This window comes from Heteronotia binoei, chromosome 8 (assembly GCF_032191835.1).
Source record: "Heteronotia binoei isolate CCM8104 ecotype False Entrance Well chromosome 8, APGP_CSIRO_Hbin_v1, whole genome shotgun sequence".
Lineage (NCBI taxonomy): Eukaryota > Metazoa > Chordata > Lepidosauria > Squamata > Gekkonidae > Heteronotia > Heteronotia binoei.
The window spans coordinates 121,610,521-121,682,609 of NC_083230.1; positions in this window are offsets into that span (position 1 = coordinate 121,610,521).

The following is a 72,089-nucleotide window of genomic DNA, read 5'->3' on the forward strand; positions in this document are numbered from 1 at the left end:
CCAAGCGGCAGAAGGCAGACAATGAAAGAACCGAGCGAGGCCGTTCCACCTAGCTCATTATACATCCAGAATAGAAGAGACATAAGCCAGGGGATGTTGAGGAGTTACAGAGGAGGGGGGACGAGGTGGAAAATTGTACACAAAAAATTCCCGCCAGGACAAAGAAGAAGAAGATGATATTGGATTTATATCCCGCCCTATACTCTGAATCTCAGTCACAGAGTGGTCACAATCTCCTTTACCTCCCCCACCCCGCACAACAGTCATCCTGTGAGGTAGGTGGGGCTGAGAGAGCTCTTACAGAAGCTGCCTTTTCAAGGACAATCTCTGTGAGAGCTATGGCTCACTCAAAGCCATTCCAGCAGCTGCAAGTGGAAGAGTGTGGAATCAAGATAAGAATCCGCACACTTAATCACTGCACCAAACTGGCTCTCCAGTTTTCGAGACATGCTCGAATACCCACCGATTCAGCCCAGATCCTGCCCTCTGATTTTTTGACGCTCAGATGAGATCAGCAGTTTTTTAATCTGCACATCGCCATTCAACAGGTCGCTTCCTTCCGAATTCCATTGTATTCCTTCATGAAGTACAGTGGAATTTGTTTTCCTGTACAGATTCTCGAACAGCTGCATTGAGTTCTCCTGGAGAGCCAGTTTACTGTAGCGGTTAAGAATGGGAGTATCTAATCGGGAGAACCAGGTTTGATTCCCCTCTCCTCCACAGCCAGCTGGGTGACCTTGGGTCAATTGCAGTTCTCTCAAAGTTCTCTCAGCCCCACCTACTTCAGGGGGTGTCTGTTGCGGGGATAGGAAGGGAAAGAGATTGTAAGCCACTTTGTGGCTCCTTAAGAAAGTGAAAAGTGGGGTATTAAAACTCCTTCTCCTCCTTTCTTCTCCTCCTCCTCCCCTTCTCTTTCTTCTTCTTCTTCTTCCCTTCAGTCCTATCCTTGCTGCATGACTGCTTCACTCAGGAGGTGACTGTTTAAATAGACAAGCACACTTGAACATATGAAGCTGCCTTCTACTGAACCAGACCTTTGGTCCATCAAGGTCTATCTTGTCTACACGGACTGGCAGCAGCTCTCCAGCGTCTCTGGCAGAGGTCTTCCCCATCACCTCCTGCCTGATCCTTTTAACCGAGATTTAGGGATTGAACCTGGGACCTCCTGCATGCCAAGCAGAGGCTCTATCTCTGAGCACTGTCCCTCTCCCCACACTTGCATCATATCATTCAATTATAAAAAATGCTTTGGTTCCACAAAATTCTATCAATATTCTTCCAAGTAGGGCCGGACCGACGCCCTGAGATGCCGTATGTGCCCCCCCCGCCCCCGTGGCTCCCCTCCTGTGGCTCCGTACCGCATCCCCTCCCTCCCTTCCCCACATGTCAGTTGCAATTCCGGAACCGGCTCTAACGCCGTGTTCCAATGATCTAACCCCCCCCCGGCAATGACTCGCCTGGCGAGTAAAACCATGCCGTGGGGCCTCGCTTACACTCTGTCTGGCGGACCGATGTCCTGAAAGGACAGCCTTGCTGTCGCTGACTCCTTCCCTCCCACTTCCTAGATGGGGGAGGAGTCAGCAACAGTGAGGCTGCCCTTTCAGGCAGCCGGTCCAGACAAAGTGCAAGCGAGGCCCCGTGGCGCGGTTTTACCTGCCGAGCGAGTGACGTAATTGACACGTAGGGAAGGGAGCGAGGAGGAGGAGGTGGGGTGCGGGGAGAGGGGAGGTGTGGTGCGGAGGCGAAGGAAAGGGAGGTGTGGCGATGGCGGGCGAAGAGGCTGGCAAACTAGGCGGTTGCCTGGGGCACCGGGAGGGGGTGGGGAGCCGAATTTTCCGCTCCCAACCTCCCGGCGCCCTAGGCAACCGCCTAGTTTGCCTAGTGGGAGAGCTGGCCCTGCTTCCAAGTTGTCCTTCCTGATGCTTACAGTCATAATTCAGTTTGAATCGACAGCGGTTTTGGGCATGCCGTTTTGCAGTTAATGTGAACCAGTTTGGTAAGCTCTTGCAAGAAGATACCATGTTTGCCCCCAGCAGCTCCAATTAAGTATCTCAGGAAGTACTTTAAGCTCCAAGAGGATTGGCTATATCAGGGGTGTGTGGCCTAATATGCAAAGGAGTTCCTGCAAAAAAAAAAAGTCCTGACCATAGCGCACATGCTCAAACATGCTGATCAGTAGTCATTAGCTACTCTAAGGACTATTTAAAGGAAAACCAAAGGGTAGGATTTTATTGTAATGCTGCATTGAGTGATGACTAATTTATACAATTGGTGAGTGATCTCATAACCTTTTTAAACTATTGTCTGCTGAGCGGAGAAGATATGCCGGAAGGATGGGATGATAGTAGAAGATTGGGCTGGAACAGAATGTGCTAGTGTGAAACTCCAATTGTGCTGTTCTGCATGGTTAGGAAGAAATCATAGAATCATAGAGTTGGAAGGGACCTCCAAGGTCATCCAGTCCAACCTCCTGCACAATGCAGGAAACCCACAAATACCTACCCCAAATTCACAGGATCTTCATCGCTGTCAGATGGCCATCTAGCCTCTGTTGAAAAACCTCCAAGAAAGGAGAGCCCACCACCTCCCGAGGAAGCCTGTTCCACTGAGGAATCGCTCTAACGGTCAGGAAGTTCTTCCTAATGTTGAGCTGGAAACTCTTTGGATTTAATTTCAACTCATTGGTTCTGGTCCTACCTTCTGGGGCCTCAGAAAACAATTCCACACCATCCTCTATATGACAGCTCTTCAAGTACTTGTTCCAACCCTTTAATCATTCTAGTTGCCCTTTTCTACCAGACTGGAATCTAGTTGAACAACCTGTTGAACCCTGATGGACAAACGGACAACCTATCAAATCCACTAACAAAACATCAGTTCCCTGTTCACAAGCAGTGAACCACCGTGCAAAAGATGCACATTGCCTCTGTTCACACTATATGGCGACAGCTCATATCGAGTAGGGTTACACCAGTTGGTGGGCTCCCGAAATGTGTAGATATAATCTGAAGGCAGCTTCTTACTCCCCCTGTGCTTTCAACCGGATGTTGGCTGCTCTCGGTAGTGAAAAACGAACACCACCGAACCAGACGGCAGCCACCCAAGCTGTTTCCCGCTGTCTCCGAGTTTTTCTTGCACTTTCCTCCAAAGGAATGAGAGAGTCCCCCAGGGAGGCCAGCTCGGCTGCTCCTGAAACATTCATTATGAAGAATGTGCTGCCTTTGTTATTTCTGTTCTTCCTAAGGTTATAAAATCTGTCAATGATTTTTATGAGAAATTCCACCATCGGTGACACGAGAGACCGATCCTCTGTCTGAACTGCAATTACCAGCATATGTTCTCAATTGTCAGCCCTGTTATGCCCACCAGCTGCTCCTCGGATACTGTTCGATTCAGTCTCCGTGCACTTTTTAAAAAGAAAGGTACCTGAGCCAGAACAGAGCTGAAGTTTTATAAACTATTAGCATCCAGGTTTCATGGGCAAATGCCAGTTAAGGTAAATACATATGTCCTGTCTCCCTTTGGGAACCTGAAACTGCAGAATTTTTATTGGCCTTAGGGGAGATTCGCTTTCCGCTCACTACCCGGAAGCGAGTTGTCATGGGATTCATTTGCCTCTAGGGGGAGCCATGAGCATGCAAATCCAGTCACTGGTTTGCGCCTCTCTCCACCCTCAGCCTCCCCTCTACAGTGTTATCAACCCAAGTTTCTTGTATTCTGCAGGCAGAGAGAAGCATTTGTGAGAGAGACGCAGAGAGAAAGCAGATTGGAGCTTGGCAGATTGACTCAGCCAGGGTGTCAATTCTCTTACTTTTTACAATTAACTCTTCATTCACTGCCATCCCATGCTAGCCCTAAGCCCTATGCTCAAGTTGGTCTAAAATAAACTCTGACATATCGAATTGCATATAAAAAGTTAGGCATCTTTGAGGATCTTAGTTTCTGGCTCGGATCTGGCAGAAAGCAAGGAAGAGAGAATAACGTCCCTTATCTAATTGCCAGCAGAAAAGGAGAAAGAGGGGCTCTGGTCAGAGGAAGAGCATCTGCTTGGCATTCAGAAGGTCCCAGGTTCAATCCCCAGCACCTCCAGTCAAAAAGGACCAAGATGTGAAAGATCTCTGTCTGAGACCCTCAGACCGCACCTCAAAAAGAATATTATAGCATTGGAAAAAGTGCAGGTAAGGGCAACTAGAATGATTAAAGGTTTGGAACACTTTCCCTATGAAGAAAGGTTAAAACGCTTGGGGCTCTTTAGCTTGGAGAAACGTTGACTGCAGGGTGACATGATAGAGGTTTACAAGATTATGCATGGGATGGAGAAAGTAGAGAAAGAAGTACTTTTCTACCTTTCGCACAATACAAGCACTCGTGGGCATTCGATGAAATTGCTGAGCAGTCGGGTTAAAACGGATAAAAGGAAGTACTTCTTCACCCAAAGGATGATTAACATGTGGAATTCACTGCCACAGGAGGTGGCGGCGGCTACAAGCATAGCTAGCTTCAAGAGGGAGTTAGATAAAAATATGGAGCAGAGGTCCAGCAGTGGCTATTAGCCACAGTTTGTATATATATATTTGTGTGTGTGTGTATGTATACATATGTGTGTATGTATATATGTGTGTGTGTGTACGCACACACACACACATATATTGGCCACTGTATGACACTGAGAAGGTCCCAGGTTCAATCCCCACCATCTCCAGTTTAAAGGATCAGATAACAGGAGATGTGAAAGACCTCCACTTGAGATGCTGGAAAGCCAAGACCAGTCTGAGAAGGCAATTCTGACTTTGACGAATTGACAATCTGCTTCTGCAAAAGGCAGATTCATGTGTGTTCATGCATGACTCAGTTAATGTCTAGCTGTGTTATATATATTCACTGAAAGCAACTTTGGGAGTGAAACCTGGAAAAGCTGGGCCTAAATATTAAGACTAAAAAGAAAGAAATTTCTCGTGCCCTCCTGGAAACCTTATCCGGTTGCTTCTTAAAGCTCTCCGTCCGCAGGCCCAGCCAAGCATGAAGGCGCCATGCGGCTGAACTGTTGGTTTCAGTGATGTTAACAATTTCCCAATTTAGACCCTGAAACAAACCTTTCTCCATTCCTCCCTCTCTGCAGATCTCTGAGACAGAATAAACCAGCCGCATGGTTCGGAAACTCAGCTTGTCCGCATCAAAAGTTATTCGGAGCGATTTACTCCTCCATCCATCTGACACACCCGCCACTCAGCTTTCTTCCGTCTTGCTGTCTGCAATCAAAGCATAAGAAAGGCATCAGAGCAGAAGAGACACAACAGAGGCTCCCCTGTTACTGGAACACAAAGTTGGCCTATTGGAAGTATGGAGCGGAACTTCATGGTTGTTTCTTCTTCCTAGGAAACTCATGTCTCTCTCTCTCTCCCCCCCCCCCCACATCTATCTATCTATCTATCTATCTATCTATCTATCTATCTATCTATCTATCTATCTATCTATCTATCTATCTATCTATCTATCTATCTATCTATCTATCATCTATCTATCTATCTATCATCTATCTATCTATCTATCTTCTCTCACTCTCTCTCTCTCTACCTATCTACCCATCCATCCATCCATCCATCCATCCATCCATCCATCCATCCAGGCCTTATTTTGGGCAGGAGCTTATAGGAGCAGATCTCTGGAATGTTATTGTGCTTTTTCTTTCTTATTCCCACCCACCCACCCCCCGCAAAAAACAAAACACCCTTGCTTCTGGGCTCCATGGTTCAAACCCACTGTGAGAATTTTGCTGAACTCTAAGACTCGATAAACTCGCTAATATTTTTCCCCACCAAAAAGGGGGAAATAACCAAAATATATAAAGCAGACAGATGGAAATCTTCATCAGGCCGTTGTGGCTACATAGGAAAAAGTAATTTTTCAAGTATGATGGGAGTAAGGTTTTATTATAACAATTATAACTCAAGAAGCATTTTAAGGTAGATGCTGAGCTGATATAATTTAGTATTCCTTCTAGTGATGTCAGGGTGGGTGGCATATGTGAGTGACATGCAAATGAGTTGTGCAAATGAGCTCCGGCACCTCTTTTTCTACAAAATGACCCTTTATCATCTATCAGTCATCTATTATCTATCATCTGTCTGTCTGCCTGTCCTACTTATGAAGCTGCCTTGTACTGAATCAGACCATTGGTCCATCCAGGTCAGTATTGTATACTAGGGATGCCAGCCTCCAGGTGGGACCTGGGGATCCCCTGGAATTACCGTTTATCTCCAGGCTACAGAGATCAGTTCTCTTGGAGAAAATAGATGCTTTGGAGGAGGGTGGACTCTGTAGCATTGTACCCCTTGAGGTCCCAGTCCTCCCCAGGCTCTGTCCCCAAATCTCCAGGAATTCCTCAACCTGACCCCCCCCATCCCCTGCCTGTAACCGGGGGAGGGGGGGACCAGGCAACCCTATTGTCTACTTAGACAAGCAGCAGCTCCCCAGGGTCTTAGAAAGAGGGTTTTTTGCATCAACTCCTAGCTGATTCTTTAAACTGGATGTGCTGGGGATTCAATTGGGACTTTTTGCATGCCAAGCAGATGATGTACCACTGAGTGATGACCTCTTCTAGTGGCAGGGAAAGAGACTAAGCATGAACCAGCTTACAAACTGGTCTGATCCAGGAGGACTCTTCTGACGTTCTTAGGATGCTGGATTAGATGGACCACTGGTCTAATACAGCTGGGCTCTTCTTATGTTCTTAGGATGCTGGACTAGATGGATCACTGGTCTGATCCAGCAGGGCTCTTCTTATGTTCTTAGGATGCTGGGCTAGATGGACCACAGGTTTGGTCCAGCAGAGCTTGTCTTATGTTCTGAGGATACTGGATTTGATGGACCACTGGTCTGATCCAGTAGGGCTCTTCTTATGTTCTTAGGATGTTGGATTAGATGGACCAGTGGTCTGATCTAGAAGGACTCTTCTGGTGTTCTTAGGATGCTGGACTAGATGGACCACCGGTTTGGTCCAGCAGAGCTTGTCTTATGTTCTTAGGATGCTGGACTAGATGGACCACTGCTCTGATCCAGCAGGGCTCTTCTTATGTTCTTAGGATGTTGGACTAGATGGACCAGTGGTCTGATCCAGCAGGGCTCTTCTGATGTTCCTACGATGCTGGACTAGATGGACCACTGGTCTGATCCAGCGGGGCTCTTATGTTCTTAGGATGCTGGACTAGATGGACCAGTGGTCTGATCCAGCAGGGCTCTTCTTATTTTCCTATGATACTGGACTAGATGGACCACTCATATAAGAATATAAGAACATAAGAGAAGCCATGTTGGACACAGTCCAACACTCTGTGTCACACAGTGGCCAAAAAAGCCAGGTGCCATCAGAAGGTCCATCAGTGGCACCAGAACACTAGAAACCCTCCCACTGTGCCCCACCCCCCCAAGCACCAAGAATACAGAGCATCACTGCCCCAGACAGAGAGTTCCAATGATAAGCTCTGGCTAATAGCCGCTGATGGACCTCTGCTCCATATGTTTATCCAATCCCCTCTTGAAGCTGTCTATGCCTGTAGCCTCTTGTGGCAGTGAATTCCATGTGCTGATCTCCCTTTGGGTGAAGAAGCACTTCTTTTTATCTGTTCTAACCCGACTGCTCAGCAATTTCATGCAGTGCCCACAAGTTCTTGTATTGTGGTCTGATCCAGCAGGGCTCTTTTATGTTCTTAGGATTCTGGATTAGATGAACCACTGGTCTGATCTAGCAGGACTCATCTGATGTTGTTAGGATGCTGGACAAGATGAACCACGGTCTGATCCAGCAGGGCACTTCCTTTTGGCTTGTGCCTTGTGCAAACGGAACCAGCAACTCTATTCTTCTCTTGTTTTATAAACACCTGCCATGCTTTTTGCGCCTCTTGTATCCACGCTGCCTACTATTCAAATGGCATACAAATGACAATGCACTATAACATGGTATAAAACTGGCATGAAATGGTGTAAAATGGCATTGAAACGGTGTAAAAATGACAGAACATGATTGAGCACAACATAACAATGGCATAAAAGGGAGATATTAGAAACGCCACTGATGCATATGGGTAGAAGAAAAAGACTCAGAATGAAAATGCAGAAAAATAATGTGGATAAAAGAAAAGGTTTTTTTTTCTACATCCCAACAAACGTCTTTAATTTACTGTGGTAGGAACTTAACCTGGGGTCCATGTAGCATGACACAGAGGATTATTAGTCTCCAGGTAGTACCTGGAGCTTTCCTGGATGAAGGGAGAGGGGGTTTGTAGTAGGAACTCCTTTGCATATTAGGCTACACACCCCTGATGTAGCCATTCCTCCAAGAGCTTACAGGACTCTTAGTACAGGGCCTACGCCAAGCTCCAGAGGGATTAGCTACAGGGGTGTGTGGACTAATATGCAAAGGAGTTCCTGCTCCCTAAAAAGCCCTGCCCAGATGTACAACGGATCTCAGCCTGGAATATAGGATCAAGGATCTCCAACCATGTTTGTATCTGATGAAGGTATCTGATGTATCTGATGAGCTCTCAGCAGCTCATATCATGAAAATCTTGTTGGTCTCTAACAAGGGTGGCCAAACTGTGACTCAGGAGCCACATGTGGCTCTTTCACACATTTTGTGAGGCTCTAAAAGCCCCCACTGCTCCACCAGCAAGCTTGGAGAAGGCATTTGTCTCTTTAAATCACTTCTCCAAGCCAACCCATAAGAACATAAGAGAAGCCATGTTGGATCTGGCCAGTGGCCCATCCATTCCAACACTCTGTGTCACACAGTGGCCAAAAAAACCAGGTGCCCTCAGGAGGTCCATCAGTGGGGCCAGGACACTAGAAGCCCCCTCCCACTGCATCCCCACGAGCACCAAGAATACAGAGCATCACTGCCCCAGACAGAGAGTTCTAACAATACGCTGTGGCTAATGGCCACTGATGGATCTCTGGTCCAGATGTTTATCCAATCCCCCCCTTGAAGCTGGCTATGTTTTTAGCTGCCACCACCTCCCGTGGCAGCTACAATTCCATGTGTTAATCACCCTTTGGGTGAAGAAATACTTTCTACAGCCCGGGGATTTAAAGTTAAAGTTGCTTTCATTCCAGCTCTCCCATCTATTTGGTTTCCTTCTTTCCATCCTTGATGCTCTCAGACATGATGTTTATTCTATGCAGCTCTTATGTTCGGCAATTTTGGCCTCCCCTTGTCTATAAAGTAGAAGAAGAAGATGAAGATATTGGATTTATATCCCGCCCTACACTCTGAAGAGTCTCAGAGCAGCTCACAATCTCCTTTACCTTCCTCCCCCACAACAGACACCCTGTGAGGTAGATGAAGATATTGGATTTATATCCCGCCCTCCACTCTGAAGAGTCTCAGAGCGGCTCACAATCTCCTTTACCTTCCTCCCCCACAACAGACACCCTGTGAGGTGGGTGGAGCTGGAGAGGGCTCTCACAGCAGCTGCCCTTTCAAGGACAACCTCTGCCAGAGCTCTGGCTGACCCAAGGCCATTCCAGCAGGTGCAAGTGGAGGAGTGGGGAATCAAACCCGGTTCTCCCAGATAAGAGTCCGCACACTTAACCACTACACCAAACTGGCTCAAGTACTTCTGGACTCACATCAAGCGCTTCTAATGCAGACGAGAAGAAGATTTCCAGAGTACAGAGATAATTCCCCTGGAGAAAAGGGTGGCTTCAAAAGGGTGACCCCATGATTTTATGGTCGTGATGAGCTCCCATGTACTCTCTATGGTGAATACAAGAACCTCCATATTCAGAGGCAGAGAATCAGATTAGAGTTCAGGGAGGCCCCATTTGATCCTCACTTCTATCATGGAAATTTGCTGGGTGGCTTTGAACCTCTCCTATACTCTGAATAGATAAAATTGGGAAAGTTATAAAAACGTTGAAAGCTTGCAAAAGGGGGGGGGGGGGAAATTGAACCACAACTGTTCCTTCTTTCCAAACTAAAAAGCTGCAGAATGTCGAAGTCAAAATAAGAGGAGTTGCATTTCTCATGGGGACATTCACCACATTTAAGATCTCCTTTGGGTACCTTCTTCGGGTCCCTTCTTTGGATACCTCCTTTGGGTACCTCAGACAAATCTGGAATTTTGAGAAAGTTTCATGAAGAGAAGTGAAAATCCCTTATAGAGAATGTTTTCGCACACCTTTAACTTTGCCCTTAAGAACATAAGAGAAGCCATGTTGGATCAGGCCAACGGCCCATCCAGTCCAACACTCTGTGTCACACAGTGGAAAAAAAATTTATATATACACACACACTGTGGCTAATAGCCACTGATGGACCTGTGCTCCATATTTTTATCTAAACCCCTCTTGAAGGTGGCTATACTTGTGGCCGCCACCACCTCCTGTGGCAGTGAATTCCACATGATAATCACCCTTTGGGTGAAGAAGTACTTCCTTTTATCCGTTTTAACCTGTCTGCTCAGCAATTTCATCGAATGCCCACGAGTTCTTGTATTGTGAGAAAGGGAGAAAAGTACTTCTTTCTCTACTTTCTCCATCCCATGCATTATCTTGTAAACCTCTATCATGTCACCCTGCAGTCAACGTTTCTCCAAGCTAAAGAGTCCCAAGCGTTTCAACCTTTCTTCATAGGGAAAGTGCTCCAGCCCTTTAATCATTCTAGTTGCCCTTTCCTGGACTTTCTCCAATGCTATAATATCCTTTGCATGAAAACAAAACAGGCCATTTATTTTGAAATGTGGTATCTCCTCGAGGAAGTGTTTGTCAAAAGGAGGAAGAAATCTCACATGGTCAGCTGCACACCTCTAACTTTGCCCTTTCATGGAAACAAAATAGGCCAGGCTTTTTGAACTGTGGTGACTACATGAGGTAATATTCCCCCAAATATTTGTCAAAAGGTGGAAGAAGTCTCATATGGCCAGTCACTAGGGTTGCCAAGTCCAGTTCTAGAAATATCTGGGGACTTTGGGGGTGGAGCCAGGAGCAAGGGAGTGACAAGCATAATTGAGCTCCAAACGGAGTTCTGGCTGTCACACGTAAAGGGTCTGCACACCTTTTAAATGCCTTTCCTCCCTTGGAAATAATAGATAGGGCACCTTCTGGTCCAATATTTTTGAAACTTGTGTGTGTGTGGGGGGGTGTTTTGTGGAGAGGTACCAGATGCTATGCTGAAAATCTGTTGCCTCCACCTCAAACAACAACCCCTCTAGATCCTCAGATACCTGTGGATCCATTCTCCATTATGCCCTATGGAAATCGGTCTCCATAGGGAATAATGGAATGCCCAGCAGACATTTTACCTCCCCACTCCCCCTGAAGTGGGGGGAGGGCCTCCAAATTGGGGGATCCCCTGCCCCCACCTGGGGATTGGCAACCCTGTCAGTCACATGCTTCTAGCTTTGTATGGAAACAAAATGGACCGTAGGGTTTTTTAAAAAAAACATGGACTCTCCATGAGGTCTCTCTCTCTCTCGGCTTGGCTTCGCGAACGAAGATTTAAGAAGGGTGCAATAGTCCATGAGGTAACATTCCCTCAAGTCCCATGAGGTCAGTCATACATCTCTAACTTTGCCCCTGCATGGGAGCAAAATGGGGCATTTTTAATAAATAAAATAAAATAAACGTGTTATCTCCGCGAGGCAACATTCCCTCCGGTGTTTGTCAAAAGGAGGACGAAGTCTCACATGGCCTGTCGGGGTCAGAGGTTATGTGATGGATACAGCTTTCTGGAAGGTTGAGCAGCTCGTAATGGCTTTGAGAAGATGAATAAATCAGGCCGTCATTAAAGGCTTCGGTGTGCCCTCGCGCTTCAGGGGCCATTAATTGACTTTTTGCTCAGGCCGTAATCCCGTGTACCTCATAGATGTCAATTAGCCACCGGTTAGCAGTGGCTAATTGGGTGAGATGGCCTTTTTCAGAGAAGATACGGAAGATGGAGGCTTCTGTTGATGCTGTGACTGTTAAGGATCCCACAGCTCTGCTTTTCCTTTCCATGAGGAGAGCTTTACCCTTTACCTAGGGTTGCCAATCCCCAGGTGGGGGCAAGAGATCCCCCCGTTTTGGAGGCCCTCCCCCCGCTTCAGGGTCATCAGAAAGCGGGGGGGAGGGGAGGGAAATGTCTGCTGGACACTGCGTTATTCCCTATGGAGATTTATTCCCATAGAAAATAATGGAGAATTGATCTGCGGGTATCTGGGGCTCTGTTTTTTGGGGTAGAGGCACCGAATTTTCAGTATAGCATCTAGTGCCTCTCCCCAAAATACCCCCCCCCCCAAGTTTCAAAAAGATTGGACCAGGGGGTCCAATTCTATGAGCCCCAAAAGAAGGTGCCCCTATCCTTCATTGTTTCCTGTGGAAGGAAGGCATTGAAAAGGTGTGCCGTCCCTTTAAATGTGATGGCCAGAACTCCCTTTGGAGTTCAATTATGCTTGTCACAGCCTTGATCTTGGCTCCACCCCTAATGTCTCCTGGCTCCACCCCCAAAGTCCCCAGATATTGCTTACATTGGACTTGGCAACCCTAGCTTTACCTCATCTATCCCCCACTTGGTTCCTACGTCCTTAATTACACAATTGACTTATCTCTAGGTTGGTCGGCTGGCTTGAAATATTTGTGATGATCTCTGCGGTGGGGAACCATCTTTAAAAAATTATTTATTTTATCTACAACATTTAAGCCTTGCCCTTCTCCTCAGTTTGGATCCAAAGCGGCTTACGTTGTTTTCCTCTCCTCCGTTTTATCTTCACAATAGCAACGTGAGGTAAATCCAGGCGGGCAGCCATGTTGCTCTGAAGAGAGTAAACAGTGGCAACGCAGTGTAAACAGCAGTCTAAAAAAACAGCTGTGTCAGAAACATGTAACACTCATGACAAATTTACAAAAATCTATATTGTGCAAAAGCATCCAGAATTCATTCCAAAGATATAAATCACACAGAGAGCATAACGTCCCCAACAAAAACACAGTTCCCAAGGATGACTCCGGAAAATTCCAAAAAAGTCTATAAGGAGCACTACTACTCAGAAGTAAATTCCGAATGGAGTCCTTCCACTGTTGAGAAAGACTTGCCTTCACACAATCACCGGCATAAATCGCGTTCCGCTGCATTTGCACCTTCTTCACAAGCCAACCGACACGGTCCTCAGACCAGCTTCTCTCAAACGCCCGTATGAAATATTTCAATTGACGGCTGAAGAAGCAGAACGAAGTTTGAGTCCAGTAGCACTTTGACGACTGGCAAAGTTTTATTCAAGGTATGAGTTTTTGTATGCATGCACACTTCCTCAGGTACATTGAAACGGAAATTAACAGTTCATATATCGAGACAGGAGTCCCGTGGCGCAGAGTGGTAAAGCTGCAGTACTGCAGTCTGAGCTCTCTGCTCACGACCTGAGTTCGATCCTGGCAGAAGCTGGGTTCAGGTAGCCAGCTCGAGGTTGACTCAGCCTTCCTTCCTTCCAAGGTGGGTAAAAGGAGGACCCAGCTTGCTGGGGGGGAAAGCGTAGATGACTGGGGAAGGCCATTGCAAAGCATCCTGTAAAAAGTCTGCCATGTAAACATCGTGATGCGACGTCGCTCCAGAGTCAGAAACGACTGGTGCTTGCACAGGGGACTACCTTTACCTTTTATATAGAGAAAGCTGCCTCTACGGAGGTGAACAGCAAATTAGCATACAACATAATGAAGATGTTTTGACATATGCAAAGGCAAAACAGCGATAATAAGTTTATATAGTCACCAGGTAACCGTTTGTTTCCATTTAATGCTTGTTGCGGGGAGAATATAGCAATATATATGACAAAATAGAATCAACTTTGAGCCTAATGGCACCTTTAAGACCAACAAAAGTTTATTTGAGGTGTGAGCTTTTGTGTACAGGCACATTTTCTTAGATACATTGAAATGGAAGTTAACAGTTCGTATATATATCGACCAGGGGGGACCAAACTGCGGCTTGGGAGTCGTATGTGGCTCTTTCACACATATTTTGTGGGGCTTGAAGCTCTCACTGCCCCTCTTTAAATCACTTCTCCAAGCCGAGCCAGCCAGCAGTTTGGAAAATGCATTTATTTATTTATTTATTCGGGATTTATATCCCGCCCTTCCCACGAATGGCTCAGGGCTTTAAAGTTGCTTTCCTTACACCTCCCCCCCTCTCTATCTATTTCCCGTCCTTCCTTTCTTCCTGCCTTCCTTCCTTGCGGCTCTCAAACATCGGATCTTTGCATCTTATCTGGAGGAACTGGGTTTCATTCCTCTACCTCCACTTGCAGCTGCTGGAATGGCCTAAGGTCAGCCATAGCTCTCACAAAGTTGTCCTTGAAAGGGCAGTTCAGAGAGATCTCTCAGCTTCACTTACCACACAAGGTTTGTTGTGGGGGAGGAAGGTAAAGGAGATTGTGAGCTGCTCTGAAACTCTGAGATTCAGAGTGTAGGGTGGGATATAAATCCAATATCTTCTTCTCCCTCCCTCCCTCCCTCCCTCCCTCCCTTCCTGGGTCTCAAACATCTGAGGTTCATGTCTTGCAGCTGTCAAACATCTGACATTTATTCTATATGGCTCTTACTTTAAGCAAGTTTGGTCACCCCTGCATTAGACAATGCAAAAATCACATAGTAGGATCTTGCTACCAGCAACATACAGTATGAAATATATGCAGGAATTCAGCCCACATAATAGTAATAATAACATGGGTGGAAGTTAGGAATACAATGCGGGGGAGGTTACCCTTCTGGTTGTATTGTTAGAGGTGGGTGCATTTTCTGTGTTTGTTCAGAATACAGCTCCGGCTTCCTCCTGGGTCTGCCCCTATCCATGAATCACACGACTGGGTGACATTAACCCGCAATTCTAAGCAAAGTTACCGCTTTCTGAAGCCACTGACTTCTGTGGACTTCGAAGGGGCTAACTCCGCCTAGGACCGCGCCAGAAATCCCTCGCGATGCTACTGTGCTGGAATTCTAGGCCCATTAATTTTATTAGGGGGATACTTGTTCGAAAATCTGAACACGGCCATTTTCTGAAACAAAGAGGGGCTATTAAGGGAAAAATATACACTCTGTTCATTATTCAAGAGAAGGCGGGGGGGGGGGGGGGGAGCAACAGCATTTTATGAGCAGCGCTGGAAACAGCACAGCTGGAATACAACGCTGGAAAATTTGGTAGGGAAATAATCCTCATTAAAGCGCAAGTGGTTCTGACGGTTCCAGGGGGAGCCGCTTAGCAGAGGGAGGCCTGAGCCAGGAACCCTTGAAAATTACCATCGGGGTATGCAGATTTCATTTTGCAAGGATAATTTTTTTTTTGTCCCCGTTCCTGCTTCAAGTGAGGGATAAAGGGCCTGATCCAAAGGCTGGTTGAGCCAACTGAAATGCCAGCACGAGAAATCCTCCAAACGACCAGTTGGCTCTATAGACAGAACTGCGGATACTAAAAGGGGGCGGGGGGGGGGGGAAACCAATTGCACCAAATTGACTCAGATTCACATGCTGTTGTGGTCAGAATGTTGGACTAGGACTTGGGAAGCCTGGGTTTGAATCCTTGTTAGGGTTGCCAAGTCCCCCGCGGCCGCTGGTACCTATTGCACCATAGAGTTTTCCCTCCCAAAATGCATTTGGGAAAACCATAGAGTTTTCCTGGAAATGCCTAGAGCGGCCAGCGTGCACCGTCGCCAGCGCGATGACGTCACTTGCGGGTGATGTCATTGTGCTGGGTGACGTCGGAGATCTGTTGAATTCAAGGCTTGCTTCCTTCCTTCCTTCCTTCCTTCCTTCCTTCCTTCCTTCCTTCCTTCCTTCCTTCCTTCTTCCTTCCTTCCTTCCTTCTTCCTTCCTTCCTTCCTTCCTTCCTTCCATCCTTCCTTCCTTCCTTCCTTCCTTCCTTCCTTCCTTCCTTCCTTCGAGAGCCAGTTTGGTGCAGTGGTGAAGTGTGCAGACTCTTATCTGGGAGAACCGGGTTTGATCCCCCACTCCTCCACTTGCAACTGCTGGAATGGCCTTGGGTCAGCCATAGCTCTCGCAGGAGTTGACCTTGAAAGGGCAGCTGCTGTTAAGAGCTCCCTCAGACCCACCCACCTCACAGGGTGTGCCTGTTGTGGGGGGGAGAAAATGTAGGAGATTGTAAGCTGTTCTGAGTCTCTAAGATTCAGAGTGAAGGGCGGGATATAAATCCAATATCTTATTATTGAGAGAACCAGTTTAGTATAGTGGTTAAGTGTGCGGACTCTTATCTGGGAGAACCGGGTTTGATTCCCCCCTCCTCCACTTGCAGCTGCTGGAATGGCGGATCAGCCATAGCTGTCTTATCTGGGAGAACACCGGGTTTGATTCCCCACTCCTCTACTTGCAGCTGCTGGAATGGCCTTGGGTCAGCCAGAGCTCTCTTATCTGGGAGAACTGGGTTTGATTCCCCACTCCTCCACTTGCAGCTGCTGGAATGGCCTTGGGTCAGCCAGAGCTCTCTTATCTGGGAGAACCGGGTTTGATACCCCACTCCTCCACTTGCAGCTGCCTGGAATGGCCTTGGGTCAGGCAGAGCTCTCTTATCTGGGAGAACCGGGTTTGATTCCCACTTTTCCACTTGCAACTGCTGGAATGGCCGTGGGTCAGCTACAAGTTTTCTCACAGCTGTTCTGGTCAAGAGCAGTTGTGGGAGAGCTCTCTCTGCTCCACCTACCTCACAGGGTGGACAAAGTTTGGAAATGAGGAAACCAAAGAACAGCAGATTTGGTAATGCAGCAACAAGATCTCTGGTGTTTTTTTTTTTTTTAACTTGAAATTTTTATTATGAAACAGCAACAAAATCCTTTAACATACTGAAAAACATCATGAAAAACATCGAAAAAAATAATGTAACTTAATATACGGTTCTTTACATCATAAAGGTTCACATTTATATAAGGATTAATTTAGAACAAAGTCTAGGTATTTGGTATTTTACATTTCTTTGAGTGATTGTTGTTTGCATAATCAACCCCCTCCCACCACCATTTTTCTATAAAGGCTTCACCTGCATTGGGGTTTTCACACAATAGACGCTGAGAGGCTATTTCATCCTGTATTGCAATGTCCCACATCTTAAGAACATAAGAGAAGCCATGTTGGATCAGGCCAATGGCCCATTCAGTCCAACACTCTTGTCACATAAGAACATAAGAGAAGCCATGTTGGATCAGGCCAGAGGCCCATCCAGTCCAACACTCTGTGTCACATCAGAAACATAAGAGAAGCCATGTTGGATCAGGCCGATGGCCCATCCAGTACAACACTCTGTGTCACATAAGAGAAATCATGTTACATCAGGCCAATGGCCATCCAGTCCCAACACTCTGTGTCACAGAAGAACATAAGAGAAGTCATGTTAGATCAGGCCAGAGGCCCCTCCAGTCCAACACTCTGTGTCACATAAGAACATAAGAGAAGCCATGTTGGATCAGGCCAATGGCCCATTCAGTCCAACACTCTGTGTCACATAAGAACATAAGAGAAGCCATGTTGGATCAGGCCAGTGGCCCCTCCAGTCCAACACTCTGTGTCACATAAGAACATAAGAGAAGCCATGTTGGATCAGGCCAATGGCCCATTCAGTCCAACACTCTGTGTCACATAAGAACATAAGAGAAGCCATGTTGGATCAGGCCAGTGGCCCCTCCAGTCCAACACTCTGTGTCACATAAGAACATAAGAGAAGCCATGTTGGATCAGGCCAATGGCCCATTCAGTCCAACACTCTGTGTCACATAAGAACATAAGAGAAGCCATGTTGGATCAGGCCAATGGCCCCTCCAGTCCAACACTCTGTGTCACATAAGAACATAAGAGAAGTCATGTTGGATCAGGCCAATGGCCCCTCCAGTCCAACACTCTGTGTCACATAAGAACATAAGAGAAGCCATGTTGGATCAGGCCAGTGGCCCCTCCAGTCCAACACTCTGTGTCACATAAGAACATAAGAGAAGTCATGTTGGATCAGGCCAGTGGCCCCTCCAGTCCAACACTCTGTGTCACATAAGAACATAAGAGAAGCCATGTTGGATCAGGCCAGTGGCCCCTCCAGTCCAACACTCTGTGTCACATAAGAACATAAGAGAAGCCATGTTGGATCAGGCCAATGCCCCATCCAGACCAACACTCTGTGTCACACAATGGCCAAAAAACCCAAGTGCCATCAAGAGGTCCACCAGTAGGGCTAAACACCCTTCCACTGTGCCCACCCCCCCAGCACAAGAATACAGAGCATCACCACCGCAGACAGAGAGTTCCAACAATAAGTTGCGGCTAATAGCCACTGATGGGCCTCTGCTCCATATGCTTATCCAATCCTCTCTTGAAGCTGTCTATGCTTGTAACTACCACCACCTCCTGTGGCAGTGAATTCCAAATGTTAATCACCCTTTGGGTGAAGAAAGATTTCCTTTTATCCATTCTAGCCCGACTGCTCAGCAATTTCATCGAATGCCCACGAGTTCTTGTATTGTGAGAAAGGGAGAAAAGTACTTCTTCCTCTCTTTTCTCCGTCCTGTGCATAATCTTGTAAACCTCTAACATGTCACCCCGCAGTCGACGTTGCTCCAAGCTAAGGAGCCCCAAGCTAAAGAGCCCCAAATCCAGGATCACCCTACCCCTGCTAGATGGCCCCACTTTTTGAAACCAGAGGGTTATAGATGGAATTGTGGTTGCTTTCCGGCATCTTGCTAATACAAGTTTTCCTGCTAAAAATAAAAGGGAAATTAAGTCTTTTTGGAGAGGAGAAAAGTTGTTTTCTAACTTGTTCTCGCAAAATCACTCTCCCTCCCCGTCTTTATTTGTGACTTGCGGGGATCCCTTGTTAAAACGCTGTGGGTGGAAGATGCTCATTAGCTTATTGATTTATTTATTTAGGATCCAGCTCCTTCCCAAGAGTTACATTTCTGAGCAGGAAGGGGATGCGTCTCGCCTCCAAAGTGTATGCATATAAATACATATGCAAGGATGCCGAGACGCCCCGTGGAGCGCAACCTGCTATTTCATGCATTGCAGCGGGGGGGGGGGGGGAATTCACTGTATACCACAAGTCACAAGACCAGCACAACGATGATTTCCTAGCATGCCTTTATCCAAAAGAACAGACATGCACTTGGCTTTCAAGGGAGTGGTGGGCAAAATCTTGCACTACAGTTGCCAACCTCCAAGTGGTGTCTGGAGATCTCCCAGAAGCATAGAGCTGGAAGGGACCTCCAGGGTCATCTAGTCCAACCCCCTGCCCAATGCAGGAAACTCACAAACAACTTCCCCTAAATTCACAGGATCTTCATCGCTGTCAGATGGCCATCTAGCCTCTGTTGAAAAACCTCCAAAGAAGGAGAGCCCACCACCTCCTGAGGAAGCCTGTACCACTGAGGAATCACTCTAATGGTCAGGAAGTTCTTCCCAGGGGCTGTTTTGTAGAAAAAAAGGTGGTGCTCATCCAGGGATTTTATGCAACTACATCTACTATTCAATGAACAAGGTAGGTAGGTGGGGAGGAGGAGGGGGAACCCTCAGAAAGGTTCAGGAGCTGTGCTCCTGTGAGCTCCTGCTGAATTCCTTCCTTCCTTCCTTCCTTCCTTCCTTCCTTCCTTCCTTCCTTCCTTCCTTCCTTCCTTCCTGAGCCAGTTTGGTGTAGTGGTTAAGTGTGCCGGCTTTTATCTGGGAGAACTGGGTTTGATTCCCCACTCCTCCACTTGCAGCTGCTGGAATGGCCTTGGGTCAGCCTTAGCTCTCTCAAAGGTTGTCCTTGAAAGGGCAGTTTCTGTTCTGGGAGAGCTCTCTCAGCCCCACCCACCTCACAGGGTGTCTGTTGGGGGTGGGGGAGGAGATAAAGGAGATTGTGAGCAGCTCTGAGACTCTGATTCAGAGACGGGCGGGGTATAAATCTGCAGTCGCTGTCATCATCTTCTTCCTCCTCTTCTCTTTGATATGTCCTGCATGCCTAGATGTACTGAAAGCAAAACTCACACCACCAATGAAAATAGCGATTCTGGCTTCTGGAGACAGAAAGAGACAGAGAAGGAGAGAGAAACATAGAGAGAGAGACACACACAGAAAGAGAGACAGAGAGACACAGAAAAAGGGAGACAGAGAGACACAGAAAGAGAGAGAGACAGAGAGACAAACAGAGACACATAAAGAGAGAGACAGAGACAGACGCAAAGAGAGACAGAGAGACACAGAAAGGGAGAGAGAGACAGACAGACAGACACAGAAAGAGAGACAGAGAGAGAAAGAAAGAGAGATAGAGACAGAGAGACACAGAAAGGGAGACAGAGACAAAGAAAAAGAGATAGAGACAGAGACACAGAAAGAGAGAGAGACAGAGAGACACAGAAAAAGAGAGAGAGAGACACAGAAAGAGAGAGAAAGACAGAGAGAGACAGAGAGACAAACAGAGACACATAAAGAGAGAGAGACAGAGACAGACGCAAAGAGATACAGAGAGACACAGAAAGGGAGAGACAGACACACAGAAAGAGAGAAAGAAAGAGAGATAGAGACAGAGAGACACAGAAAGGGAGAGAGAGAGAGAGACAGAAACAGAGAGACACAGAAAGAGACAGAGTGGCAGAGGGAGAGAGAGAGAGGCAGGCAGCTGATGCTCTGTCAGTCTAGCATTTTTCACCAGCACCAACATGTATGATGATTCCGATTATCCAGGTCATGGAACTTCTGCTGCCACCATTTTCTCCCGCATCTCTGCATTGACAGAGACATTTCCCGAAACAGTGACAGAACACAAACCAACCTCAATTCCCGAGGGTTTCCCTGGGTCCTGGCGGCGGCAGCAGCAGCCTCATCCAAATGCTCCTGTCATGTCATTTCACTCTAAAACTATTTTATACTGGCAGAGAAAATAGCCATCTTGTAACGTGACACCTCAGGCAGGTTTGGCGGGGGCCATAACCTGGGCCTTCCTGCTATCAAGGTGCCAACCTGAAGTTAGCAATGCTGAAAAACTCCAGCCAGCCAGCTGACGCCGACGGTAAAGAGAGCATCACAGGCCATCTGCTATAAGGAGGTGATGTTCCTGCTATATCTGCAGTCAGGGCTGGCCCTGCTGCTAGGCAAACTAGGTGGTTCCCTCGGGCGCCAGCAGACTGGAGGTGCCGAATTGGGCGCCCCCCTCAAGTGGCTGCCTCTCCAATTTCCCTGCAGTCTCTCTGCCACTTTGGTGTAGCGGTTAAGTGTGCGGACTCTTATCTGGGAGAACGGGGTTTGATTCCCCACTCCTCCACTTGCACCTGCTGGAATGGCCTTGGGTCAGCCAGAGCTCTCACAGAGTTGTCCTTGAAAGGGCAGCTTCTGTCAGAGCTCTCTCAGCCCTACCCACCTCACAGGTTGTGGGGGAGGAAGATAAAGGAGATTGTGAGCCGCTCTGAGAGTATAGGACAGGATATAAATCCAATATCATCATCTTCTTCTCTTGGGAGTCTCCCGAGAGGCACAGAGGCAGGGGCTTTCTCCCTACCTTTGCACCTGTTGTCCTTGAAAGGGCAGCTGCTGGGAGAGCCCTCTCAGCCCTCCCCACCTCACAGCGTGTCTGCTGTGGGGGAGGAAGATAAAGGAGATTCTGAGCGGCTCTGAGACTCTGAGAATTGAATATAGGGACGGGGTATAAATCCAATATCATCATCATCTTCTTCTCTCGAGAGTCTCCCGAGAGGCACAGAGGCAGGGATAGAATGGAGGGATTGGCTGCCACTGCCGCGTGACCCTAAAGAAGGGGATCTAAACTTTAAAACCCTTCTCTGGTGCGGCGCTGCAGAGCGGGGGCGCAAGTTTTGCCTAGGGCGCAAAAGGCTCTAGGGCAGGCCTTGGTAGTTATTTTACAAAACATGCTCCTAGTCAAGCCTCAGATTCAGCAGGAGCGCAGCTCTTGAACGTTTCTGAGGGTTCCCCGTAGGCTTGCCAAGTCCTCTTCAAGTCCCAGTGGGTGTGTGGGTGTGTGTGAGAGAGAGAGTTGGGGTGAGGAAATGAGCACTGTATTCTGGGGAACTGTGCTGCTGGGTTTTTTTCACTTATTTATTTTTGGGAATGTGAAAGTCTCCTGGCTCCACCCCCAAAGTCCCCAGATAGGGTTGCCAAGTCCAATTCAAGAAAAATCTGGGGACTTTGGGGGCGGAGCCAGGAGACTTTGGGGGTGGAGCCAGGAGACATTGGGGGTGGAGCCGGGAACAAGGGTGTGACAAGCATAATTGAACTCCAAAGGGAGTTCTGGCCATCACATTTCAAGGGACGGCACACCTTTTTAAATGCCTTTCTTCCATAGGAAATAATTAAGGATAGGGGCACCATTTTTGGGGCTCATAGAATTGGACCCTCTAGTCCAATCGTTTTGAAACTTGGGGGGTATTTTGGGGAGAGGCACTAGATGCTATACTGAAAATTTGGTGCCTCTACCCCCCAAAACAGCCCCCCCAGAGCTCCCAATACCCACGGATCAATTCCCTATGGGAATCGTTCTCCATAGGGAATAATAGAGTGGCCAGTAGACATTTCCCTCCCCCCCCACGCTTTCTAAAGGGGGGGGAGGGCCTCCAAACCAGGGAATCCCCTGCCCCCTCCCTCTCTCTCACACACAAATACTAACTGGGTCTTCTTCCTGCAGAATTCTACTTGCTGTGAAAACGAAAGCAAAAGAAAGGGAGGGGCCGTTCTCCATGGAAACTGTTACTGACCCTTTCCAATGAAGCCCTTCCTGTTTCCTGTTTCCTGCACAGCCTTAAAGGCATACATTTTACAAACGGATCAGGAGCTCTACAACTACATGATGCCTACACGCATGTTCTCTCCCCCGCCCCCGCCACTTCTGGATTTTGGGAGAGCGGGGGAGGAGGCTGCAAATTTGGGGGTCCCCCACTGGGGGGGGGCGGGTTGGGAAGCCTATCTCCAGATAGTTTCTGAGACAGACTTAGCAACCCTACCAGAACTCCCTTTGGAGTTCAATGATGCCTGTCACAACCTTGCTATTGGCTCCACCTTCCCCAAAGTCTCCTGGCTCCACCCCCTAAGTCCCCGGACATTTCTTGAATTGGACTTGGCAACTACAGTAGGCCCTATACAAAGAGCCCTGCAAGCTCTTGGAGGATTGGCTACATCAAGAGGGTGTGGCTTAATATGCAAAGGAGTTCATGCTACCAAAAATAAATAAATAAAAAGCCCCAAAGTCCACCCTCCAAAGCATCCATTTTCTCCAGCGCAACTGATCTCGGTCCCAGTGTAGAGGAAGTTTGCTTCTGCTAATTTTCCTGGATTTATCAGCAAGTTTTAATACCACTGCAGTCTCTTTCTAACTAATTGAGATGCTCTGGTCCAGAAGGTCAATTTCAGATGGTGGCTTTCACACCAGAGGGTGTCACAGGCTTCCCTTCTGTTTGCAACTTAACAGCTACAAGGCAGGCCAAATAAGACTAGCTAGGAATTTAGAGTGATAATTAATGAGTCCCTGTTATGGCACAGAAGTTAAAGAGTGTAAGAACATCAGAAGAGCCCTGCTGGATCAGACCAGTGAGGGTCCATCTAGTCCAGCCTCCTGTCTCACACAGTGGCCAACCAGTTCATCTGCATGGCCAGCAACAGGGCAGAAAGGCTGAGGCCTTCATAAGAACATCAGAAAAGCCCTGCTGGATCAGACCAGTGAGGGTCCATCTAGTCCAGCCTCCTGTCTCACACAATGGCCAGCCAGTTCCTCAGGAGATCCAACAAATAGGGCATAGAGGCTGAGGCCTTCATAAGAACATGAGAAGAGTCCTGATGGATCAGACCAGTGAGGGTCCATCTAGTCCAGCCTCCTGTCTCACACAATGGCCAGCCAGTTCATCTGCATGGCCAGCAACAGGCCAGAGAGGCCGAGGCCTTCATAAGAACATCAGAAGAGCCCTGCTGGATCAGGCTAGTGAGGGTCCATCTAGTCCAGCATCCTATCTCACCCAGCTCCTCTGGAGGGCCAACAACAAGACAGAGAGTCTGAGGCCTTCATAAGAACATCAGAAGAGCCCTGCTGGATCAGACCAGTGAGGGTCCATCTAGTCCAGCATTCTGTCTCACACAGTGGCCAACCAGTTCATCTGCATGGCCAGCAACAGGCCAGAGAGGCCGAGGCCTTCATAAGAACATCAGAAGAGCCCTGCTGGATCAGGCCAGTGAGGGTCCATCTAGTCCAGCATCCTATCTCACCCAGTTCCTCTGGAGGGTCAACAACAGGTCATGGAGGTTGAGGCCTTCATAAGAAAATAAGAAAAATCCTGCTGGATCAGACCAGTGGTCCATGTAGTCCAGCATCCTGTCTCACCCAGTGGCCAACCAGTCCCTCTGGAGAGCCCACAACAGGGCAGAAAGGTCAAGGTTTTTATAAGATCATAAGAGAGTCCTGCTGGGTCAGACCAGTGAGGGTGCATCTAGTCCAGCATCCTATCTCACACAGTGGCCAACCAGAAATTTCGCAACCCAGAGTTGGCAACCTTTGATCTGGTTTGCTCACTGGTAGGGTTGCCAATCCCCAGGGGACCCCCTAGTTTGGAGGCCCTCCCCTCACTTCAGGGTCATCAGAAAGTGGGGGGGGGGGGGGAGGGAAATGTCTGCTGGGCACTCCATTATTCCCTATGGAGACCGATTCCCATAGGGTATAATGGCGAATTGATCCGTGGGTATCTGGGGCTCGGGTGTGTGTTTTTATCTGAGGTAGAGGCACCAAATTTGCAGCATATCATTTGGTGCCTTTCCACAAAACACCCCTGGTCCAATCCTATGAGCCCCAAGAGAAGGTATTTCTAATGGAAGGAAGGCATTTAAAAGGCATGTGGTCCCTTTAAATGTGACGGCCAGAATTCCCATTTAAGTTCAATTGTGCTTGTCACACCATGGCTCCTGGCTCCACCCCAAAGTCTCCTGGCTCCACCCCCAATGTCTCCTGGCTCCACCCCAAAGTCTCCAGGCTCCACCCTCAAAGTCCCCAAATATTTTTGGGGAAATTGGATCTGGCGACTCTACCCACTGACCATCCTTTTGCCGTATCTGCTGACTACCAGGGCATTTTTTGAGCAGGAATGCAAAGGAATGCAGTTCTGGCTGGCTTGGTATCCGGGGGTGTGGCCTAATATGCAAGTGAGTTCCTGCTGGGCTTTTTCTACAAAAAAAGCCCTATGTGAACAATTGGTGACATCAGGGTGTGTGGCTTAATATGCAAAGGAGTTCCTGCTGCAAAACAATGGTGGTGTCAGGGGTGTGGCCTAATATGCAAATGAACTTCTGCTGGGCTTTTTCTACAAAATGCCCTGTGCGAAACAATGGTGAGGTCAGGGGTGTGGCTTAATATGCAAATGAGTTCCTTCTACAAAAGAAGAAGAAGAAGCAGCCCTGCTGGTTCCAAAGTGAGACCAAACTCTTCCCCAAGTATTTTCTTCTCAACGGTAAAGGGAGGTGAACCCATCAATAAAAACGGCAGCTGGCAAGCTGAAAAATGTCAGTCTTTTCTATCGTCTTTTTCAAAGAGAGCCACAAAAGAAAGTAAACACAGAGTTTTTCAGGTTGTATCTTAATTTTCTCCCAGCAGGGGGAAAACTCGCGCGCGCCACATACACCATTCAAATTGATAGTGCTCTAAATTCCCCTTGTCACCGAGCAGGATGAAATGTAAATGGAATCACTTTGTCACCTGGCCCTGATGGAGAAACTTAATTCAGAGAGAACTTTTCCTTCTTCCCTTCTGCAGATGTTACCGATAAGGCAGCTGACAGACCGAGTAGCCTTCAGGCAAAAGCCCAGGAAAAAGTTTTCGCCCCGAAGTTTTAGCAGGGTTATGTTACGGCGGCAGAGGTGGGATTTGCCCAATTTGAGTGAAGGACTGATTTGACCAGGGGTGGTTGTAAAGACAGTAAATAGGAACGCTGAGCTTTCACAGAAGACTTTTAGGTTTGTGGCTGTTCACATATGTTATCCTGACCACGACACCATCCCTGTAAGATAGGCCATTAGTATCCCCATGATGTGGATGAGGAGGCTGAAAGTTTGAAACCTCTGAACGTTTCTTGCCCCGAGAACCCTGTGGGGTCATCATAAACTGGCTCAACTTGATGCCGCTTTCAGAAGAAGAAGAGGAGGAGGAGGAGAGGAAGGAGGAAGAAGAAGAGGAAGAAAGGAGGAGAGGGAGGAGGACAAGGTGAAGAGGAAGAAGAGAAGGAGGAGGAGCAAAAGGAAAAAAGAAGACGAGGAGAGAAAGAAGAGGAGGAAGAAGAACAGAAAGAAGAATAGGAGGAAGAAAAAAGGAGGAGAAAAGAAAGAAAGAAAGAAAGAAAGAAAGAAAGAAAGAAAGAAAGAAAGAAAGAAAGAAAGAAAGAAAGAAAGAGCATCTGCTTACCATGCAGAAGATCCCAGGTTCAATCCCCAGCATCTCCACTTGAAGGATCTGGAAGTGGGTGATGAGAAAGACCTTTGCTGGAGGGAAACCCTGGAGAGCCGCTGCCAGTCTGAGTAGACGAGACTGATGGACCAAGGGTCTGATTCAGTAGAAGGCAGCTACAGTACATGTTTTTATGCGTATTCATGAATTGGCTGCCACTTGATGGAAGTTCCCACCACCTAATATCCAAATGCATCGATTGTAGCAGTGGGTTTTTTGGTATTATATCTGCCGTGCCTTGTGTTTTAAGATATCTACTGGCAGACCTGACCTGAATAGCCCAGGCTAACACTATCTCGTCAGATCTTGGAAGCTATGTAGGGTCAGACCTTGCTAGTCTGGAGAAGAAGAAGAAGATACTGGATTTATATCCTGCCCTCCATTCCGAAGAGTCTTAGAGCGGCTCACAATCTCCTTTACCTTCCATCCCCACAACAGACACCCTGTGAGGTAGATGAAGATATTGGATTTATATCCCGCCCTCCACTCCAAAGAGTCTCAGAGCGGCTCACAATCTCCTTTACCTTCCTCCCCCACAACAGACACCCTGTGAGGTGGGTGGGGCTGGGAGGGCTCTCACAGCAGCTGTCCTTTCAAGGACAACCTCTGCCAGAGCTATGGCTGACCCAAGGCCATTCCAGCAGGTGCAAGTGGAGGAGTGGGGAATCAAACCTGGTTTTTCCAGATAAGAGTCCGCACACTTCATCACTACACCAAACTGGCTCTCCAGGAGGCTGAGAGAGGATGTGATTGCTTCCTTTAAGTATTCCGCTTAGAAGAAGGCAGGAAGCTGTTCCTGCTGGCAGCAGAGGAGAGGACTCACAATCATGGGTTTAAATTAAGGGTGGGAAGGTACCGGCTGGATATTAGGAAATCTTTTTTTTTTTTCTTTTTAAAGGAAGAGACGTTCTGCAGCAGAATCAGCTACCCTGGGAGATGGTGAGCTCCTTTCCACTGGCCATCTGTAAGCAGCATCTGGACAAACATTATAGAACAGGGGTGGTCAAACTTGCTTAATGTGAGAGCCGCATAGAACCAGACCTCGGATTCAGCGGGAGCTCACAGAGCACAGCTCCTGATCCTTTCTGAGAATTCCACCTCCTCCTTCCCACCTTGCCCATTGAATAGTAGGTGCAGCTGCCTAACAATCCCTGGATGAGCTCCACCACCTGTTTTTCCTATAAAATGACCCCTGCATAGAATAAATGTCAGATGTTTGAGAGCTGGGTGTTTGAGAGAAGGAAGGAAGGAAGGAAGGAAGGAAGGAAGGAAGGAAGGAAGGAAGGAAGGAAGGAAGGAAGGAAGGAAGGAAGGAGGGAGGGAGGGAGGGAGGGAGGGAGGAAGGAAGGAAGGAAGGAAGGAAGGAAGGAAGGAAGGAAGGAAGGAAGGAAGGAAGGAAGGAAGGGAGGGAGGGAGGGAGGGAAATGGAGGAGGGAAGGAGAGGTGGAAAGAAAGCAACTTTAACTTTAAATGCATTCTGCAAGCCACTGACTTTAAAGAGAGAAATGCCTTCTCCAAGCCAGTCAACTGGGTGGTGAGGGCTTCCTGTCAACCATCGATATTTTGAAATAATCAAGCTTTTGTTTTTAATCAAAGGCTTGTTTTATTGAAACTCCATGACTTGTTCCAGAGATGGATATCTTGGAAGTAATGCTGGATACAAAGTTGAATAGCATCTTATAGACTACTTCAAAAGGCAGGGTTACAGATAACTTCAAAAGAATAACATAAAGATGCAAATGGGGTTGAAGGTTCAAAGGATACTTGCTACTATCTCTTTTATGACTAAGGAATGTTCACATCTCCATTTCTCACACATTCTCTGCTAGCTGATAAGACATGGCTGTGTGAATCTGGGGGAGAGGCACTTTACACCGTTTAATACAAGGTTACTCTAAACATCCTGGAAAGAGAGGGATTTATTATGCATCCACAGGGGGAAAGAGAGAGAAAAGTGGGGGGAGAGAGAAGAAAGGTATGGAAGAATTCAGCAGTTAGAAATAGCATGCTTGACACTTCCAAGAGCCATGCGATATGTGTGAAAGAGCCACGTGTAGCTCCTGAGCCACAGTTTGGCCACCCCTGCTCTAGGCTGATCCTGCATTGGGCGGTGGTTGGATAGATGGTCTCTATGATGGGATGGGAGACCACCAAGGAATTCCAGGGCTGCTACGCAGAGACAGGCAATGGCAAACTGCCTCTGAACGTCTCTTTGCCTTGAAAACCCTATGGGGTTGTCATAATTAAAATTGTGACTTCCCGGCAATTTCCTTCCCCACCAACGGCAGAACATCAGTTGCTTCTAGGAAGCCCGTGAATAGGTCCAACAAATCAACAACCCACCCTCCTTGTTTGTTCCCAGCATCTGATGTTCTGAAGAATTAAAAGTCTCTGGATGCAGACATTCCAATTAGTTGCTAATAGCTTGTTAATAGACCGATGCGCTGTGAATTCACTTAATGCTTTGAAAAACAGTCTAGGACCATTGTCACAACGTGTCTTGTGGTTGGATTCATCAAAGCATCTTTCCTTCTTCGGTCATAGAGATTCCCTGCTTAATTTTTTTTAAAGCTTTCAGTTTATTTATTTATGGGGAGCTGGTGGCGGGGGGGAGAGATAAATCATGTAGTTTATTCATGTAAATGCCTGATCTTTTTTTGGTGTTGTTTTCTTGCCCTAAGAGCCCCGTGGCGCAGAGTGGTAAAGCTGCAATGCTGCAGTCGGAGCCCTCTACTCACGACCTGAGTTCGATCCCCGGCGGAAGCTGTGTTTTCAGGTAGCCTGCTCGAGGTTGACTCAGCCTTTCATCCTTCCGAGGTCAGTCAAATGAGTCCCCAGCTTGCTGGGGGGAAAGTGTCAATGACTGGGGAAGGCAAGGGCAAACCACCCCGTAAAAAGTCTGCCATTAAAATGTTGTGAAAGCAACATCACCCCAGAGTTGGAAACCAATGGTGCTTGCACAGAGGACTACCTTTACCTTTAGAGAACCCCGTGGCGCAGAGTGTTAAAGCCGCAGTACTGCAGTCCTAAGCTCTGCTCGCGACCTGAGTTCGATCCCCGGTGGAAGCTGGGTTTTCAGGTAGCCGACTCAAGGTTGACTCAGCCTTCCATCCTTCCGAGGTCGGTCAAATGATTCCCCATCTTGCTGAGGTGGGGGGAAGCGTAGAGGACTGGGGAAGGCGGTGACAAACCACCTTGTAAAAAGTCTGCTGTGAAAACATTGTGAAAGCAACGTCACCCCAGAGTCGGAAACGACTGGTGCTTGCACAGGCGACCTTTCCTTTACCTTTTTTACCTTTCTGGCCCTCAAGCTGTGACTGACATGGCAACTCTGTAGGGGTTTTAAGACCAGAGACATTCAGAAGTGGTTTGCCATGGCCTGTCTCTTTATCTAAAACAGAACATAAAATAAAATAAAAAGACTTCCTTGGTAGTCTCCCATCCAAGTACTAACCAGGGCTGCCCCCAGAGGTTTTTGTCGGGTTTTTTGAGCAGGAATGCCCAGGAACACAGTTCTGGCTGGCTTGGCATCAGGGGGTGTGGCCTAATATGCAAACGAGTTCCTGCTGGGCTTCTTCTACAAAAGAAGCCCTGGACGGCCCTCCTTAGCTTCTGAGATTTCAAAGCCAGAGACATTCAGAGGTGGTTTGTCGAGGTCTGCCTCCGGACATGTACACTGCACCAGGCTTACAAAATTATGCATCAGACAGAGGAGGTAGAGAAAGAATCACTTTTCTCTCTTTCTCACAATACAAGAATCGCGGGCACTCAAAAAACAATTGATCCGCAGTAGGTTTAGAACAAATTAAAGCAAGTCCTTCTTCAACCAAAGAGTCATTAACATGTGAGATTCACTGCCGCAGGAAGTGGTGGTGGTTTCAACAAGCGTAGACAGCTTCAAGAGAGGACTGGAGAAACATATGGGGCAGAGGTCCACAAGTGGCTTTTAGACACATGGTATAGTGGAGCACTCTGCCTGGGGCAGTGATGCTCTGTATTCTTGGTGCTTGGGAGGTCTTCTGGAGTTGTAGCCCTACTGGTGGACCTCCTGATGGCACCTGGGTTTTGGCCACTGTGTGACACAGGGTGTTGGACTGGATGGTCCATTGGCCTGACCAAATAAGGCTTCTATTATGTTCTTATGTGACACAGACTGGATGGTCCATTAGCCTGATCCAACATGGCTTCTCTTATGTTCTTATGTGACGCAGAGTGTTGGACTGGATGGTCCATTGGCCTGACCAAATATGGCTTCTCATGTTCTCAGTGGCTATTAGCTACATGGTATAGATGGAACACTCTGTCTGGGACGATGTTCTGAATTCTTGGTGCTTGGGGGGCCACAGGGGGAGGGCTTCTGAAGTTCTGGCCCTGCTGGTGGAACTTCTGATGGCACCTGGTTTTTGGTCATTGTGGGACACAAAGTGTTGGACTGGTTGGGCCAGTGACCTGATCCAACATGGCTTCTGTTTTCTTCTTACGTCTGGGGCAGTGATGCCTTGCATTCTTGGTGCTTGAGGGGCAATAGTGGAAGTGCTTTTGTAGTTCGGGCCTGGCTGGTGGAGCTCCTAATGGCACTTGGGTTTTGGCCACAGTGTGACTTCAGAGTGTGTGACAGAAGCCATTGGCCTGATCCAACATGGTTTCTCTTAAGGTCTTACTATAACATGGTCTTATATATAAGGGTAGGATATGGCGAGCTCAGAAGAATAGATGCTTTCGAGCTGTGGTGCTGGAGAAGAATCTTGAGAGTCCCTTGGACTGCAAGAAGATCCAATCAGTCAGTCCTGAGGGAAATCAACCCTGATTGTTCCCTGGAAGGTCAGATGCTGAAGCTGAAGCTCAAATACTTTGGCCATCCAATGAGAAGGCAGCACTCACTGGAGAAGACTCTTGAGAGCCCCTTGGACTGCAAGAAGATCCAATCAGTCAGTCCTAAGGGAAATCACCCCAGACTGTTCCCTGGAAGGTCAGATGCTGAAGCTCAAATCCTTTGGCCATCCAATGAGAAGGGAGCACTCACTGGAGAAGAATCTTGAGAGTCCCTTGGACTGCAAGAAGATCCAATCAGTCAGTCCTGAGGGAAATCAACCCTGATTGTTCCCTGGAAGGTCAGATGCTGAAGCTGAAGCTCAAATACTTTGGCCACCAAATGAGAAGGCAGCACTCACTGGAGAAGACTCTTGAGAGTCCCTTGGACTGCAAGAAGATCCAATCAATCAGTCCTGAGGGAAATCAACCCTGACTGTTCCCTGGAAGGTCAGATGCTGAAGCTGAAGCTCAAATACTTTGGCCACCAAATGAGAAGGGAGCACTCCCTGGAGTAGAATCTTGAGAGTCCCTTGGACTGCAAGAAGATTCTATCAGTCAGTCCTAAGGGAAATCAACCCAGACTGTTCCCTGGAAGGTCAGATGCTGAAACTGAAGCTCAAAGTCCAAGCTGACCAGACACTGCAGAGGAAACAGGATTGTGACTGCGAGGTAAGCTGTGTGCGAAAACGGAAATAGAGTCCATCTGCCAAAGCACCCATTTTCTGGAGAGCCAGTTTGGTGTAGTGGTTAAGAGTGGTGAACTCTAATTTGGCAGAACCCGGTTTGATTCCCCACTCCTCCACATACAGCCAGCTGGGTGCTTTTGGGTCAGCCAGAGTTCTCTCAAGAACTGTTCTCTCAAGAGCTGGTCTCTCAGAGCTCTCTCAGCCCCACCTACCACCCAGGGTGTCTGTTGTGGGGAGAGGAAGGAAAAGTAGATTGTAAGTTGCTGTGAAATGTCGAGTGAAGGGTGAGGTATAATTAGGCTTGCCAATCCCCAGGTCCCAGCGGGGGTCCTCCTGCTTTCCCAGGCTCCTTCTCACCCCCAGTCAGCTGGCTGGCGGGGGGAATCCCCGCCCACATAGCAGCCATATGCCGTTTCCCTTCCAGAGGTTTCAGTCTCCGATTGAAAGCCTTCCTCTTGGGATGGAGTGTCTGCGCCTTTAAGACTGAAGGGGAGTGGAGTTGGGGGTGGGGGGAGAGGAGGCAGAACAACATGACTGTGAAAGGAGCCCAGACAATCCGTTTGTTGCACAATCCTTGCAAAGTTCGTTTGCATAGTGTGAAGGTAAACTTGAACCTTTGGTTGCCCTGTGTTACTGTGAAAAACTTGGAAGTTCGGCAACTCATGAGTAGAGGTGCCACGTACTCAGGGTGCAGGCAGGCAGGAGTCCAAAGCCAGTCCAAGGTCAAAGTCCAGGAAGTCAAGCAGGAGCCAAGTCACCAATGCAGAATCACAAACCGGAATCAGAAGTCAATGTCCAAAAGCCAAAAGGTCAGGGTGCCAAGGAAATCAAGCAGGTCAGGATCAGGGATCAGGAAGGAGCGGGGATGCAAGCCAGAGAATAGACTTCTTGCTTCCACAAGGTTACCAGGTCCTGGGTGGGAGCTATATGGGAGTCTCAATCAGCCTGCTCCCTGGGTGGCAGTGACTCTGCTAGAACTCGGGGCTGAGAGACCCGAAGCCTCAGCCTGCCTCATGCCTTCGCTCTGAAAGTTCTTTCCGGAGCCTGCTTTGAACTCTTGAGATGGGAGGAGGAGAGCTTGGAGGAGCTTGATCATCAGCACCTGACACTGGTGCCTGCAGAGTGACTGATGGGCCAGCTGCTGTTTGTTCAGCTGAGGAACTGGCTGGCAACTCTTCCAGGTCTGTTAACCCTTCCAGCTCCTCCTCATCAGGGCTTATGACAAGAGGTGCCAATCCCCAGGTGGGGGCAGGGGATCCCCAGTTTGGAGGCCCTCCGTAGCTTCAGGGTCATCAGAAAGCGGGGAGAGGGGGAGGGAGGGAAATGTCTGCTGGACCATAGGGTGTAATGGAGAATTAATCCCAGGGTATCTGGGGCTCTGGAGGGGCGGCATTTTGAGGTAGAGGTACCAAATTTTCAGTGTAGCATCTGATGAGTCTCCTCAAAATGCTCTCCAAGTTTCAAAAAGATTGGACCAGGGGGTCCAATTTTATAAGCCCCAAAAGAAGATGCCCCTATCCTTCGTTATTTCTAATGTAGGGAAGGCCTTAAAAAGGTATGTGGTCCCCTTAAATGCGACGGCCAGAACTTCCTTTGGAGTTCATTTGTGCTTGTCACAACTTTGCTTATGGCTCCACCCCCAAAGTCCCCTGGCTCCACCCCCAAAGTCCCCAGATATTTCTTGAATTGGACTTGGCAACCCTAGATATAATTTTAATCTCCTCCTCCTCCTCCGTAGCTGTGATTTCTAAACCATGCCCCCTTCCACACTTTCCACCAGATGAGGGCAGGCCCACATTCAAAGGAATCTCCAGCACTTTGGCCCCAGTAATATCCATTTTCATCAAGCAAGTGAAAGGCGTCTCATTCCGGGGAGATTTTTAGAGACTTAGAATGGTAGTGTGTTCTTCTTTTTATTGGCATATGATTGGTTTATTATTATTTTATTCTCGCGCTATAATCCTATCTTTTATTGCGAGCGGTTCCCCCTTTTCAATTCCCGGTGATTTTCTGCTGCATTTCATACCGTGTTATTTTATTTGAATTTAAGCCCCCTCGTTTTTATTTCACGAAAGGCGGGGCTGGAGAAATTTTAATAAATGGGGCCATCCGTTATGTCCCCAGGGAATGGGAACCGAGGGGCTCCGATCTGGAAAAAAAATCCAGGGTTTGGTGTAGTGGTTAAGTGTGCGGACTCTTATCTGGGGAGAACCGGGTGTGATTCCCCACTCCTCCACTTGCACCTGCTAGCATGGCCTTGGGTCAGCCATAGCTCTGGCAGAGGTTGTCCTTGGAAGGGCAGCTGCTGTGAGGGCTCTCTCAGCCCCACCCACCTCACAGGGTATCTGTTGTGCGGGAAGAAGGGAAAGGAGATTGTGAGCCGCTTTGAGACACTTCGGAGTGGAGAGCGGGATATAAATCCAGTATCTTCATCTACCTCACAGGGTGTCTGTTGTGTGGGAAGAAGGAAAAGGAGATTGTGAGCCGCTCTGAGACTCTTCGGAGTGAAGGGCGGGATATAAATCCAATATCTTCATCTACCTCACAGGGTGTCTGTTGTGGGGGGGGGGAAGGTAAAGGAGATTGTGAGCCGCTCTGAGGCTCTTCGGAGTGGAGGGCGGGATATAAATCCAATATCTTCATCTACCTCACAGGGTGTCTGTTGTGGGGGGGGGGGGAGGTAAAGGAGATTGTGAGCCGCTCTGAGACTCTTCGGAGTGGAGGGCGGGATATAAATCCAGTATCTTCATCTACCTCACAGGGTGTCTGTTGTGGGGGGCAGGGAAGGTAAAGGAGATTGTGAGCCGCTCTGAGACTCTTCGGAGTGGAGGGCGGGATATAAATCCAATATCTTCATCTACCTCACAGGGTGCCTGTTGTGGGGGAGGAAGGTAAAGGAGATTGTGAGCCGCTCTGAGACTCTTCGGAGTGGAGGGTGGGATATAAATCCAATATCTTCATCTACCTCACAGGGTGCCTGTTGTGGGGGGAGGGGGAAGGTAAAGGAGATTGTGAGCCGCTCTGAGACTCTTCGGAGTGGAGGGCGGGATATAAATCCAGTATCTTCATCTACCTCACAGGGTGTCTGTTGTGGGGGGAGGGGGAAGGTAAAGGAGATTGTGAGCCGCTCTGAGACTCTTCGGAGTGGAGGGCGGGATATAAATCCAGTATCTTCATCTACCTCACAGGGTGCCTGTTGTGGGGGAGGAAGGTAAAGGAGATTGTGAGCTGCTCTGAGACTCTTCGGAGTGGAGGGTGGGATATAAATCCAATATCTTCATCTAGCTCACAGGGTGTCTATTGTGGGGGAGGAAGGTCAGGGAGATTGTGAGCCGCTCTGAGACTCTTCGGAGTGGAGGGCGGGATATAAATCCAATATCTTCTTCTTCTTCATATCGTTCATATCAAAGAAAGGAATAGTACAGTGTTGCGCAAACTTCATCTTGAAAATGGTGTCCTGTTCTGGAGGCCACACTTTAAGGAAGAAGGAGACAAATTAGAACAGGGTTAAAGGAGGACAACAAAGATGATTAAGAGTCACGAGTCCTGCAAAGAAAACTGAAAGGAAATGGGTATCTTTTAACCTGAAGAAGAGAAGACAGATAGGGAACGTAGAGGCACTCTTCAATTTATTTATTTATTTATTGATGATGATTATATTGGATTTATATCCCGCCCTCCACTCTGAATCTGAGTCTCAGAGTGGCTCACAATCTCCTTTATCTTCCTCCCCCACAACAGACACCCTGTGAGGTGGGTGGGGCTGAGAGGACTCTCACAGCAGCTGCCCTTTTGAGGACAACCTCTGCCAGAGCTATGGCTGACCCAAGGCCATTCCAGCAGCTGCAAGTGGAGGAGTAGGGAATCAAGCCCGGTTCTCCCAGATAAGAGTCCGCATACTTAACCACTACAGCAAGGGTGGCCAACAGTAGCTCTCTAGATGTTTTTTGCCTACAACTCCCATCAGCCCCAGCCATTGGCCATGCTGACTGGAGCTGATGGGAGTTGTAGGCAAAAAAACATCTGGAGAGCTACCGTTGGCCACCCCTGCACTACACCAAACTGGCTGTTATTAAGAGCTTACCTTTGGTGTAGAAAGCCAGTTTGGTGTAGTAGTTCAGAGTGGCAGATTCTAATCTGGAGAATGGGGTTTGATTCCCCCCTTCTCCACATGCAGCCAGCTGGGTGATTTTGAGTCAGTCCCAGTTCTCTCAGAGTTCTCTCAGCCCCACCTACCTTACAGGGTGTCTGTTGTGGGGAAAGGAAGTGAAGGAGATTGTTCTCCAAGTGAAGGTGGGGTATAAATCCAAACCTCTTCCACCAATCCTCCAAGAACTTACAGGTCTATTTCTACAGGACCTGCAGGAGGATTGGCTACATCAGGAGGCTGGGCCTCATATGCAAAGGAGTTCCTGCGACTGCTTATGCTCTGCTTTAGTTCTTTCTGGTGGTTCCAGAGTTATAAAATCCTAATGCCAGAGGCCACGGGGGGCTTGACAACCTTACTCCTGCGGCAGCCGTTTTGTGGATAGCTCTGCCTTAGGGTGGCCAAGTCCCCTGCATCCTGGAGAGGGGGACTTTCGTGTGCCTTGCATGCACGCGATGCAATGACTGCACCCAGAAGTGACATCATCACACCAGCGATGCCATGCATACTCACCACAGTCACTCTAGCCTTTTCCCGGAAAACGCCATGGTTTTCCCAGACGCTCTAGCCATTTGGGAGGGGAAAACTCTATGGTACCTATTGAAAACCAAAGAGTTTTCCTAGAAACACCTAGAGTGGCCGCTGCACGCCGGCATGATGACGTCACTTCTGGGTGACATCTTCATGCCAGTGACTTGGAGGGGAGGTTCCCCCCACCAACCCAATGTGGGCTGGCAGGTTGAGAACCTTCCAGACCAGGGGCTTGGCAGCCCTACTCTGCTTCCTTCGGCAGCCATTTTGTGGCTGTGCGTACCCCACTGTGTCAGAATTCCAAAGGTGCCCACCAGCTCGAAAGTTTGGGGACCCTTTGCTTGGCGTGTCCCTGGGAAGGTGAATCCTCCTCAGGACCGATGAGGGAAGTTCTAGCATCCAGTGGCAGTTACCCTTTGAAAGAAGGTATCGCTCCTTCAAAATAAAAGGACGTCCGTTATCTTTACTTCAGACCACGTCTTCATTTCCTCGAGCATCATCATCTTCGGGATAGGGGGAGAAAATTAACTTGCAGTTCTCAGGGACTGATCTTGGCACTGTGAGGTAAAGTATGCAAATGTAATTACCAGAATCTGGTCATCTGGGGCCATTGGACGTGCGCAGCGTGGAGACACTTTTTCGGTGGCACCTGTGATTCTGCTTCATAAGCCCAATTAACCTTCAGCGGTGACCGTCGCAGGGGTAGAAAGCGTTTCGCTGACGGACTGCGCCCTCTCCGCGTCGCCCCTTTTTTGTCCCGTCCTTGTCTTTCAAGATGGCTGATTAATCACAACATGAATTATCTCGTCATTACCGATCTCGCTATTGGCTAAGGGGGGGGGGGGAGAGAAGGAAATGCCTACTAATAGCCCCCCGTGGAATGCTTTCCTTTGATCCATCGTCTAAATGGACCCCGTCCCTCTGGCACGCCTTCCATTTGCAGCTGGTCCCCCTCGTCTCATCTTTGTGATTGATGACAGACGGGAATTGATTGCCAGATGGGGTCAGGGCAAGCCCCCCGACCATTTGCGAGCCGTCACATTTGCACGAGGATATCGTATCACTTCTATGTATTATGTCTCCTTCAGAGACACCTAAGCAAGACCTCACAGAACGGTCAAGGCTCCAGGTAGCGCCGTGTCTATAGCATGAGGAGTTGGACTCTACCCACTTCAGCAAGTAGGAATTAGAGTCAGCTGGAGCCTGTGACAATGTTAGAACCAATACCCAAGGTTTCTTTTGTAGAAAAAGCCCAGCAGGAACTCATTTGCATATTAGGCCACACCTCCTGGTGCCAAACCAGCCAGAACTGTGTTCCGGTGCGTTCCTGCTCAAAAAAAGCCCTGCCAATACCTGTTTTACTCTTTTCATATGATCCTTCCTGAATGATGTCTGGTTCAAAGTTTGCATTACTACTTCCATATTTGCTCTGGTCTGCGTCCTAATATTCTTTGTTGGTTGGCTTTGGGTGTTGACCTTGTGCGATTTATTATTATTTTTTTCATGCAAGTAGAGTTCTCCTATGGGAGAGTGGTTAATACATTTTAATAACCGAACCTGCTGCGATGATATGCAGCCCCACAGGTTTAGCCCTTGTTTCATACTGGAAAAAGTAGGGTAGCTATAAGGAAACCTCACTGCCCCTTCCTCCCCCCCACCCCATATTTCCCTAGTAGTCCTTACAGCCATTCCCCTTCCTCCTCTCCACCACCTTATCCCCCCTCCCATCTCTTCTCCTGGCAGCCACTGTTTCCTCCCCACCTTTCTGATACACCCTTTCCTTCACCCTTCTTCTTCTTCTCCTCCTCTATAATATAATGGGTTCAATGCATTGATGAGGCGAAGCCACAGTAAGAACAGCTCCTTCTCCTCCTCCTCCTCCTCCATCATCTTCTCTTTCTCCTTCTTTTTATTCTCTTCCTTCTCCTTCTTCTCTTCCTCCTTTTTCTCCTCCTCCTCCTTCTCTTCCTCCTTCTCCTTTTTCTCTTCCTCTTTCTTTTTCTTCTCCTCCTCCTTCTTTTCTTCCTCCTTTTTTTCTCCTCCTCCTCCTTCTCTTCCTCCTTTTTCTCCTCCTCCTCCTTCTCTTCCTCCTTTTTCTTCTCCTCCTTCTCTTCCTCCTCCTCCTTCTTCTCTTCCTCCTTCTTTTTCTTCTCCTCATCCTCCTTCTCTCCCTCCTTCCTTTTCTCCTCCTCCTCCTCCTTCTTCCTTACCTGTTTCTCCCTCTCCAGCTTTACTCTTCCAATTCCATCCCATCTTCTCCCTTTCAGTTTATTTTCCCCTCCTGCAGTATTGCTACTAACTGAGGCGGAGAATTCTCAGCAAAGTTGGACCTCAAAGAACAATGGAAATAGTGCCTTGGGCCCGAGAGGTTCTCCAAGATCAGCCTCTGCCATTCAGGATGGCAATTTCTCTTTGAAAACTCAGGCGGGCCTTCAAAGGAGATGGTGAAGCTGGAGGATATGCAGATTGGCGGGGGGGGGGGGGGAAGCCAAGTCAAAAGAACCATACTGTTCCTTCTGAATATGCAGAGATTAACCCCCTGAACGGGCTTGAACTGCAGATGAATAGCACAAATATTTAACGAAAAATTGCCTCCCGGCTTGTGACCTACAGGTCATCCAAAGAGGCGGGTGCTTGAGCTTCCTGCTCTCCAAGGCCTCTGACAAACCACTTTCCAACTCCGTTACTTGGCTCAAGCCGTGTGCCTTCTGCAACAGAGAACAGTTCCCCTGGAGAAAATGGCTGCTTTAGCAGGTGGCCACATTAATGTAGCTAAAGCTGCCAAGTTCCCGGGCCGGGTGGGGATTCCTCTGCCCAGGAGATTCCCAACCCGCCGGCCCACATTTTACCTCACAGTGACGTAATTGTGCCGGTGACGTCGTGCACCAGTCGCTCTAGGAGCTTCCGGGAAAACTCTATGGTTTCCCCGGATGCTCTAGGAATTTGGGAGGGAAAACTCTATAGCCAAGTTCCCAGGCAGGGTGGGAATTCCTCTGCCCAGGAGGTTCCCAACCCACTGGCCCACATTTTACCTCACAGTGACGTCATTGTGCCGGTGACGTTGCGCACCAGCTGCTCTAGGAACTTCTGGGAAAACTCTATGGTTTTCCCAGACGCTCTAGGAATTTGGGAGGGAAAACTGTATGGCCAAGTTCCCGGGCCGGGTGGGGATTCCTCTGCCCGGGAGGTTCCCAACACACCGGCCCACATTTTACCTCACAGTGATGTCATTGTGCCGGTGACATCGCGCACCAGCCGCTCTAGGAGCTTCCGGGATAACTCTATGGTTTCCTCGGATGCTCTAGGAATTTGGGAGGGGAAACTCTATGGTACTCTATGACCGGAGGCTGCGGGGGACTTGGCAACCCTAAGAGTAGTGCAGAGGTGCCCAAACTACAGCTTGTGTAGGGTTCCCAGTCCCCAGGTGGGAATAAGGAACCACACAAGAGAATCACGGTAATGGGTAGCAAAGAAAGTGGCAAAGAGCAGTTCCCTGGGTGTGTAAGAAAGGACCAGGGGAGCTAAGCGCCAATGCAACCCTTCCTGCCCTCCCTCTCATGATCAGCCTAAGTTCACAGAATTAGCATTGCTGTCAGATGGCCATCTAGCCTGTGTTTAAAAACCTGCATGCATACATTTACGGATGTCTTATAGTTTGCAGCCCCGTGGCGTAGAGTGGTAAAGGTGCAGTACTGCGGTCCGAGCCCTCTGCTCACGACCTGAGTTCGATCCCGGTGGAAGCTGCGTTCAGGTAGCCGTCTCAAGGTTGACTCAGCCTTCCATCCTTCCGAGGTGGGTCAAATGAAGACCCAGCTTGGTGGGGGGAAAGTGTAGATGACTGGGGAAGGCAAGGGCAAACCACCCCATAAAAAAATAATCTGCCATGAAAACGTCGTGGAGCAGGCTTCCTCGGGAGGTGGTGGGCTCTCTTTCCTTGGAGTTTTTTAAACAGAGACTAGATGGCATCTGACAGCAATGCTGATCCTGTGAACTTAAAAAAGGTAAAGGTAGTCCCCTGTGCAAGCACCAGTCGTTTTCGACTCTAGGGTGACGTTGCTTTCACAACGCTTTCACGGCAGACTTTTTTTTACAGGGTGGTTTGCCCTTGCCTTCCCCAGTCCTCTACACTCCCCCCCCCCAGCAAGCTGGGCACTCATTTTACCAACCTCGGAAGGATGGAAGGCTGAGTCGACCTGGAGCTGGCTACCTGAGCCAGCTTCCGCTGGGATCAAACTCAGGTCGTGAGCCGAGGGCTCCAACTGCAGTACTGCAGCTTTACCACTCTCCGCCACGGGGCTCTATGAACTTCCTCTGTGCAAGCAAGCAGTCGTTTCCGACTCTGGGGTGATGCTGCTTTTGCAATATTTTTCCGGCAGACTTTTTTTACGGGGTGGTTTGCCCTTGCCTTCCCCAGTCCTCTACACTCCCCCCCCACAGCAAGCTGGGCACTCATTTCACCAACCTTGGAAGGATGGAAGGCTGAGTTGACCTGGAGCCGGCTACCTGACACAGAGTGTTGGACTGGACGGGCCGTTGGTCTGATCCAACATGGCTACCTGAAACAGCTTCCACTGGGATCGAACTCAGGTCATGAGTAGAGGGCTCCAACTGCAGTACTGCAGCTTTACCACTCTGCGCCACGGGGGCTCTTAGCTTGTGAACTTAAGGAGAGGCATTTGTGAAAACATCCCCCCAGAGTCAAAAACGACTGGTGCTTGCACAGGGGACTAGCTTCACTTTTACCTTTATGGTCTGCATGTCTGTATCTATTGATCTGCAAAGAGTGTGCCTCTGCTTATCTCAAAATTCACTGTGGGTGAAATTTGGCAGCCAATTTTGGGGCCTTTTTAAAAACATGCGAGTCAAGCCCTGCCAACGGAAGGATTCATTTGCTCTCCTCTGCGACTCCTGCCCCCCTCATCCTATTGAATGAGTCACACATTTACAAATCTAACGTCATTCATTTGAGCTTTGGAAGGTAATCCGAGAGTGCCTGTCTGATGCCTAATTGCTCTTTTCCATGCAGACCTTTTCTCTTACTGCTCTCTGCGCCCCCAGGACAGCATTTGCTTTCCAGTCACCTTTGCAGGACGAAAAACATTTCAGGAGCCGAAGGCTATACCTGCGATGGCTATTTTGGAGCACTGTGTAGTGCTCCCTTTTCGCATGCAAAGAATGCTCGGCTAGAGCCATTCCGTGACCCCGCTGTTCACATTATTGTGCCCTCGACAGATGGCCCCAACCTGGTGGAATCAGCTTCCCATGGAGATTGAAGCCCTACTGGATTTACTACCATATATATATATATACACACATACACACACATATATATGAACACACACACACATATATTGGCCACTGTGTGACACAGAGTGTTGGACTGGATGGGCCACTGGCCTGATCCAGCATGGCTTCTCTTATGTTCTTATGTGACACAGAGTGTTGGACTGGATGGGCCATTGGCCTGATCCAACATGGCTTCTCTTATCTTCTTATGTGACACAGAGTGTTGGACTGGATGGGCCACTGGCCTGATCCAGCATGGATTCTCTTATGTTCTTATGTGACACAGAGTGTTGGACTGGATGGGCCATTGGCCTGATCCAGCATGGCTTCTCTTATGTTCTTATGTGACACAGAGTGTTGGACTGGATGGGCCGTTGGTCTGATCCAGCATGGCTTCTCTTATGTTCTTATGTGACACAGAGTGTTGGACTGGATGGGCCGTTGGTCTGATCCAGCATGGCTTCTCTTATGTTCTTATGTGACACAGAGTGTTGGACTGGATGGGCCGTTGGTCTGATCCAGCAGGGCTTCTCTTATGTTCTTATGTGACACAGAGTGTTGGACTAGATGGGCCGTTGGTCTGATCCAACATGGCTTCTCTTATGTTCTTATGTGACACAGAGGGTTGGACTAGACGGGCCGTTGGTCTGATCCAGCATGGCTTCTCTTATGTTCTTATGTGACACAGAGCATTGGACTGCATGGGCCGTTGGTCTGATCCAGCATGGCTTCTCTTATGTTCTTATGTGACACAGAGGGTTGGACTGGATGGACCACTGGCCTGATCCAACATGGCTTCTCTTATGTTCTTACGTGACACAGAGTGTTGACCTGGATGGGCCATTGGCCTGATCCAACATGGCTTCTCTTATGTTCTTACCATTCCACAGGGCCTGTAAAAAGGAGGTATTCCGTCAGGCTTTTGGCTGAAACAAGCGGGCGTCCTTATTTCATTGGTTATACCATCTAACGGACATCCCGTGCACTGAATAACCATCCGGACTGTTAGATATCAAGCCAACATCACAGGGGTGTCAAACATGCGGTTTGGGGGCTGAATCAGGCCCCCGAGCAACTGGCTCTTGTCTGCTTCCTTCTCCCTCTCTCTTGCTTCCTTCTGCATCACAGCTGGCTTTGCAAGGCTTGCTCAATCGCACAGCAGAGCTACAAAGCAAAACCTCCATTTTCTCCATTAGTTGAGGCACCTCCGCCTCCTGGCCCCCCTGGGGAAGGAAGGAAAGAGCCAGAGCTTCCTTTTCCAGTTGCCTGGATCCCATGGGAGAGATGCAAAGAAAGCACCTTTAAGACCAACAAGTGCTAACGATTTAAGCATGTTTTAAGTTTATTTGTTTTTTTAAAAAATCTTTAATCGTGTTTGTGTCCTTTAAAAAGTTTATATCTCTACTACCTAATGTTAGATAGGTACACACATGGCCCTGCCCAACATGGCCCAGCCCAGCCCGACAAGGTCTCATTTCGGTCAGATCCAGCCCTCATAACAAATGAGTTTGACACCTCTGCTGTAGGACATCTAGGATATCTGTAACATCTTTAACATTGAAATTAAATCTATGCCTTACCTCATAAAATGTGTTACACCAGGGGTGGCCAAACTTGCTTAACTTAAGAAGAAGAAGATATTGGATTTATATCCCGCCCTCCACTCCGAAGAGTCTCAGAGCGGCTCACAATCTCCTTTACCTTCTTCCCCCACAACAGACACCCTGTGAGGTAGATGAAGATATTGGATTTATATCCCGCCCTCCACTCCGAAGAGTCTCAGAGCGGCTCACAATCTCCTTTACCTTCCTCCCCCCCACAACAGACACCCTGTGAGGTAGATGAAGATATTGGATTTATATCCCGCCCTCCACTCCGAAGAGTCTCAGAGCGGCTCACAATCTCCTTTACCCCACCCCCCACAACAAACACCCTGTGAGGTAGATGACGATATTGGATTTATATCCCGCCCTCCACTCCGAAGAGTCTCCGAGCGGCTCACAAGCTCCTTTCCCTTCCTCCTCCCCCACAACAGACACCCTGTGAGGTGGGTGGGGCTGGAGGCTCTCACAGCAGCTGCCCTTTCAAGGACAACCTCTGCCAGAGCCACATAGAATAAAGACATCAGATGCTTGAGAGCCGCAAGACTGGGATGGCGGGAGAAAAAAACGAAGGAAAGCAAATAGATAGATGGGGGTGGAAAGAAAGCAACTTTGCGTTCTCCAAGCCATTGACTGGTTTGGCTTGGAGAAGTGATTTAACAAGCCAGCCAATGGGGCAATAGGGGCTTGGAGTAGGGTTGCCAAGTCCAATTCAAGAAATATCTGGGGACTTTGAGGGTGGAGCCAGGAGCAAGGTCCGACCTTTCCCATAATGGTCTCAGGATTACAAGCACGATAGAACAGTTCAAAATCCAAGCAATAAAACAATCAGGACAAGCAAACAAGATAAAGCAGCATGGATGGTGTAACACAAGGGTGGCATAACTGAACTCCAAAGGGAGTTCCAGCTATCACATTTAAAGGGACTGCACATCTTTTAGATGCCTCCCCTCCACTGGAAATAATGAAGGATAGGGGCACCTTCTTTTGGGGCTCATAGAATTGGCCCCCCTGGTCCAATCCTTTTGAAACATGGAGGGTATTTTGGGAGAGGCACTGGATACTATGCTGAAAATTTGGTAACTCTACCTTAAAAAAACAGCCCCTCCAGAGCCCCAGATACCCGCAGATCAATTTTCCATTATACCCTATGGGTATCGGTCTCCAGAGGGAATAATGGAGTGCCCAGCAGACATTTCCCTCCCCTCCACTGCTTTCTGATGACCCTGCAATAGGGGGAGGGCCTCCAAACCAAGGGATCCACTGCCCCCACCTAGAGATTGGCAACCCAAGCTTGGAGAGCCACACGAGATGTGCAAAAGAGCTACATGTGGCTCCCGAGCCACAGTTTGGACACCCTTGTGTTACACCATCCATGCTTGTCCTCATTGTTTTATTGTTTGGATTTTGAACTGTTCTATCGTGCTTGTAATCCTGAGACCATTATGGGAAAGGGCGGACTATAACTCCACTAAATAAATAAATAAAAATATCAGGCCACACCCCCGCTGATGTAGCCAGGCCTCCAAGAGCTTACAGGATTCTTCTTACGGGGCCTCCTGTAAGTTCCAGGGCCCCCTATAAGTTGGGGAGGGATGGTGGCTCAGTGGTAGAGCATCTGCTTGGTAAGCAGAAAGTCCCAGGTTCAATCCCCGGCATCTCCAACTAAAAGGGTCCAGGCAAATTGGTGTGAAAAATCTTAGCTTGAGACCCTGGAGAGCCGCTACCAGTCTGAGTAGACAATACCGACTCTGATGGACCGAGAGTGTGATTCAGTAGAAGGCAGCTTCATATGTTCATATAATTGGCTACATCAGGGGTGTGTGGCCTAATATGCAAAGAAGTACCTGCTACAAAATAAAGCTCTTGAGGACACTAATTCATAGGGTCACCATCAGTGTTCCCTCTAAGTGGAGTTGGTTGAGAGCGAGTTTGGTGTAGTGGTTAAGTGTGTGGACTCTTATCTGGGAGAACCGGGTTTGAGTCCCCACTCCTCCACTTGCACCTGCTGGAATGGCCTAGGGTCAGCCAGAGCTCTCTTATCTGGGAAAACCGACTTTGATTCCCCACTCCTCCACTTGCAGCTGCAGGAATGGCCTTGGGTCAGCCAGAGCTCTCTTATCTGGGAGAACCGGGTTTGAGTCCCCACTCCTCCACTTGCACCTGCTGGAATGGCCTTGGGTCAGCCAGAGCTCTCTTATCTGGGAGAACCGGGTTTGATTTCCCCCTCCTCCACTTGCAGCTGCCGGAATGGCCTTGGGTCAGCCAGAGCTCTCTTATCTGGGAGAACCGGGTTTGATTCCCCACTCCTCCACTTGCACCTGCTGGAATGGCCTTGGGTCAGCCAGAGCTCTCTTATCTGGGAGAACCGGGTTTGATTCCCCACTCCTCCACTTGCAGCTGCTGGAATGGCTTTGGGTCAGTCATAGCTCTTTTATCTGGGAGAACCGGGTTTGATTCCCCACTCCTCCACTTCCACCTGCTGGAATGGCCTTGGGTCAGCCAGAGCTCTCTTATCTGGGAGAACTGGGTTTGATTCCCCACTCCTCCACTTGCAGCTGCTGGAATGGCTTTGGGTCAGCCAGAGCTCTCTTATCTGGGAGAACCGGGTTTGATTCCCCCCTCCTCCACTTGCAGCTGCTGGAATGGCCTTGGGTCAGCCAGAGCTCTCTTATCTGGAAGAACTGGGTTTGATTCCCCACTCCTCCACTTGCAGCTGCTGGAATGGCCTTGGGTCAGCCAGAGCTCTCTTATCTGGGAGAACCAGGTTTGATTCCCCACTCCTCCACTTGCAGCTGCTGGAATGGCCTTGGGTCAGCCAGAGCTCTCTTATCTGGGAGAACCAGGTTTGATTCCCCACTCCTCCACTTGCACCTGCTAGCATGGCCTTGGATCAGCCAGAGCTCTCTTATCTGGGAGAACCGGGTTTGATTCCCCCCTCCTCCACTTGCAGCTGCTGGAATGGCCTTGGGTCAGCCAGAGCTCTCTTATCTGGGAGAACCGGGTTTGATTCCCCACTCCTCCACTTGCAGCTTCTGGAATGGCCTTGGGTCAGCCAGAGCTCTCTCATCTGGGAGAACCGGGTTTGATTCCCCCCTCCTCCACTTGCAGCTGCTGGAATGGCCTTGGGTCAGCCAGAGCTCTCTCATCTGGGAGAACCGGGTTTGATTCCCCACTCCTCCACTTGCACCTGCTGGAATGGCCTTGGGTCAGCCATAGCTCTGGCAGAGGTTGTCCTTGAAAGGGCAGCTGCTGTGAGAGCCCTCTCCAGCCCCACCCACCTCACAGGGTGTCTGTTGTGGGGGAGGAAGGTAAAGGAGATTGTGAGCCGCTCTGAGACTCTTCGGAGTGGAGGGCGGGATATAAATCCAATATCTTCATCTACCTCACAGGGTGTCTGTTGTGGGGGAGGAAGGTAAAGGAGATTGTGAGCCACTCTGAGACTCTTCGGAGTGGAGGGCGGGATATAAATCCAATATCTTCATCTACCTCACAGGGTGTCTGTTGGGGGGGGGGGAAGGTAAGGGAGATTGTGAGCCACTCTGAGACTCTTCGGAGTGGAGGGCGGGATATAAATCCAATATCTTCATCTACCTCACAGGGTGTCTGTTGTGAGGGGTGGGGTGGAAGGTAAAGGAGATTGTAAGCCGCTGTGAGACTCTTCGGAGTGGAGGGCGGGATATAAATCCAATATCTTCTTCTTCTTCTTCTACTCTGCCTTGATGCCAAAGGTGAAAGCTGTACAGGGACCGATGGAGCTGAGTGCGGTTCTCGAAATGCCCAGAGCAGCCTCTGGGATCTTTTGTTCTTGGATACTCCTGGGCGCCCTTGACCTGCTCGATTTCACCCACTTCTCCGCTCTCCGTTAACGAGCTTTGCAGCCAGCCTCCCCAACGGAGCAGTGTGCCAAGCGACCCTCTCTTTGCCAAGGCTGAATAATAAATAGGAGCTAAGTGGTGGCTGCGTGCCAGGCCAGGCCGGCAGGGCTGAGAGATATTCCCTTCACTCCTTCGATCGATAGCACTTAGCTGTGCTTTGGCTCCGAAAGTCGGGCATCCGAGGAGCGCCAGCTCTGTCCCTGTGAAAACCTGGGGGGGGGGGAGGGAAAGGAGGACCACCCTTCCGTTTCTGTCACCAGCTTTGAGGGACCTTAAAGGTAAGGTAAAGGTAGTCCCCTGTGCGAGCACCAGTCGTTTCCGACTCTGGGGTGACGTTGCTTTCACAGTGTTTTCACGGCAGACCTTTTACGGGGTGATTTGCCATTGCTTTCCGCAGTCCTCTGCACTCCCCTGCCCCAGCAAGCTGGGGACTCATTTGACTGACCTCGGAAGGATGGAAGGCTGAGTCAACCTCAAGCCGGCTACCTGAAAACCCAGCTTCCGCCGGGGATTGAACTCAGGTCGTGAGCAGTAGGACTGCAATACTGCAGCTTTACCACTCTGCGCCATGGGGCTCCCTGGCTTCATGAAGGTACGTAGGGCTATAAAAAGGTAAAGGTCGTCCCCTGTGCGAGCACCAGTCGTTTCCGACTCTGGGGTGACGCTGCTTTCACAACGTTTTCACGGCAGACTTTTTACAGGGTGGTTTGCCATTGCCTTCCCCAGTCATCTACCCCAGGGGTTGCCAATGGTAGCTCTCCAGATGTTTTCTGCCTACAACTCCCATCAGCTCCAGCCATTGGCCATGCTGGCTGGGGCTGATGGGAGTTGTAGGCAAAAAACACATCTGGAGAGCTACCGTTGGCCACCCCTGATCTACACTTCCCCCCCAGCAAGGCTCATTTGACTGACCTCAGAAGAATGGAAGCCTGAGTCAACCTGGAGCTGGCTACCAGAACCCAGCTTTCGCCAGGATCGAACTCAGGTCGTGAGCAGAGCTTAGGACTGTAGTACTGCAGCTTTACCACTCTGCGCCACGGGGCTCTTTTGAGGGATCTTACCAGGGGTCATTTAGTAGAAAAAGAGGTGCCGGAGCTCATTAGCACAACTCATTTGCAGAATTTGTTTGCGTGTGCCACACACACCCTGACATCACTGGAGGGTGTAAATTATATCAGCTCAGCACCTGCCTTAAAAGGCTTCCTGAATTACAATTGTCACAACAAAACCTTACTTGAGAGCCAGTTTGGTGTAGTGGTTAAGTACATAGACTCTTATCTAGGAGAACCAAGTTTGATTCCCCACTTCTCCACTTGCAGCTGCTGGAATGGTCTTGGGTCAGCCAGAGGTATCGCAGGAGTTGTCCTTGAATGGGCAGCTTGATGTAAGAGCTCTCTCGGCCCCACTTGCCTCACAGAGTGTCTGTTGTGGGGGTGGGGAAGTAAAGGAGATTGTGACTGAGACTTTGAGATTCAGAGTATAGGGCGGAATATAAATCCAATATCATCGTCATCTTCTTCTTCATTCATGTCGGATCTGGCCCTCATAACAAATGAGTTTGACATTCCTCCTCTAGTGCTTGATCCCGCTACCCACTAGAAAACCTACTAGCTAGTGTGTGGGTCAATGCGTACGCCAGTTTGGTGTAGTGGTTAAGTGTGCGGACTCTTATCTGGGAGAACCGGGTTTGATTCCCCACTCCTCCACCTGCACCTGCTGGAATGGCCTTGAGTTAGCCATAGCTCTGGCAGAGGTTGTCCTTGAAAGGGCAGCTGCTGTGAGAGCCCTCTTAGCTCCACCCACCTCACAGGGTGTCTGTTGTGGGGGGAGAAGATATAGGAGATTGTAAGCCGCTCTGAGTCTCTGATTCAGAGAGAAGGCCGCGGTATAAATCTGCAGTCTTCTTCTTCTTCTTCTTCTTGACAGCCCTGACCACAGGACAACTTTGCCGACTTTGTCCTAAAGCCAAGAATGCTAAACTTGATGTCCTCACGTCCCACCGAATATGTTCGTTAATTTCTTTTCCCCTGTCCCCCTGTCCCCCAGCTGTGTCAGAGGCCCAGACCATTATGCACACTTGGCTGCCGATGTGTCGTGCGGGGGGCATCAGGGGAGAGCAAACAACAGGAGTTCCATTTAACATGCAGCGATGAGCGCCGGGATTACAGCGGTTTAAGATGTAACAAAAGGTGAGCGTTGACTTGACATTTTGATTGACTTACAATAGCAGTTGTTAAGAGATGGATTATCCCCACCAAGGGCAGAGAGGGGAATCTATTATTGGAGCAGTCAGTCTTCAGGAGGAGGGAAGTCACCAAAGGACATCTTCTCGGGGCTAGCGGTAGGGGTGACGGAAGGCTAGGGGGTTCGGATAGGGGGGGAAGGGGTGGGTCACCCAGAGTTAGCGTTGCCGGGTCCCCCCTGACCTCCGGGAGGAAATGGGGATTTAGGCTTGCTAGATCTAGGTTGAGAAACTCCTGGAGATTTGGGGGCGGAGCCTGGGGAGCACAGGGACCTCAGTGGGATACAATGCCATAGGGTCCACCTTCCAAAGCATCCATTTTCTTTCAAGGACAGCTCAGCGAGAGGTATGGCTGACCCAAGGCCATTCCAGCAGGTGCAAGTGGAGGAGTGGGGAATCAAACCCGGTTCTCCCAGATAAGAGAGCTCTGGCTGACCCAAGGCTATTCCAGCAGCTGCAAGTGGAGGAGTGGGGAATCAAACCTGGTTCTCCCAAATAAGAGAGCTCTGGCTGACCCAAGGCCATTCTAGCAGCTGCAAGTGGAGGAGCGGGGAATCAAACCCGGTTCTCCCAGATAAGAGAGCTCTGGCTGACCCAAGGCCATTCCAGCAGCTGCAAGTGGAGGAGCAGGGAATCAAACCCGGTTCTCCCAGATAAGAGAGCTCTGGCTGACCCAAGGCCATCTCAGCAGGTGCAGGTGGAGGAGCAGGGAATCAAACCAGATCTCCCAGATAAGAGAGCTCTGGCTGACCCAAGGCCATTCCAGCAGGTGCAGGTGGAGGAGTGGGGAATCAAACCCAGTTTTCCCAGATAAGAGAGCTATGGCTGACCCAAGGCCATTCCAGCAGGTGCAAGTGGAGGAGCGAGGAATCAAACCCGGTTCTCCCAGATAAGAGAGCTCTGGCTGACCCAAGGCCATTCCAGCAGGTGCAAGTGGAGGAGCAAGGAATCAAACCCAGTTCTCCCAGAAAAGAGTCTGCACACCAGACTGGCTCTCTGGAGTGGGGTGGGGGGTGGATTTCTTAGATTTTCTCCTTCCAGCACCCAAACCCCTGCTTGCGAGGTCACCTCTACCCCAAGTGCTGAATCATTCTCAGTTACAAGCCCGGACTGTCCGATTGTACATTCGTTAGATATTTTGGTATACCGATATAGTCCCTTTCCACGTGAGCCGGGAGATTTATTATTCCGCGCCGCGGAATCTATCGATCTGTCTGTACTATTTATCTCGGGCGTCTGTCTATTGTTGGCCTGTCAAGATAAGGCGGGCGGCTGCATGTTTAAATATATGTATTCTTAAAACGGTTCGTTCCCATCCATCCATATTTTCTGCTATCTATTTGAGCAAGCACGAACCGGGCTAAATGGGAATCAGATCCCTTCTCTGTCCTCCAAACACACACCTCTCAGCAGGATTGCAGATTGGTTCCAACAGCTCAGAGCGTGGCTTTTCTTTCTTTCACTTCCCCATTTTTTTTTTCTGGTGCAGTTCAGCATCTAGGGGAGAAACAAGGTAGCCTCCAGTGACTCAGCTCTTGAAGGTCAAAGCAACGACCTTCTCCGAGTGCATAAAAGCGACAAGAAATCTCTTTCTCTTGGTCTCATCGGCAACGCAGGCTCCGTTTGGCGACTATTAAATAAAACATTTCCCCCCCTTTCAATGTTTAAAAAATCGGAAGGTCAAGCCACAAGAAATGCTGGCAAAATGAAATGAGACTTCATACGATCCTGAAAAGGCAGCAACCCTCCACATGGCTGGGTTCTTAACTTCAAACTAATTAAACCAGGATAAGGTTTGGTGCTCAATGGACCTTCATAAGTACTCCATGAATGGCTAAGGAATTCTGGATCACGGTGACCCCACAAAGAAGAAGAGGAAGAAGAAGACTGCAGATTTATACGCCGCCCTTCTCTCTGAATCAGAGTCTCAGAGCAGCTTACAATCTCCTTTATCTCCTTCCCCACAACAGAAACCCTGTGAGGTGGGTGTGGCTGAGAGAGCTCTGACAGAAGCTGCCCTTTCATGGACAGCTCTGTGAGAGCTATGGCTCACCCCAGGCCATTCCAGCAGCTGCAAGTAGAGGAGTGGGGTATCAAACCCAGTTCTCCCAGATGAGAGTCCACAAACTTAACCACTTCACCAAACTGGCTCTCAGCCATATAGAAGAAGATATTGGATTTATATCCCTCCCTACACTCTGAATCTCAGAGTCTCAGAGTGGTGACAATCTCCTTTATCTCCTTCCCCCACAACAGACACCCTGTGAGGTGGGTGGGGCTGGAGAGGGCTCTCACAGCAGCTGCCCTTTCAAGGACAACCTCTGCCAGAGCTATGGCTGACCCAAGGCCATTCCAGCAGCTGCAAGTGGAGGAGTGGGGAATCAAACCCGGTTCTCCCAGATAAGAGAGCTCTGGCTGACCCAAGGCCATGCCAGCAGGTGCAAGTGGAGGAGGGGGGAATCAAACCCGGTTCTCCCAGATAAGAGAGCTCTGGCTGACCCAAGGCCATGCCAGCAGGTGCAAGTGGAGAAGTGGGGAATCAAACCCAGTTCTCCCAGATAAGAGTCAGATGTAGAAGAAGAAGATATTGGATTTATATCCTGCCCTAGACTCTGAATCTCAGAGTCTCAGGGCGGTAACAATCTCCCTTACCTTCCCCCCTCCCCCACAAAAGATACCCTGTGAGGTAGGTGGGGCTGAGAGAATGCTCCCACAAACTGCCCTTTCAAGGACAACTCCTGTGAGAGCTCTGGCTGACCCAAGGCCATTCCAGCAGCTGCAAGTGGAGGAATGGGGAATCAAACCCAGTTCTCCCAGATAGGAGAGCTATGGCTGACCCAAGGCCATGCCAGCAGCTGCAAGTGGAGGAGTGGGGAATCAAATGCGGTTCTCCCAGTTAAAAGATCTCTGGCTGACCCAAGGCCATTCCAGCAGCTGCAAGTGGAGGAGTGGGGAATCCAACCCGGTTCTCCCAGATAAGAGAGCTCTGGCTGACCCAAGGCCATGCTAGCAGGTGCAAGTGGAGGAGTGGGAAATCAAACCCGGTTCTCCCAGATAAGAGAGCTCTGGCTGACCCAAGGCCATTCCAGCAGCTGCAAGTGGAGGCTTGGGGAATCAAACCTGGTTCTCCCAGATGAGAGTCCACACACTTAACCACTACACCAAACTGGCTCTCTAAGTTGACAAGAGAGATGAAGATCTGGGAGAGAGTCACCCTTAGCAAATATCCCCGCCCCGTCAACACCATCCTTGCATGGCAATGCTTCTGAAAGCCATCTCGTCTCATGTAATTGGTTTCATTTCGTTTTATTTAAGAACAACTATCCTGCGGTTTCTCTCCTATGAGGACACAGGCCAAATTTACAAAAACCCAGCGGTCTAAAATCCTTAAATAGCCACATCTAAATATTAAACCGCTTTTTTAAAAACAGGAATGCCGTTCCGGCTGGCTTGGTGTCAAGGGGTGTGGCCGAATATGCAAATGAGACCCTGCTGGGCTTTGCCTACCAAAAAAGCCCTGCGCAAAACAATGGTGCAATCAGGGGGGGGTGGCCTAATATGCAAATGAGTCTCTGCTGGGCTTTTTTGACCCCCCCAAAAAACAGGCCCTGAACGGTATATCTTTACTACCAGAGTGAGAGAGAAAACACACATGCCCCTCCGAAACACTGTGAATTTCTCCTCAGATTCTGGAGGTCCAAATCGATATCTTTTGGTGCAGTGGTCGGAGTGGAGAACTAGGACATGGGAGAACCAGATCGAGATCTTCACTCTGCCGTGAAAATTGTCAGTTATACAGAAAGCGACGGCTAGACAGAAAAGTGATATTGTAACTGTTACGTGGACTCAAGGGAAGACTTTGGGGTTTCCGCCTGGCTCATTGGAGCCATACGGACTGAGCTTGGGGACTTGGGAACAAAGGGCTGTAGGATTTAAAGCCCCGCAGCCCAGGACCAATCACAAGCCCCCGCCAGTTTGAATGACCCAATAACGTTCTTGGTGGGAACCCAGAGATGTATACAAGTTCAGCCCGTGGGCCCCAACACCAGTCTTGTACTGTAACTAGGCTTCCCAATCCCCAGGTCCCAGAGGGGGATCCCCCGGTTTTACAGGCTTCCCCCCTCCACCAGCCAGCTGGCCGGCGGGGGAAGCCCCGCCCCCACAGCTATCATGCACGTCCATGAACGATTCCCATAGGGAATGATGGGGAATTGATCCGTGGGTATCGGGGGCTCGGGGGGGCTGTTTTTTGAGATAGAAGCACCACATTTTCAGTATAGCATCTAGTGCCTCTCCCCAAAATACCTCCCAAGTTTCAAAAAGATTGGACCAAGGGGTCCGATTCTATGAGCCCCAAAAGAAGGTGCCCCTATCCTTCATTATTTCCTATGGAAGGCATTTAAAAAGGTGTGCAGTCCCTTTAAATGTGATGGCCAGAACTCCCTTTGGGGTTCAATGATGCTTGTCACACCCTTGTTCCTGGCTCCACCCCCAAAGTCTCCTGGCTCCACCCCCAAAGTCCCCAGATATTTCTTGAATTGGACTTGGCAACCCTAAGTGTAACCTTTTATTATGAGTCCTGTTAAAGAGCTCGTTATCACTTATTCTGAGACTCTGCTATGCGTAGAATCCATGCTATGATAGTAACAAAAGGAAAAGACTGTATAAAAGTAACCACTGCTGATACAAGTCTTGGCTTGCTACTCTATAGTTTGAAACAAACAATCTATTATCAATATTATTGACAGAAAAACACGGCACACGAGATGCCAGATTTTAAAACATTGGCAAAATTACAAAAGAAGGTTGATGTCACAGCAACAGCAGATTACCGAGGTAACTCTCCATTTCATTTCATTCGCCTTCTTCAGGCTGCAGTACGCTCGGTAAAGCCTCGCATTCAATAATGGAATGCCCAGTATTCCCTTCAAATATTTAGACACTCTCCAGCTTTTACAATTCTTGTAAAATTGTCGCTCCGACGGCAACTGTCTATACGACAGACAGCTGTAGCACACCATTCCCTTGGCGCAGTTTGGGTGTCTTTCCCCCCCATACATTTTTAGTGGTCATGCGCATACGTGCTCATGGACACATGCTCTCTGGGCAAATTTTGAACCAAAGAATACTGGTGAGCACCCAGAGCAGATTGACAAGTTCACACTACCAATCCACCTCTCTCGTGCGCTTCCGTGTCCAGACGCCATAAAGGCGACTGGCGTGCAGCTCAGAAATTTGCTACCACCTCGAAAGTGGTAGCTCTTTGAGCTGCTTTGAGGGCACTGGAGAACAGGGTGAGTACACGATTAGGGTGAGTGGCGGATGTGCGTGTTTGGACACACTTTTCTGATCAGTTTCGAAGGCATCCTTGGGTCGTCTTAAACTGCCAGTCTGGAACCAGCCTATGAGAGAGAAGGTGAGCAGCGGCGGCCATTTTGTGGCTGGCTCTGCCTTCTGCGGCAGCCAGTGTTCCCTCTAAGCTGAGTTAGTGTGAGCTAGCTCACAGCTTTTTAGCCTTTAGCTCACACATTTTTGTCTTAGTTCAGGAAAAATGGCCCCAGAGCAAACCAATTCATGCAGTAGACCACAACTTTAGTTCACAAAGTAGAATTTTTCCTCACAGGACTACACAGCTTAGAAGGAACGTTGAGTGGCAGCCATTTTGTTCTTGGGTCTGCAATGCCATGTCAGAATTCCAAAGGTACCCAGAGGCTCAAAAAGGTTGAAGGGGCCCCTGGTTTTGAGCATCACATCTCTACTGAGCTACCTCCTCTCCCTGAACTCTGCCCTCAGCAGGGTCTCCCTCTAAATCTCTAGGAATTTCCAAGTCAGTGTTGGTAATGTTTAGACCAGGGATGATCAAACTGTGGCTCGGGAGCCACATGTGGCTCTTTCACACGTATTGTGTGGCTCTTGAAGCTCCCATTGCCCCATTGGCTGGCTTGGAGAAGGCATTTGCCTCTTTAAGTCACTTCTCCAAGCCAAGCCAGCCGGAGAATGCATTTAAAGTCAAAGCTGCTTTCTTTCCACTTCTCCCTCCTCCCTCCCCCAACTATCTTCCTTCCCTCCTTCCTTCCTGGAGAGCCAGTTTGGTGTAGTGGTTAAGTGTGCGGACTCTTATCTGGGAGAACCAGGTTTGATTCCCCACTCCTTCGCTTGCAGCTGCTGGAATGGCCTTGGTCAGCCATAGCTCTGGCAGGAGTTGTCCTTGAAAGGGCAGCTGCTGTGAGAGCCCTCTCAACCCCACCCACCTCACAGGGTGTCTGTTGTGGGGGAGGAAGGTAAAGGAGATTGTGAGCCGCTCTGAGACTCTTCAGAGTGGAGGGCGGGACATAAATCCAATATCTTCATCTACTTCACAGGGTGTCTGTTGTGCGGGGGCGGGGGAAGGTAAATGAGATTGTGAGCCGTTCTGAGACTCTTTGGAATGGAGGGCGGGATATAAATCCAATATCTTCTTCTTCTTCCTTCCTTCATGTCTGACAGTCATAACTTGTGATTCTCAAACATCTCACATTAAATGTGGTTCTTACATTAAGCAAGTTTGGCCACCCCCTGGTTTAGCGTATGGCTCAGCACTTCCACTTTCCATATCTATGGAAGCGAAGGAGACACAGGACTAGTTCTTGCGTCACACTTTAGCACGCAACGTGGCATTGCGTGATATATGAAGTCGCCCTCAGTTATGAGTTTGGAGTACTGTGTCTTCAGCTCCGTACAATAACACTGTGTCTCTTTGGTCCTCATCAGATAAGAAGTGGGTGATGGATGGGCATCTTCTAAACCCGATGTTCCCTCCTCGGACCACGTATTGTGTGTTCCGATAAAAAGGAGTCATAAATCTCATTGGACAGAAGCGTCCCCTGTCACCACCGACTGTCTCCCCTTTCACGGACCTGTTGTACCCCCTCTGCCCCCTTTCCCCACATTCTCTAGAAGGGGGCTCTGGCTGGGGAAATACAGCTGAAGTACATAATGATGATTGCAACACCCATGAGACCACTCAGATAAGGCACGATACGTGTTTCCTTGCGATAACTCCCGCCTCCCGATGTTTTGAAATTAGAATTGTGTCAACTCTCCCAGGGTAAGTCCAGCAGGGAAGGAGACAAGGTGCTTGGAAAGTGAGAATCCAAATGGAAGATTTAACTAGCTTCATGCAAGTTGGGGCGGATGCTCTATTGCGACACTAAAAACGTTTTATATACATTTTGGCTTTTCTGGAAAAGGCATTAAGCAATAGTCATTTAAAATGAAATGAAAATGCACGAAGAAGAAGAAGAATTGCAGATTTATACCCCACCCTTCTCTCTGAATCAGAGATGCAGAGTGGTTTACAATCTCCCATATCTTCTCCCCCCGCAACAGACAGCCGCCCTGAGCCTGCTTCAGTGGGGAGGGCGGGATATAAATTAAAAATTACTATTATTATTATTACCCTGTGAGTTGGGTGGGGCTGAGAGGGCTCTCACAGCAGTTGCCCTTTCAAGGACAACCTCTGCCAGAGCTGTGGCTGACGCAAGGCCATTCCAGCAGGTGCAAGTGGAGGAGTGGGGAATCGAACCCGGTCCTCCCAGATAAGAGAGCTCTGGCTGACCCAAGGCCATTCTGGCAGGTGCAAGTGGAGGAGTGGGGAATCAAACCCGGTTCTCCCAGATAAGAGAGCTCTGGCTGACCCAAGGCCATTCCGGCAGCTGAAAGTGGAGGAGTGGGGAATCAAACCCGGTTCTCCCATATAAGAGAGCTCTGGCTGACCCAAGGCCATTCCGGCAGCTGAAAGTGGAGGAGTGGGGAATCAAACCCGGTTCTCCCAGATAAGAGAGCTCTGGCTGACCCAAGGCCATTCTGACAGCTGCAAGTGGAGGAGTGGGGAATCAAACCCGGTTCTCCCAGATAAGAGAGCTCTGGCTGACCCAAGGCCATTCCAGCAGCTGCAAGTGGGGGAGTGGGGACTTAAACCCGTTTCTCCCAGATAAGAGTCCACACACTTAACCACTACACCAAACTGGCTATCTCAGAGGAGCCTCAGCCAATGGAGAAAACAGAGGCTTTGCTCCGTAGCTCCTGTGCGATTGAGCAAGCCTAGCCAAGCAAGATGTGATGTGGAAGGAAGCAAGAGAGAGGAAGAAGAAAGCAGACTTGCTCATGGGCCTGATAAGAACCCTCGGGGCCCCATGTTTGACACTCCTGCTTCAGAACCTCTTCCTATACTCAGAGTTGCATCACAAGGCTTTCTTCCACCGTATTCCTTTTGAGACTAACCAATGGCACTAGACCCAAGGGAGTGTGGAATGGAAATACTTCATCCCCTTCTCAAGACAGCACTATCCTATCATAACCACTATGAATATATTACAACCGTACAATTTTGTTCAGCTGGGAAAATGCTCCTTCGTGCTTGAGGGGAGGCAGTGGGCATTTCATTGTATTTGAAGAAGTGTGCATGGACACACGAAAACATATGAAACTTTGTTGGTCTTAAAAGCGCTACTGTACTCTAACTTTATTCTAAAGCATCACGTCAGTCAATAGTTGTATGGTAATTGAGAAAGGATAACAGATAGAGTTGCCAAGTCCAATCCAAGAAATACCTGGGGACTTTGGGAGCCAGGAGACTTTGGGGGTGAAGCCAGGACCAAGGGTGCAACAAGCATGACTGAACTCCAAAGGGGGTTCAGGCCATCAAATTTAAAGGACCGCACACCTTTTAAATGCCTCCCCTCCATTGGCAATACTTAAGGACAGGGGCACCTTCTTTGGGGACTCATAGAATTGGATCCCCTGATCCAAACTTTTTGAAACTTGGAGGGTGTTTTGAGGAGAGGAACTAGATGCTATGCTGCAAATGCCTCTAACTCAAAAAACAGGGGCCCCCCTCCCCGGAGCCCCAGATACCCGCAGATCAATTTTCTATTATACCCTATGGAAATCGTTCTCCATAGGGAACAATGGAGTGCCCAGCAGACATTTCCCTCCCCCGCTCTTTCTGATGACCCTGAAGCATGGGGAGGGCCTCTCTAACCCAGGGGATCCCCTGCCCCCACCTGAGATTTGGCAACCAAAGTGAGACACACAGGTAGAGGTGTGGGGGAAAACCAGGTAGAACCGCCGTGCAATAATATCCAAAGAAAGCTCATAAAATCCTTCATAAATACTATGAATATATTACAACCGTAAAATATTCACAAAAAACACCTTTCTTATATCCAACAGGACAAGAGAACAAGTCGGATAAACCGTCCATAAATTAGATGTCCTTAAATGGTCAGTCACATGGCCGTCTGATTCCTTCCTTTTTCCTCGGTGTTTATCCAACCTCTCTTACTCAATGGAGAAACAATGATGGCAGACCTTGCTACATGCTATTTAGCGAACCTCAGTCCGTGGATTCTCAGATGTGCATCGAAATTTTCCAGTATTTCACAGACGTCAACAGGCTTTTCTAGAAATCTTAAGCCTCGTTTTCATCGTAAAAAGGCTTTTTTTTTTAGTTAAATACAATAAAATAAAACTGCTTAGCCACACAGTATAACAAACTTATTATATATAATCCCCTCGAGGCTTAAGATTTCTAGAAAAGCCCATTCGCGTCTGTGAAATCCGTGAGAATTATAGAATTGGACCCCCGATCCAGTCTTTTTGAAACTATGTGTGTGTGTGGGGGAAGGTTTCAGGAGAGGCACCAGATGCTGTGCTGAAAAACTGGTGCATCTACCATGAAAAACAGCACCCCCCCCCCAAAGCCCCAGATACCCACAATTGATTTTCCATTATACCATAGGACCAGTTTCCATAGGGTATAATGGAGTGCCTAGAGGACCCTGCCTACTTTCTGATTACCCTAAAGCAGGGGTGGGGAACCTCCATCCCAAGGGCCATATATGGCCCTTGAGGTCACTTGGTGTGGCCCTTGGGGGTTGCTGGACAGATACATAGATTGCTATGTGGCAGCCTCCCTGGGGCCTGGCTGGCCAGCGAGGATCATGGGGCCCAGCTGCGCTGTGCAGCAGCCTCCCCAAGGCCAGGCAGGGATCACAGGGCCCAGATGTACCGTGCGGCAGCCTCCCTGGGGCCTGGCTGGCCGGCCAGAATTGCTGCAGGGCCTGGAAAAGTTACTGTCACCGTTCAGTTTGCACTTGATTATCTCAGAGGGTGTGGCCTAATAAGCTAAGGAGTGTGTGACCTAATATGCTAATATTAGGGGATGTGGTCTAATATGCTACTGAGTTCCTGCTGAGCTTTTTCTACAAAAAAGCCCTGGACCTAAGCATTTGCCTAGGGCAGCGGGCTGGGTGTGTGTGTGTGTGAGTGTGTACACCTGGTTAGGCTCTCCTCACATGACTTCAAATAGAAAAACAATTATTTGCATTAATTTTGCTGGCCTGAATCACTCTCCCTTGCTGGAGCACTGTTTTTTAAGTTGATAATTTTTTATGGCCCGTAAATGATGTTCTAAATATCCGTATGGCCCTTGGCAGAAAAAAGATTCCCCACCTCTGCCTTAAAGCATGTGTGTGTGTGTGGGGGGGGGAAATCCCTTGCCCCCAGCTGAGAATTTGTAAACCAAACAGGAAAAACAGTATGGTTGAGAACCTAGAGAGAACCGTGTTCAAAAGAGATGTCAGATCTCTAAAGAAGTCTCTAAGGACTAACAATAAACTATAAACACTTACAAAAGCTCAATACCAAGTCGCATTTACTTTAAGGCTAAGTAATAAAGTTATAAATGCATTTAAAGCAATAAGCCTATTTTTACATGCTCACAATTTTTGAAAATACATTGAAATCATTACAAATCATACAAAAACCAGCGTCAAAGAGTCCACCCAAAAGGGTGGAGAAACAAAGGGTGTTTTTACATTCAGTTTGATCCAGAGTTTTAGTCTTCAAATCGCCTGCCACCATTCCGCTTTATTTTCCTTTTACATTTGTGGATTTGCTCTGCTCATTTTGCGTAGCCAAACTTTTATATTGCCTGCTGAAAGCATTTCAATTTGCGGGGGGGGGGGGGGGGGCGTGCTTAGTTAAATGTATACGATTGCTTGGAAATTGTGTCAACACTGCAAAAACAATGGAAATTTAAATTACAAGATGAGGCAAGCAATGATATGTAAAAATTTCATGCTGTCAGCCCTCATGCAAATTACTGCACCTTGTGGCTTTTGGAGGAGTCTTTTAAAAATCATGAAAACTTCTATAATACAAGTTTGAAATACAAGTCTGTAGAGATAGTAGTATAATACAAGTATAATACAATACTTGTATTATACTACAATAATACAAGATAGAAGTATAATACAAGTCTGTAGAGAAATGACCGGATCAAAACTAGTTTCAAGAAAAAAAGATTGCAGCAGCAGCACCAGAACCAATCTCACCGAAACGAGATGCTTCGGGCAGCAACAATGCAAAACAGTTGTGAGAACGTTAGGTAATGTAAAAGGTGAGTTTCCAATGCGGTGATGGAAAGGAAAGGAAAGGTCGCCTGTGCAAGCACCAGTCGTTTCCAACTCTGGGGTGATGTTGCTTTCACAACGTTTTCATGGCAGACTTTTTATGGGGTGGTTTGCCATTGCCTTCCCCAGTCACCTACACTTTCCCCCCAGCAAGCTGGGTACTCATTTGACCGACCTTGGACGGATGGAAGGCTGAGTCAACCTGGAGCCGGCTACCTGAACCAGCTTCTGCTGGGATTGAACTCAGGTTGTAAGCAGAGCCTAGGACTGCAGTACTGCAGCTTTAATACTCTGTGCCACGGGGCGGTGATAGAGAGTCACAAACTGTCAGTGTAAAAACACCCAAAGTTATTGCTGAAAGACTCTCAAAACAACAATGTTGCAGTGTAGTGAAGACTTGAGGACGAATATGAAGTATATTTGATAAGACGTTTCCCATGTAGAATTTACGTGTTTCGATAGCAACTTCCTCTGATCAAAATACTTCAGAATCTGGAACCAATGCTCAAAAAGAATAGGCATGAAGTTAGTCAATTACTCCCAAGAGGCATTAGTGGTTAGCTGAGGATTGGCAACCTTATAATTTTCTGCATTGTACAGGGGGGTGGACTAGATCAGTGGTCCTCAACCTTTTTGGCACCAGGGACCGGTTTTATAAAAGACCATTTTTCCATGGACCAGGCTGGGGGGTGGGGGATGGTTTCAGGATGATACAATTGTGCACTTTATTTCTATTAGTTTGGGATAGTGGTTAAGTGTGCGGACTGTTATTTGGGAGAATTGGGTTTGATTCCTCACTCCTCCACTTGCAGCTGTTGGAATGGCCTTGGGTCAGCCATAGCTCTTGTAGAGTTCTTGAAAGGGCAGCTTCTGGGAGAGCTCTCTCAGCCCCACCCACCTCACAGGGTGTCTGTTGTGGGGGAGGAAGGGAAAGGAGAGTGTGAGCCGCTCTGAGACTTTGGAATTCGGAGTGGAGGGCAGGATATAAATCCAATGTCATCGTTTTATGATTACTATTGTCACTACATTGTAATATATAATGAAATAATTATACAACTCACGGCCTGGTTGCTAACAGGTCACGGACTGGTACTGGGCCATGGACCAGGGGTTCGGGACCCCTGGACTAGATGTCCCTGGAAGTCTCTTCCAACTCTATGACTCTATGAAAGGCCAGCCCCCACAACCACTGCGCCCATCATGCTGTGTGACTTCTTATGCTGGAGCTGTTTTGGTCTCTCTCGAACATTCGCTGGATTATAGAGAAAGCATGGGAGTATCAGAAAAACGTCTATTTCTGTTTCATTGACTATGCTAAAGCCTTTGATTGTGTGGATCACAACAAACTGTGGCAAGTCCTTAAAGAGATGGGAGTACCAGACCACCTCACATGTCTCCTGAGAAACCTGTATAAGGGTCAAGATGCTGAAGCTCAAATACTTTGGCCACCCAATGAGAAGGGAGCACTCCCTGGAGAAGACTCTTGAGAGTCCCTTGGACTGCAAGATGATCCAATCAGTCAGTCCTAAGGGAAATCAACCCAGACTGTTCCCTGGAAGGTCAGATGCTGAAGCTGAAGCTCAAATACTTTGGCCACCCAATGAGAAGGGAGCACTCCCTGGAGAAGAATCTTGAGAGTTCCTTGGACTGCAAGAAGATCCAATCAGTCAGTCCTAAGGAAAATCAACACTGACTGTTCCCTGGAAGGTCAGATGCTGAAGCTGAAGCTCAAATACTTTGGCCACCAAATGAGAAGGGAGCACTCCCTGGAGAAGACCCTGATGCTGGGAAAGACAGAAGGCAAAAGAAGAAGGGGACGGCAAAAGAGGAGTTGGCTGGACAGAGTTACTGATGTAGCTAAAACGAATTTGAGCAGACTTCAGAGGATGATGGAAGATAGGAGGGCCTGGCGTGACTTGGTCCATGGGGTCACTTTGGCCACCCAATGAGAAGGGAGCACTCCCTGGAGTAGAATCTTGAGAGTCCCTTGGACTGCAAGAAGATCCAATCAGTCAGTCCTAAGGGGAATCAACCTTGACTGTTCCCTGGAAGGTCAGATGCTGAAGCTGAAGCTCAAATACTTTGGCCACCCAATGAGAAGGGAGCACTCCCTGGAGAAGACCCTGATGCTGGGAAAGACAGAAGGCCCAAGAATAAGGAGACAGCAAAAGAGGAGATGGCTGGACAGCGTTACTGATGTCACAAACACGAATTTGAGTAGACTCTGGAGGATGGTGGAAGACAGGAAGGCCTGGTGTGACTTGGTCCACAGGGTCGCAAAGAGTCAGGCTCGACTGTGTGACTGAACAACAACAACGAACACTGGTCTCGAATTGCAAAAAGTGGGTGCCCCAAGCCTCTGGGCAGAAGAACAGGAGGGAAAAGAACAGAGTCTTTTCTTCCCCCCCTCCCCAAGCCGGGGAACAGAATTAGCAGAAGGGTTGAAAGGAGTTGCTATAGCGACCAATCTCACCTCTGCTGGCTCTGACTGCAGGGTGTGAAAGAACAGAATGAGAAAAGGATTCTTGATGCTGGAGGGGAGAGGGCGGCCGAGATGGTATCTGCAGAGCACAAGAGCGAGCAGAGAGATCTGGAGGGTCTCTTCCACCCTCGGCTTGTTATGGGATCACAGCTCTGGAGCAGAGAGGGGAACGCAGTCGTGTTTCAAGCTGCCATATTGTACAGAAGGGAAATCAAGTGGCGTTTCAAGCGTGGACTCCCTTCTTTAGGCCTGGGCGGGAAGGGGGCCTGCTATCCTGTTTCCGGCAGGGGTCAGATTGTGAGATTTCTGGAGATTGGGAGGAGGACACCTGGGAGGGCGGGGTTTCGGAGGAGGAGAGACCTCATGGGGGTATAACGCTCTACAGCAGGGGTGGGCAAACTGTGGCTTGGGAGCTACATGTGATTCTTTCACACATATTGTGTGGCTCTCGAAACCCCTGCTGGATAAGGCATTTGTCTCTTTAAATCACTTCTTCAAGCCAGCCAGCAGCTTGGAGAATGCATTTGAAGTTAAAGTTGCTTTCTTTCCACCTCTCTCTCTCCCCCATCTATTTTCCTTCCTTCCTTCCTTCCTTCCTTCCTTCCTTCCTTCCTTCCTTCCTTCCTTCCTTCCTTCCTTCCTTCCTTCCTTCCTTCCTTCCTTCCTTCCTTCAGAACATAAGAGAAGCCATGTTGGGTTAGGCCAATGGCCCATCCAGTCCAACACTGTGTCACATAAGAACATAAGTGAAGCCATGCTGGATCAGACAAGTGGCCCATCTAGTCCAACATTCTGTGTCACATAAGAACACAAGAGAAGCCATGTTGGATCGGGCCAATGGCCCATCCAGTCCAATACTCTGTGTCACATAAGAGAACCATGTTGGGTCAGGCCAATGGTCCATCCAGTCCAACACTCTGTGTCACATAAGAACACAAGAGAAGCCATGTTGGGTCAGGCCAATGGTCCATCCCGTTCGACATTCTGTGTCACATAAGAACATAAGAGAAGCCATGCTGGATCAGGCCAATGGCCCATCCAGTCCAACACTCTGTGTCACACAGTGGCCAAAATAACTTCCTTCCTTCCTTCCTTCCTCCCTCCCTTCCTTCCTTCCTCCCTCCCTTCCTTCCTTCCTTCCTTCCTTCCTTCCTTCCTTCCTTCCTTCCTTCCTTCCTTCCTTCTTGTCTTGCAGCTCTCAAATATCTGACGCTTATTCTACGTGGCTCTTACGTTAAGCAAGTTTGGCCATCCTAGCTGCAGAGTCCACCTTCCAAAGCAGCCATTTTCTCCAGGGGAGCTGATCTCTTTTCCCTGGAGGCCAGTTGTCATTCCAGTGGATCCCCAGCTATCAAGGCAGGCGATCCTATTCTTGTGCCTATAAGGGGTTTTTTTGAGCAGGAACACACAGGAACGCAGTTCCAGCTGGCTTGGTGTCAGGGGTGTGGCCTAATATGTAAATGAATATCTGCTGGGCTTTTTCTACAAAAATGCCCAATGTGAAACAATGGTGACATCAGAGGGTGTGGCCTAATATGCAAATGAGTTCCTGCTGGGCTTTTTCTACCCCCAAAGCCCTGCCTATACTGAATATATAATACGACCTTGCGGAATACAGGAATATAAGAAGAAGATATAAGAACAGTTTCAGAAGCAGGGTTTGGTGTTTTTTTTTGGTTTTTTGCAGGAATGCACAGGAACACAGTTCTGGTTGGCTTGCTGTCAGGGGGTGTGGCCTAATATGTAAATGAGTTCCAGCTGGGCTTTTCTCACACACAAAAGCCCTGTGTGAAACAATGGTGACGTCAGGGGTGTGTGGCCTAATATGTGAATGAGTTCCTGCTGGGCTTTTTCTACACAAAAAGTTTAGTTTAGTTTAATTTATTCGATTTCTATCCCGCCCTCCATGCCGAAGCAGGCTCAGGGCGTCTGGCTTGGTGCCAGGGGGTGTGGCCTAATATGTAAACGAGTCCCTGCGGAGCTCTTCTCACGCACAAAAAGCCCTGTGTGAAACAATGGTGATGTCAGGAGTGTGGCCTAATATGCGAATGAGTTCCTGCTGGGCTTTTTCTACAAAAAATAGAAGACTAGACTAAGAACTTAGCTGGATCCAACCAAGAGTCCATCTCTCTGTCCTCTGCTCAGCGCCAGTTTTCTCAGGACCAGCCCTGGCGTTTTGGTGGGCTATATGTTAAAAGAAACCATCTGCCGCAGCAGGTTTTTGTTCTAGCTTGCTCTGTCACGACCTCCTCCTTTCTGCATGATCGAAGCCTTGGGGGGACGTGGATCCAAGTCGGTGGCAAGATGGCTTCTGACGCCTTGAAGAACACCTCTAATCAGAACAATTAACACTTGCTCCGTGTGCCAGCGAGAGGCCTGCTCTGTCCGCCGACTGCCGGAAGCAAGCAAGCAGCACGGGTGCATGGTTGGGAAGACACTTCCCCGATAACGAGCAGCCTCTTTTTTCTTCCTTCTTCATTTGAATCTCATCAGGGAACACAATGGGGACTTCTCAGCACTTACTTCGTAAATGCGTTCTGAGCAGGTTCAGGCTAGCTTTTTTGGCCTTTTTTTGTTCAAAGAAGACAATGTTGTTGCCCTGACCTAGATAGCCCAGGCCAGCCTGCTTGCATCAGATCTCAGAAACTAAACAGGGCCGACCCTGGCAAGTACTTTGGATGGAAGACCTCCTTGGAATACCCAGAGAGGGAGGCAGAGGCAGGATGTTTCAAGCCACTGATCTGAGCATCTTCCATTCCCCAGTAGGTGCCACCAGAAGTCACCATGGCTTCCAGGCATGCAAACACACATACAAAATGCTGAGAGAGAGAGAAAGAAAACAAGAGAGAATGAGAGAGAGAATGAAAGAGGAAGGACATGGGAGAGAGATAACAAGAGAGAGAGAAAGAGGTGGGAGAGAGAGGGGGGAGGGAGAGGGAGAGAGAGAGGGAGAGAGAAGGAGAGAGAGAGGGAGAGAAGGAGAGAGAAGGGGAGAGAGAGGGAGAGAAGGGAAGAGAGAGGGAGAGAAGGAGAGAGAGGGGGAGGGGGAGAGAGAAGGAGAGAGAGGGGAGAGAGGGAGAGAAGGAGAGAGGGGGGAGGGGAGAGAGAGGGGGAGAGAGAGGGGGAGGGGGGAGAGAGAGGGAGAGAGAAGGAGAGAGAGGGGGAGAGAGAGGGGAGAAAGGGAGAGAGAGGGAGAGAATTTAAGATAGGGGGAGGGGGGAGAGAGAGGAGGAGAGAGGGGGAGGGAGAGGGGGAGAGAAGGAGAGGGGGGAGAGAGAAGGAGAGAGAGGGGGAGAGGAGAGAGAGAGAGGGAGAGAGAGGGGGAGGGAGAGGGGGAGAGAGAGGGAGGGGGGAGAGAGAACCAAGGCTTTTTTGAGCAGGAACACATAGGAATAAAGTTCCGGCTGGCTTGGTGTCAGGGTGTGGCCTAATATGCAAATGAGTTCCTGATGAAACAATGGTGGCATCAGGGGTGTGGCTTAATAACACAAATGACTTCATTCTGGGCTTTTCCTACAAAAAAAAAAAAAAAGCCCTGGAGAAAACATTATCAAGCTTTGATTCTCTGCTGATAGCAATTGCAACCTTGAGAAATTCGATCCTCTCAGTATTATATCCTCCAGCCCCAGATTGACAGAACGCATTCCACACCATTTCTGAGCCGGCCTTGAAACTACAAAGTACCTAATTCTTGACACGGCTCAGCAGGTGGATACTTAAATCCAGGGGTTGGAGCCATTAACAGAAAAGATAGAACTTCCTACAATCCTTTAAAAAAAAAAACCAACCCAAAACCAGAACAGGTTTGCAGCAAGATCTGAAATAGTCCACTTAGAAGCAACAGCAAGCCTCCCGGTGTCAGCGTGCACAGTGCACAGATGTGAGAGGCAGAGCAACGGTGAGCAGCGGTGGCGCAGATGCTGACAGTGGGATCCTCGCTGCAGCTGCTCCTGCTCTCACCGGTGCTGACGTAGGGGTGGTGGTGGGGGTGCCTTGTGCTGCCACTTGACATAGATGACACCTTGTCAGACTGGGCTACGTGTGTCATAAAATGTAATGCTGGGTAGAGGAGAAATAAACTTCTTAAAGGATACAGATGAACACAACTAAAGATTTCTTAAAATATGCTTAAAAGATTAGCACTCTTGCAATATTTTGTTTGTTGACCAGTCTCTCTTAGCTGGCACCTCTTGCTCTCAATTATTGCATCAAGAGCTGGACACAATGTCTATGCTGCAGCAATCTTCAGTATGCTGTTCAGGTGTGTGTCTGTAAGTTGCAAACCTACTTTTAATTTATTGGCATTCATTACAGAAATCTCATGACCAGTACTCTCAGCCTATGACCCAGGGGGAAACATGAATTGGCTGGACATTGCAAGCTTGTGTTCATAAATGAGAGCCAGTTTGGTGTTTGAGAGCCAGTTTAGTGTAGTGGTTAAGTGTGTGGACTCTTATCTGGGAGAACCAGGTTTGATTCCCCAGTCCTCTACTTGCACCTGCTGGAAAGGCCTTGGGTCAGCCAGAGCTCTCTTATCTGGGAGAACTGGGTTTGATTCCCCAGTCCTCCACTTGCACCTGCTGGAATGGCCTTGGGTCAGCCAGAGCTCTCTTATCTGGGAGAACCGGGTTTGATTCCCCACTCCTCCACTTGCACCTGCTGGAATGGCCTTGGGTCAGCCAGAGCTCTCTTATCTGGGAGAACTGGGTTTGATTTCCCAGTCCTCCACTTGCACCTGTTGGAATGGCTTTGGGTCAGCCAGAGCTCTCTTATCTGGGAGAACCGGGTTTGATTCCCCACTCCTCCACTTGCACCTGTTGGAATGCCCTTGGGTCAGCCAGAGCTCTCTTATCTGGGAGAACCGGCTTTGATTCCCCACTCCTCCACTTGCAGCTGCTGGAATGGCCTTGGGTCAGCCAGAACTCTCTCATCTGGGAGAAATGTGTTTGATACCCCACTCCTCCGCTTGCAGCTGCTGGAATGGCCCTTGGGTCAGCCATAGCTCTGGCAGAGGTTGTCCTTGAGAGGGCAGCTGCTGTGAGAGCCCTCTCAGCCCCACCCATTTCACAGGGTGTCTGTTGTGCGGCGAGAAGATATAGGAGATTGTAAGCCGCTTTGAGTCTCTGATTCAGGGAGAAGGATGGTGTATAAATCTGCAATTCTTCTTCTTCTACATAAGTTGCTGGTCAGCCAATGGAGAAAATAAAGGCTTTGCTCTGTAACTCTTAGAGCCCTGTGGTGCAGAGTGTTAAAGCTGCAGTACGGCAGTCCTAAGCTTTGCTTACGACCTGAGTTCGATCCCCGGCAGAAGCTGGGTTTTCAGGCAGCCGGCTCAAGATTGACTCATCCTTCCATCCTTCCGAGGTCGGTAAAATGACCCAGCTTGCTGAGGGGAAAGTATAGATGACTGGGGAAGGCAAGGGCAAACCACCCCATAAAAAGTCTGCCGTGAAAACGTTGTGAAAGCAACGTCACCCCAGAGTCGGAAACGACTGGTGCTTGCACAGGGGACCTTTCCTTTCCCTGTAGCTCTTGTGTGATTGAGCAAGCCTGAAAAAGCAAGCTGTGATGTAGAAGGGAGCATAGGGTTTCCACTCCCCTAGTGGGGGCAGCGGATCCCCTAGTTTGGAAGCCCTCCCCCCGCTTCAGGGTCATCGAAAGTGGCGGGTGCAGAATTTGTGCTGGGCACTCATTATTCCCTGTGAAGACTGAGCCACGGGTATCTTGGGCCTGGGGGGGGGACTGTTTTTTGAGGTAGAGGCACCCAATTTGCAGCATAGCATCCAACACCTCTCTTCAAAAGACCCTCCAAGTTTCAAAAAGATTGGACCAGGCGGTCCAGTTCTATGAGCCCCCCAAGAAGGTGCCCCTGTCCTTCATTGTTTCCAATGGAGAGAAGGCATTTAAAAGGTGTGCGGTCCCTTTAAATGTGATGGCCGGAGCTCCCTTTGGAGTTCAATGGTGCTTGTCACAACCTTGCTCCTGGCTCCACCCCATATGTCTTCTGGCTCCACCCCGAAAGTCTCCAGATATTTCTTTTTTAAAATAAATAAAACAAAGAAGAAGAGGAAATTGGATTTATATCCCACCCTCCACTCCGAAGAGTCTCAGAACGGCTCACAATCTCCTTTACCTCCCCCCTCCCACAACAGACACCCTGTGAGGTAGATGAAGATATTGGATTTATATCCCGCCCTCCACTCCGAAGAGTCTCAGAGCGGCTCACAATCTCCTTTACCTTCCCCCCCCCCCCCACAACAGACACCCTGTGAGGTAGATGAAGATATTGGATTTATATCCCGCCCTCCACTCCAAAGAGTCTCAGAGCGGCTCACAATCTCCTTTCCCTTCCTCCCCCACAATAGACACCCTGTGAGGTGGGTGGGGCTGAGAGGGCTCTCACAGCAGCTGCCCTTTCAAGGACAACCTCTGCCAGAGCTGTGGCTGACCCAAGGCCATTCCAGCAGGTGCAAGTGGAGAAGTGGGGAATCAAACCCGGTTCTCCCAGATAAGAGAGCTCTGGCTGACCCAAGGCCATTCCAGCAGGTGCAAGTGGAGGAGTGGGGAATCAAACCCGGTTCTCCCAGATAAGAGTCTGCACACTTAACCACTACACCAAACTGGCTGTTTTGTAAGATCTTTGACTTACAAATGCATACGAAGAGCATCAAATTATATCATTCAATAGCATTGCAAAAAATAGTCCAAAGAAATGCTGCATAAAATAGCATGAACAGAGAAATAAGAACTAAATACGAGCCAACCAAATAATACACCCAGACATGCGCCTATCAGACCTTAAAGAAGTAAATATGAAGCTAAGAATGATATGTGCAGTTGGAAAGAAGAATACATTGTTCTGACATAAAATTTAAAATCGGGGCCCAGATAAATCTAAACTTGATACGAGTACTTGCTGAATTCATAAATTTGTGGTTCACAAAGGTCGCAATTTTAGGCATGATAAATTGATCCCAAACTTTATCATACCAGACTCTTAATGAAGGAGGCGAGGGAGATTTCCATACTGAAGCAATAGTAATTCTTGCTGCCGCTGTAAGTATGATGGTCAACTCTTTGAGCGAGACTATGAGAAGAATCATTCCCACAAATTTAGGAGCATTAATTCCGGTGTCATTGAAAATGACTGTGAAGGGGTTTTGGAGATTTGTTGAGTGATATCATTCCAGAACTGAGAAATAACTGGACACGCCCACCAGCAATGCAGAAATGTTCCCAGAGACCCACAATTTCCCTGACAAAGTGGACTAATACGCTGGTTTATTTGATGTAGCTATTTCTTGAATTGGACTTGGCAACCCTAAAGAAGCAAGAGAGAGAGAGAGAAGGAAGCGGATGACAGCGAGTTACTTCTGGGCCTGATAGGAGCCTTCCAGGGGCCTGATTCGGCCCTTGGGCTGCATGTTTGACACCCTGAGACAGCCTGTAGGGCCATTCCAACATTAGAGTTTTATGAGGTTGCCATAGGATTGCCAATCCCCAGGTGGGGGGCGGGGCAGGGGATCCCCCGGTTTTGAGGCCCTCCCCCCGCTTCAGGGTCGTCAGAAAGCAGGGGGAGGGGAGAGAAATGTCTCCTGGGAACTCTATTATTTCCTATGGAGACTTATTCCCATAGAAAATAATGGAAAATTGATCCACGGGTATCTGGGGCTCTGGGGATGCTGTTTATTGAGGTAGAGGCACCAAATTTTCAGTGTAGCATCCGGTGTCTCTCCCCAAAATAACCCTCAAGTTTCAAAAAGATTGGACCAGGGGGTCCAGTTCTATGAGTCCCAAAAGGAGGTGCCCCTATCCTTCATTATTTCCTATGGAAGGAAGGCATTTAAAAAGGTGCGCGGTCCCTTTAAATGTGATGGCCAGAACTCCCTTTGGAGTTCAATTGTGCTTGTCACACCCTTGCTCCTGGCTCCAGCCCCAAAGTCCCCAGATATTTCTTGAATTGGACTTGGCAACCCTGGGTTGCCAACCTCCTGGGAGGACCTGGAAATCTCCCAGAATTGCAACTGATTTTCAGATGTCAGAGATCATTTCCCCCGCTTTGGAGGGGGAGGGGGATCTATGGCATTATATGCCGCTGAGGTTTCTCCTCTCACCAAACCCTGCCTTTCCCCAAATCTCCAGGAATATCCCAAGCCAGAGTTGGCAACTGTAATGACTCTACAATGAAAAAAAAATGCACACAACAATTTAAAACTCTTAATAATATCATAGTCTGCAAATGCTACACGAAATATACAAAGGAGAAGAAAGCAATGGGTGGCGGATATGGTTACTTACAAAGCTAATTTTCCATCTATTGTCTACACGTATCATCTGTTCGGGAAATATTATTATCGTAATTAACAGAATAATGAGCATTGTACTACCACGCGCTGTGGTTGTTAAGTTATTTAAAGGAACTTAGAATTTTTTTACAATTCTGGCTGGAGTAAATGTTGCGCAGTTAACCCCTTGAAACAACAGAAGGCACCCAATATTGAGACTCCGAAAGGTTACAACAGAGACATTATTTTCTTAAATTAACTTTGTTAGATTTGGAG